Consider the following 72089-nt stretch of genomic DNA (forward strand, 5'->3'; position numbering starts at 1 on the left):
ACACAGATCACCTACCCCCCCCACACAGATCACCTACCTCCCCCCACACAGATCACCTACCTCCCCCCACACACAGATCACCTACCTCCCCCCGCTGTGCAATCCAGAGGAAAGAAATGGTTTGTCACTTTACATGTCAATAATAATCCCCAATCCTGTCTCCTCCATTCAGGAACAACGTGGGATGTAATGTGCTTCAGAGACAAAATGGTGTCAGCACCAGAAGCACGTCTACTGCCAAGTGACACCAGATTAAAGTTACACTCCGGTGCGATGATGAAATCTCTAGGGCTCTTCAAGACAGAATGTGCCATACGTGGACTAACACACAAGCTGGAGTGTGAAATTGTGGAAGCAGCCAAAAGCCACTGTTGTCTGGCTCATCCTGTGAGCGTCTAGGGCTGATACGTTTCTCCGTCCCTGCAGAGCGCAATGTGATGGACAATCTATCCAAGGGGCCCTTGACAAAACAACTGCTGATAAAGGAATTTAGTGATGTGTTTACTGGGCCAGTAGAATCTGTACCAGGGGAAGTTCATTTCCACCTTGATGTGAGTGTCCCTCCAGTCCAATGTGCACCACGCAATGTGCCGGTGGCATTAAAACAGGCAGTTAAGGCACAGCTTGACCAGTATGAGGCCAATGGACACTTGGCACCAGTGAATGACCCAACTGGCTGGATAAGTAACATGGTGATTGTAGGGAAGCCAAATAAGCTACGAATATGGGATGGATGGATGGATGGATGGAGGGATGGATGGACGGACGGATGGATAGACGGATGGATGGACGGGCGGATGGATGGACAGGCGGATGGATGGATGGACGGGCGGATGGATGGACAGATGGATAGATGGACGGATGGATGGATGGATGGATGGACGGACGGATGAATGGACGGTCGGATGGACGGATGGATAGATGGACAGATGGATAGACGGATGGATGGATGGACGGACGGATGGATGGACGAATGGATGGACGGACGGATGGATGGATCGATTGACGGACGGAGGCCAATGGACACTTGGCACCAGTGACTGACCCAACTGACTGATAAGTAACATGGTGATTGTAAGGAAGCCAAATAAGCTACGAATATGCAATGGATGGACGGACGGATGGACAGACGGATGGATGGATAGACGGATGGATGGACGGGCGGATGGATGGACGGGCGGATGGATGGACAGGCGGATGGATGGACGGGCGGATGGATGGACGGGCGGATGGATGGACGGATGGATGGATGGATGGACGGACGGATGGATGGACGGATGGATTGACGGGCGGATGGACGGATGGATAGATGGACAGATGGATAGACGGACAGATGGATGGACGAATGGATAGATGGATGGACAGATGGATGAACGGGTGGATGGATGGATGGACAGATGTATGGATGGATGGACGGATGGATGGACAGATGTATGGATGGATGGACGGATGCATGGACGGACGGATGGATGGACGGATGCATGGACGGACGGATGGATGGACGGATGCATGGACGGACGGACGGATGAATGAATGGACGGACGGACGGATGGATGGATGGACGGACGGACAGATGGACGGTCGGATGGACGGATGGACGGACGGATGGATGGACGGACGGATGGATGGACAGATGGATGGATGGATGGACAGATGCATGGACGGAAGAATGGACAGACGGATGGATGGAAGGACGGATGGATGGATGGACGGACGGAAGGATGGATAGACAGATGCATGGACAAACAGACGGATGGATGGATGGATGGACGGATGGATGGATAGACGAATGGATAGACGGATGGATAGACGGATGGATAGAAGGATGGATGGACGGACGGATGGATGGACGGACGGATGGATGGATAGACGGATGCATTGACGGAGGGATGGATGGAAGGATGGATGGATGGTTGATGGATGGACGGATGGATAGACGGATGGTTGGATGGACGGACAGATGGATAGACAGATGGATGGATGGACGGATGGATAGACGGACGGATGGATGGACAGATGCATGGGCGGATGGATGGACGGAAGGATGGATAGACAGATGGTTGATGGACGGACGGATGGATAGACGGATGGATGGATGGACGGACAGATGGACGGATGGATGGATGAAAATGCAAAAAAAAAAACTCCCCCAATAGCGTGATGCGGCTACAAAACGTTTCCTCCTCCAGCGACGCTCCCGATCCTCTCACATTATAACACGGAATAGAAAGCCTTCTTGTATAGAAATCACGACTCCACAAACCTGATTGGAACAATCAATTCTCAGCATTTGGTGAATGTGGATCCAAACGTTGTTGTCACAGAAGATGTGAGCACGCTGGAGGATGTATGATGTTTGACTTACAGATCTATAACATTTTATTCACAATTTGTTGGACATTAGATTGTCCAATCAGATTGTGCCGTGTATGGTCCCCTCCCACTCCCCAGAGTCTCTATGAAGCCTGAACACAGGCCCCTCCCATTCTGTCATCATTCCATTACCATCCCCTGCACCAAAATGGGGGGCATCCAGCAGGAGGTACTGCTCACCACAGGACATGTCTTTCCTTCCAGTGACACCACCAACACAGGACATTTCTATCCTTGCAGTGACACCTCCAACACACGACATTTCTTTCCTTCCAGTGACATCACCAACACGGGACATTTCTTTCCTTCCAGTGACACAACCAACACGGGACATTTCTTTCCTTCCAGTGACATCACCAACATGGGACATTTCTTTCCTTCCAGTGACACAACCAACACGGGACATTTCTTTCCTTCCAGTGACACCTCCAACACAGGACATTTCTTTCCTTCCAGTGACACCACCAACACGAGACACTTCTTTCCTTCCAGTGACACCACCAACACAGGACATTACTTTCCTTCCAGTGACACCACCAACACAGGACATTTCTTTCCTTCCAGTGACACCACCAACACAGGACATTTCTTTCCTTCCAGTGACACCACCAACACAGGACATTTCTTTCCTTCCAGTGACACCACCAACACAGGACATTTCTTTCCTTTCAGTGACACCACCAACACGGGACATTTCTTTCCTTCCAGTGACACCAACAACACGGGACATTTCTTTCCTTCCAGTGACACCACCAACACAGGACATTTCTTTCTGCTGATTGTCTCTCTGTGGAAACCAATCATTCCCATCCAGGACTCTCTGGGTTTTCTCTATGGAAGAAACAAATACAGAGAGAGGTTGGCTGAGAGAGAACTCCACTTCTTTCAGTGTTTAGTCCCCGGTCACATGGGGTGTCACTCGGCATGCCATTTCCATGCTATGCTTCTTGCAGATCACAAGTCGCCCCCTACTGCCCACAATGACGGGTCATATCGGGGGGTGTGACTTGGTGGGAGTCGCAGCGATTTCTAAAGTCGTCCCTGCACTACTATTGGTGGGATTGGCATAGACATCGGTGTCACTCCTGAAATCGGCATTTCCCCCGACTTGGAAATCGTACGACTTCACTGTAAGCTGGATGTGACCGGGGGGGTTAGAGGACAAAACTGGGAACTCCGCAAATGAGGCGTCCCACCATGATTAGTGACACCATCTTTCCTTCTTTCTCTTTCCCTCTCAATTCAATGAGCTTTATTGGCAGGAACAAATGACATTGTAGCATTGCCAAAGCAGTTTGTATGGGAAGAGGGGAAATATAAAGGGGGAGGGGTCCATGGGAAGGATTATGAAGTCCTCAGTGTTTCATGTCCCTCTCAGTCTGTGGCATGGTGTCACATGTGGTGCAGCTATTTCCCCCATTGGCTCCTCTTCTTCCAGTAGAATTTGGAGTTTCCTCCTTTCTTCTATAGAAGTGAAGTCCGGGATGAGAGCGGAGAGTCTCTGGAAGTGAGTGTCCCTCACTGATGAGTACTTGGGGCCCCGTACTGTCCTCCTCCCTCTCTCCCCCCCAGGTCCCAGAGGATGGCGGCCCATTCACAAAGTGCAGTACGATTGGCCCATGAGCAGGAGGAAACCGGCTGTGGGGAGTCATGAGACATGTGCAGTTCCTGGTGTGATCGGAGCCTGACCGGGAAAACGTTTATCTGGGGTGACGTTTGGGGACAATGTGATCAGTGACACCCACTTATGTCTGATCTCACTATTACTTTTCTATCCGAGTTTTCACTTCAATACGGAAATAATGTGAAATCTGAGGGAAATCTGAGAGCCATATGAAGACTTTGGGCCGTTCTATTGTCTGTTCATATGTCTGTGTGTACATCACACCGAAAAGAGGGACATTTACAGGGCAAAGAGGGACAGAGAAATATGGTGTCACACAAGGGAGAGTGATGGGAGATATGATCAAATACAATCTCATTACCTCCTCTGCTCACACTTCCAGCAACGTCTCCTCTATAATTCCTCCCACATGGAGCTTCCTGTCTGTGCCTGACCTCACTGCCTGACTGTGCCTGACATCACTTCCTGTGTATGCCTGACCTCACTTCCTGTCTGTGCCTGACCTCACTTTCTGTGTGTGCCTGATGTTACTTCCTGTGTGTGCCTGACGTCACTTCCTGTCTGTGCCTGACCTCACTTCCCGTATGTGCCTGACATCCCTTCCCGTATGTGCCTGACATCACTTCCTGTTTGTGCCTGACCTCACTTCCCGTCTGTGCCTAACCTCACTTCCTCTCTGTGCCTGACCTCACTTCCTGTCTGTGCCTGACATAACTTCCTGTACCTGACATCACTTCCTGTCTGTCCCCCCATTACTTCTCATCTGCGCCTGACATCACTTACCATCTGTGCCTCACATTACTTCCTGTCTGTGACTGACATCCTTCCTGTCTGTGCCCAACTTCACTTCCTGTCTGTGCCTTACATCCTTTCTTTCTGTGCCTGACATCACTTCCTGTACCTGACCTCACTTCCTGTCTGTGCCTGACATCCTTCCTTTCTGTGTCTGACCTCTGTCTGTGCCTGACATCACTTCCTGTACCTGACCTCACTTCCTGTCTGTGCGCCACATTGCTTTCTGTCTGTGTCTGACATCACTTCCTGTCTGTGCCTGAGCTCACTTTCCGCCTGTGCCTGACATCACTTCCTGTCTGTGCTCAATATTGCTTCCCATCTGAGCCTTACCTCATTCCTGTCTGTGCCTGACATCACTTCCTGTCTGTGCCTGAGCTCGCTTCCCATCTTTGCCTGACATCACTTCCCGTCTGTGCCTGACATCACTTCCTGTCTCTGTATATGTGTGATCACCACCTTGTGGAGCTCAGAAGAACGGCATCCTGAGAAATGTAAGAAAATGAAACCAAACTGTACGATGACAGCAAGATTTATTACCTACTTCAGCTCCGGAAAATTTTACCCCCTTCATGACCAGGGAATTTTTTTTTTCTGTTCAGCACTGCACTACTTTGACAATTTTGCGGTCATGCTACACTGTACACAAGTTTCACTGATATAAATAGAGCTTTCTTTGGTGGTATTTGATCACCACTGGGGGGGGGTTTATTTTTTAATTATGAAAACAAATGATATCTTCTACTTTGTTACAAAACATATCCCATAAAATCAGATTTCTTCATAGTACAACGTGTATTCTGCTCCGTGTCTTTGGTAGAAGCATAGCTGAATCCGTGGATATTGATTGGTTTGTGTGAAGTTATGGCGTCTACAAACTATGGGATATAGAATGGAATTTATGCAGCTTTTACGTCGCTGTTACTTTCTGACTGCCGATCACATTTCTTGAGGCAGTAAAATGCCCGGACCTTACAAACATCCCCAAATGTCCCCTTTATGGGAAGGATACATCCCAAGGTATGTGCTGAGAGGCATGTTGTGTCCATGGAACATTTACAGTTATTGCCATAAGTTATTGGAAAATGAAAAACAAAATCTATTTACACCAAGTTGTCATTTAATGAGCTATTTCTGGCACACGCCATGGGGAGATGTGGAATTACACCCCAAAACACATTCTGCTACTTCTCCCCAGTATGAGGACACCACAAGTGAGAGACTATCTGGCAGCCTTGCCACATACAGGTCCCAAAATCCAATGACCACCTTAAGGAGGCTTAGGCAACCATCTTAGGGTGCCAGGATAGGGGGGGTGATAAAATATGAACCTGCAGCCACTTGCTGGGGATTTGGATTTTTAACAATGCTGCAGACGTTTTATTTCCCCCCACACTGCCCACCGCTATACAGCCGGGAGTGTGAGGACTTTAGTAAATCCGAATGTCGGCTGTCATGTGGAAGTGATACAAGTGGCTGTGAAGCCGCCTATCATTCCCACCACTGAGATGTGCCCCTCCCCCTGACACCATGTGGGACAGCAGAGCCCGGTACTGTCATGGTGGGTGTCACTGGGAAGGACAGAGGGAGCTCAGCGGACCTCCTATACACAGACCAGGACGTGACATGTACATTGGGGTGCCTACATAGGAACACAGTGATCCCCACACATGTTACATATCAGCGCACACGCCGGAGGGAGAGCAATGATTGGAGCACCAGTGCTCCTGTGTAACTCTATACTGATGACCTGGAGGGGCTATTAAAGCGTTCCAAGTGCACACAGTGTTACGGCTTGACATGTTGGGAATCCCATTTCCTCGGCACAACCTCATCTTTTATATTTCACCAGAAAATAGGTCATGAATTGCATTTATGTGCTCAGAAATAAACGTTACTATATTGTTCCTGAAATGTTGCCTTTCATAAACTGTTGTGCTAATATCATGTAACATAGAAAATGACAACTCCCAACATTGGATTATATAGGGTGTCTGCTATCAAAGAATACATCAGATTTGGGGTTTAGTGATCTTCAGGAATAAAATGATTTTTAAAAGTGTAAACAAAAAACAAAAAATGTCCCCAGGACTCCATGGACCCCTTCATTCCACGCCGTCTCCAGGAACCGGGAAACCACAGAGAAGCCAAGTGTCCCCCGACTTCCTCTCCAGGCTGGGATGTCACTCTGGTCGGGCGCCACCTACAGGGGAAGAAGCAGACTGCACCGGCCTACATCTGCTCTATGCTTTGTCTGATCAGGATGGTGGCCATTTCTCCCTGAACACAGAGCGCCCTAAACACGAGGTAAACGTGGTGCAGCATTGAGCCCCGTCCAGCTGTAGTGTAGACTTTGACAGGCTGCAGGCAGCGGGGCTGGACGCTGTACCTGTGCCTACCAGGTGTATTATAATGCCAGCATTGCACCCACAGGGGCCGGACACCCCATGTACAAGGGGCCTAAGAGATACCATCAGCTTGTGTCCCATTCCACCAGACTCCTAGAACTGGAAGAGGACATTTTTGGGGGGATGTGTTGTAGAAGAACCCAGACCACGGTATTGTGCGGTGAAAATATCACCCAACTTTATTCATCATATATATGTGACACTTTAACAACAGAAGGAAAGAGATAGATTGTTTACATTTCAAGGATCTATTTATAACATTTATATCATCTATTATAAGAAATGATTAACATATGACACGCCCTCATTAATACCAGCCCCACCCACTTATGTAACCATCACTCACACTACACATTGTACATATCTCTGCACACACCAGAGGGAGAGGAATAACTCTAGGGCCATCATTCATGGTTCACTATATAAACTGATGACCTGTAAAGGCTTTTAAAGCATCACCTATGGACAATTTTTGGTACTGAAGTTTGTCACCATTTCACAAGCACATGACATTTTAAAGCTTGACATGTTTGGTATCTATATACTTGATGCCAACCTCATCTTTAATTTTTCTTCAAATTGGGTCATATATTGTGTTTTTCTGAACTGGAATTATTGTTAGTGTTTTTTTACTGAAAATATACATTTCATAGACAGCTGCGCTAATATTGTGTGCCAAAAATTTTAACCACCACCATTTTATTCTCCAGGGTCTCTGCTTTCAGAAAATAAAACACAATATTTAGGGGGCTTTAAATAATCTTCTGTTCTAACAGTGTGAATGTAATCATGTGCATAAACAAGCAAAATCAACTGGCAGCAAAACACACAACAGCAACAATGTATACAATTATCATCAAATCTATAGTAGCAACTAATGGCCTAAGAAGCAAAGCCACCATATTACTCAACCAAGTTCCAACTAAACCCATCTAAGAAAATGGATCCCACTTCCCCCCACCCAGGTGACTGTTGGAACTCCTTTACCTTGTGTAGATATCCCCTTCTGAGATCCTCATGATCTAATATAAATGTACAACACTCTCTGACACCAGTTTGTAGATTCCGCCTTGATCTTCTGAGAGATAGTCAGCCGCCATGCAGTTCTGTGACACCACCATAGGTGATGGAGCCACTTCTGCTGTCAGCTCTGCTATACCATCAATGGTGTCATTGGTTATCTGATCCATGACTCCAGTACACCGGTTCATCTTACTTATCTTAGATTACTTAGATTCCCCATCCCGTCTATGAAGGGCTCACTGCATAAAACATCTCCACTCCAGAGAAAATGTTTCTTCTCACTGGAAGGCCAGGGGAGTATTGGGAGAAATTGAGGCTTTCCCTTACAGATATGGGGGAGGGGCAACATCACCTAAAGTACAGCTATGGGTGGAATTGAAGGGAAGACATTTTAGGGCGCTCCTTCCACACAAGAAGCAATGTATCTGGAAGAACTAGGAATCCATTGGACCAATGGGGATTAAACATTCTGCAATACATTGAGACACCATGAAATGTTACTGGCCTCTGATTGGCTCTCCTATTGTTAGTGAAGTAAGACTCCCCTTGTTGGTGTCATTAATGGAAAGAAACCATGTGAAATGTTTCCCCCAAATCCAAAAAGGTGACCCCTCTGGGTAGGTAGCCATCCTACTATTCCTAAAAACTAAAAAACTAGTAGTTGGAAGTCAATATAAAGCACTTTATACTGTTTTTAATTGATTATATATATATGTACATATTTTTTCTTTTTTCTATTTTTTGTATATGCATTTTGTAATAAATTTTGGATTAAAACTTATTGTTAAAAGTAAATGTGACCGACTTCCCTGTTGCCAATTACATGCACAGTCTATATAGCCGACGTATACAGGGTTGTTAAACAGTGGATATAACAGTTACATGTTTTCACACAAACAACATCACAATTAGCAACATTGTCTCAATTTGATCAATACAGCTGTCCGTAATGATAGCTATAAAGGTTTGGCCCCAAAAAGATGGCCGCAACCATACATACTTCAAGAAAATGGCGCCAAACTATTATAAAAGAAGTCCAGGCAAGGTGATTGTCCTATCACATCCCCCGGAAGAAGCCACGTGACCCTGTGGTGCAACGTGTTGGGGAGGGGCTTTGACGTCACCACAGCAACCCAACTTCAGTAACGGCGGGTATAGACAGTGTGTGTAGACACACGGAGGAAGCCTGTCACATCCGCATTTAGCGGTTTTATCTATTACAAAGCGTATTGAAATGATTGACATGTGAGGTCATATAGAGGGCATTAAATAAATCTTTTTATTAAAACGATAAGGCACCAAATATCTCTTCTTTCTTCCACTATACTAACGAGGAGAAAAATAGGGAGATGGAGCCACATCCAGCATCAGAAGGAAGCAGAGATCATCATGTCCATACAAGCACATTAGAAGTGACCAATCCAGGAAAACCCAGGGGAGGTCCAAAGGATCTCATCAATACAAACCTCTTAAAAGCTGTGTCAGCCCAGCAATAGGCTAACAAGAAGGTGAGCCCATAAAAGGGTCAATATTCAAGCAAGGATTTATTTCTACAGTTCCTTATATACAGCAATTACTATTGTGGACACGAATAGAATACTCCGCTATTATTCATAGACTTTGGACACCATTTCATTTTTACATTCTTTTTCATCTTTTCATTTTCAAAATTTTGTGATTATATTTCATTTATGTTTTTTATTTTTACTTATGTTTTATATATTTTTCTATTATTCATATTTATTATTCATTTCTTATTTAAAAACAAAAATTCACACATATATATCCAGAAAATCTTTTTGCTGTACTTTATAAGGATTTCTCTTATTTTTTCATATGTGAATTATTCATGATAAAATCCAGCCAGTGTTTATTAATAACAATCTAATATATAATTTATATAGATATACCTTATTGTAGGGGCGCGGCCCTATCTATTAACTTACATTTTATCATCCTACTATTCCTGATAGGAGTTTGTAGTCCCTGCTACTACAGGAAACATGCGGGCGATCATTTACACCTTTTACAGCAGGACAGTAAATATCAGAACACAATTCAAACATCAGACCAACAGCAGGAAGTCTGCTAACTGAATGTGTAATGCAATCTGTCATTAGCATTCCCAGAGTTCCCTCTGCAACATAGTTGTATCAGCTGTTGGTCCTGTCTGTACATCTGTTATTTTCCCACCTTCTGTAACAGGGTGACAACCCTGATCATTCTGCAGGAACATTACACAGCAGCGTTGTCACCCTGTACAGGTAAGTCTTAGATAGATTATAAGTAAGACACACAACAAGTAAAGCCCAACTTCAGCTAACGCTTCTACAGCAGTTACAGCAACAGGTTCTCTATAAGGTCCAACCCCCCATATGAATGACAACTGACAGTTGTGAGCACCCCCAACAGTGTTATAGGATTTGCCCCAACCCCTCCAACTGCCATTTTTGCCAAAAGACTTGGCCTTCTACAGGAAGTAGACAAAAAATATCTGCTGGGAGGGATAACAAAAAAAAAAACAATAAGAGACTCGGAAAAGCAAAACCTGCTCTGCTAATGACAGATTTCATTATTAATGTCATTAGTGATTTTGCCCATAGTTACACTTTGGTGCCAACGTTGTAATATTTCCAGGGAGAAGAAGTTTTCTTTACAAACTTTCCACCAAAAAGAGATGTGTGCACTCAGAGTGATTATTGTGAACCCCAATCAGAGGAATGTCAGTCCCCCGGAAGAAGTGGTAGGAATATGACCGCACACTCAGCACTTTGTAAGTTCAGATCTCTGGCAGTTGTATTGTGTGATTAGTCTATGGAGAGGAGTAATAGCTGGAAAGAGAAAACATGGAACAAGGATTTCTGATCTTCACCTGATGGAATCCCATTTGGCAGAACCACATGGAACACAAGTGGCCAGCTGGGCTTACGTTTTACTGCTGAATACATCCCCTAAATCAGCAGTAACTCAGTATTGGAAGGCCTGCATCAGCTTGGGATGTTGTTTTCTCACTGAACAGAGACTTCTTTCTAGCTGGTGTCACAGCCGCAGACCTGCCTGAAAGGTTGTCACCCATGAGATGATATCCTACAACCTCACAAACACCCCCTTTCCTCTCTCTGATCACAATCTCATCACCTTCACAGTCTCCTCATCTTCAAACACTTATCCCTCCAATCAGCAATCACCTGCAGAAACCTTCACAACTTGAACCCTTCTCCTTTCCACTCTACAACTGACCAACTCTATGACAGAATCTCTCCCCTGTCCTGCCCTGACCTGGCCACTGCTGTCTACAACAGTTCACTTTCATCCACATTAGACTCACTTGCTCCTCTAACACGAAGCATCAGGCCCCGCCCATTACAACCTTGGCAGACTGACAACACCAGAGATCTTAAACTACATAGTCGTGTGCTGGAGCGAATGTGGCGTAAAACCAAATATCACCAAGCATTCACCCGATATAAATCTGCTTTCTTCACATACAATTCCTCCCTCCATGCTGCCAAACAAGCCTACTTTGTCACTCTCATCAATAGCTCATCATCCAGTCCTCGTCGTCTCTTTTCTACTTCTCTCAACTTTCTCCACCTCCACCCAGTACCTCACTCACTGCTCACGAAATTGCAAATCGTTTTAAAAACAAGATTGATGCAATTCATAGGGACATCTCCACTGCATAGACATCCATCCCACTTAGCATACCTTATACTAAACCTCCCTCAACACTTTCCTCTTTTGACCTTGCTACTACCGAAGAGGACACTAAGGTTCTCTCAGAAGCCCGTCTCACTACCTGTCCCCTGGATCCTGTCCCCTCACAACTACTATGGTCATCCTCTTCTTCCATCCTATGCTCCCTCACTCACATCTTCACTCTATCCCTCTCTACTGGTGCCTTCCCCTCCCCTCTAAAGCATGCACACATCACTCCCATACTTAAAAAGCCCTCCCTGGACCCCACCAACCTGAACAACGTAAGACCCATCTCCCTGCTGCCATTTACCTCTAAACTATTACAACACTTAGTCTAAAATTGCCTGAGCTCCCACCTCACTGACAACAACCTTCTCAACCCTTTACAGTCTGGCTTTCACTCACTACACTCCACTGACACTGCCCTACTAAAACTCACTAATGATCTACTAACTGCTAAAACCAATGGCCACTACTCCGTACTCATCCCAACCAATGGCCACTACTCAGTACTCATCCCAAACAATGGCCACTACTGAGTACTCATCCCAACCAATGGCCACTACTCCGTACTCATCCCAACCAATGGCCACTACTCCGTACTCATCCCAACCAATGGCCACTACTCCGTACTCATCCCAACCAATGGCCACTACTCACTACTCTTACTACTTGACCTCTCTGCAGCTTTTGATACAGTTGACCATCCCCTCCTCCTCAAAATCTCAACTCTTTTGGCCTCCAAGACTCTGCTCTCTCCTGGTTCTCCTCCTACCTATTGCAGCGCTCCATCAGCATTACCTATAACTCTGCCTCCTCCTCTCCACTCCCTCTTTCTGTAAGGGTCCCTCAAGGTTCCGTCCTTGGGCCCCTACTCTTCTCCATCTCCTCCCTTTGTCACTTGATAAACTCCCACGGAGTACCACCTCTATGCTAATGACACACAAATCTATCTTTCTAACCCTCATTTCACCCCTTCAGTCTCCTCCTCACCTTGCCCCTTCAGTCTCCTCCTCACCTCACCCCTTCAGTCTCCTCTTGCATTACTAACCTACTAAGCTACATATCGGCATGGATGTCACTCCACTTCCTCAAACTCAATCTTTCCAAAACTGAGCTCTTAGTATTCCCTCCAGCCTGTGCCCCCTCCCTGACTTCTCCAACAAGATCAATAACACAACCATCAGTCCCTCCCCGCATGCCAGGGTACTAGGTGTAATCCTAGACTCCCATCTGTCCTTTCAGTCCCAAATCCAATCACTGTCCAAATCTTGTAGACTTCACCTCCACAACAGCTCCAAGATATGGCCGTTCTTAACCTCGGAAACCACTAAGCAACTTATTCACTCCCTTGTTATATCTCGCCTTGACTATTGTAACTCCCTCATTATTGGCCGACCACATTGCAGGCTATCCCCTCTTCAGTCTATCATGAATGCTGCTGCTAGACTCATCCACCTTACTAACCATTCTGTATCAGCCACCCCTCTCTGCCAATCCCTCCACTGGTCTCCATTCAGTGTCCTCCACACCCCACTGCCAATCCTTCCACTGGCCTCCATTCAGTGTCCCCCACCCCCCTCTGCCAATCCCTCCACTGGCTTCCCATTGCCCAACGGATAAAATTCAAAACATTAACAATAACATATAAAGTCATTTAAAACTCTGCCCCAAATTACATCATCAATATTGTCTCCAAATATCACCCAAACCGTACTCTCCGCTCCTCGCACAACCTCCTGCTCTCTAGCTCCCTTGTCTCCTCCTCCCATGCTCATCTCAAGGACTTCTCCAGAGCTTCCCCCATCCTATGGAATTCTCTACCCCAATTTATAAGACTATCACCTACTCTGCTCACTTTTAGGTGATCTCTGAAAACCTCTCTCTTCAGGGAAGCCTATCCTGCCCTCAGCTAATAATGGAATCTTCTACTCTTCCAACCAGTCGATCCCCCACAGTTACTACCTTTTGTACCACTAGCCCCTCCCTCCTAGATTGTAAGCTCCGAGGAGCAGGGCCCTCCTATCCCTCTTGTATTAAACTGTATTGTTGCTGTATTGTCTCCCATGATATTGTAAAGCGCTGAGCAAACTGTTGGCACTATATAAATCCTGTATAATAATAATAATGAGAGGAGATGAAATGTGGAAAGAAGGCATTGATAATGGGAGAGGAGATGGAACATGTAATGGGAGGAGTGGACAAGGTGGGCTTAGCTGGAGACCTCAAGCCTGGCTGATGATGTATCAATAGTCAGAAGAACCTGGAATTGACTCTCCCACTGAGGCTTCAGAGACTTGGTAAGATAATAGACCCCATCCTAGTCTCTGGTACTGAGGCAGTGTTGGTCATGTATTACCTCAGGATCCAGAAATGAAGAAAATGCTTGGAAACACAACTCAGTTGGTGCATCATGAAAATGCATTGCATGTTCATTCAAAGCTCCATAAAAAAAGATAAAGATGAGAATCATGAGGGAAGCTTTTCAGCTATTGATGCTTATCTTAAAAAAATTGTCAAAAGATAAAATATTTAAATCCCTTCTAGTTGTGTATTGATGGAGATAAGCACTAAACTCAGTTCATCCAATCATTACATTCCAGTTTGCTCAGATTTTAGTTTGTTTCTTTTAAGGTAACATTTTATCTTTTCCATTCTTCTCTAGCTTGTGGGATGACATTGGGGATGTGAAACTAACTTGTGACACCTGAAACTTCTTTAATATCTCTTTTCTTCCAGAATTTAATCTATGCTGAGATTTGTGAATCCTCCGGTGATAGATTAGACCGGCATTAACTGTAAAAGGTTTGTCACATTGATAGCATTAAAATGGCTTCTCTCCAGTGTGAATCCTCTGGTGTCTGATAAGATCTGACTTCTGTGTAAAAGCTTTATCACATTCAGAACACTGATAGGGCTTCTCTCCAGTGTGAATCCTCTGGTGTCTGATAAGATGTGACTTCACTGTAAAAGCTTTATCACATTCAGAACACTGATATGATTTCTCTGCAGTGTGAAAACTCTGGTGTGTTATAAGATGTGACTTCACTGTAAAAGCTTTATCACATTCAGAACACTGATATGGCTTCTCTCCAGTGTGAATCCTCTTGTGTGTGATAAGATGTGTCTTCTGTGTAAAAGCTTTATCACATTCAGAACACTGATATGGCTTCTCTCCAGTGTGAACAATCTGGTGTGTGATAAGATGTGACTTCTCTGTAAAAGCTTTATCATATTCAGAACACTGATATGACTTCTCTCCAGTGTGAACAATCTGGTGTGTGATAAGACTTGACTTCTGTGTAAAAGCTTTATCACATTCAGAACACTGATATGACTTCTCTCCAGTGTGAATCCTCTGGTGAATGATAAGATGTGACATCTGTGTAAAAGCTTTATCACATTCAGAACACTGATATGACTTCTCTCCAGTGTGAACCCGCTGGTGTGTGATAAGACTTGACTTCACTGTAAAAGCCTTATCACATTCAGAACACTGATATGGCTTCTCTCCAGTGTGAATCCTCTGGTGTGTGATAAGATCTGACTTCTGTGTAAAAGCTTTATCACATTCAGAACACTGATATGGCTTCTCTCCAGTGTGAATCCTCTTGTGTGTGATAAGATGTGACTTCTGTGTAAAAGCTTTATCACATTCAGAACACTGATATGACTTCTCTCCAGTGTGAACAATCTGGTGTGTGATAAGATGTGACTTCCGTGTAAAAGCTTTATCACATTCAGAACACTGATATGACTTCTCTCCAGTGTGAACAATCTGGTGTGTGATAAGACTTGACTTCTGTGTAAAAGCTTTATCACATTCAGAACACTGATATGACTTCTCTCCAGTGTGAATCCTCTGGTGTGTGATAAGACTTGACTTCACTGTAAAAGCTTTATCACATTCAGAACACTGATATGACTTCTCTCCAGTGTGAAACCTCTGGTGTGTGATAAGACTTGACTTCTGTGTAAAAGCTTTATCACATTCAGAACACTGATATGACTTCTCTCCAGTGTGAACAATCTGGTGTGTGATAAGATGTGACTTCCGTGTAAAAGCTTTATCATATTCAGAACACTGATATGACTTCTCTCCAGTGTGAATCCTCTTGTGTGTGATAAGATGTGTCTTCTGTGTAAAAGCTTTATCACATTCAGAACACTGATATGGCTTCTCTCAAGTGTGAACAATCTGGTGTGTGATAAGATGTGACTTCTCTGTAAAAGCTTTATCATATTCAGAACACTGATATGACTTCTCTCCAGTGTGAACAATCTGGTGTGTGATAAGACTTGACTTCTGTGTAAAAGCTTTATCACATTCAGAACACTGATATGACTTCTCTCCAGTGTGAATCCTCTGGTGAATGATAAGATGTGACTTCTGTGTAAAAGCTTTATCACATTCAGAACACTGATATGACTTCTCTCCAGTGTGAACCCGCTGGTGTGTGATAAGACTTGACTTCACTGTAAAAGCCTTATCACATTCAGAACACTGATATGGCTTCTCTCCAGTGTGAATCCTCTGGTGTGTGATAAGATTTGACTTCCGTGTAAAAGCTTTATCACATTCAGAACACTGATATGACTTCTCTCCAGTGTGAATCCTCTGGTGTGTTATAAGATCTGACTTCCCTGTAAAAGCTTTATCACATTCAGAACACTGATATGGCTTCTCTCCAGTGTGAACAATCTGGTGTGTGATAAGACTTGACTTCTGTGTAAAAGCTTTATCACATTCAGAACACTGATATGGCTTCTCTCCAGTGTGAATCCTCTTGTGTGTGATAAGATGTGACTTCTGTGTAAAAGCTTTATCACATTCAGAACACTGATATGACTTCTCTCCAGTGTGAACAATCTGGTGTGTGATAAGATGTGACTTCCGTGTAAAAGCTTTATCACATTCAGAACACTGATATGACTTCTCTCCAGTGTGAACAATCTGGTGTGTGATAAGACTTGACTTCTGTGTAAAAGCTTTATCACATTCAGAACACTGATATGACTTCTCTCCAGTGTGAATCCTCTGGTGTGTGATAAGACTTGACTTCACTGTAAAAGCTTTATCACATTCAGAACACTGATATGACTTCTCTCCAGTGTGAAACCTCTGGTGTGTGATAAGACTTGACTTCTGTGTAAAAGCTTTATCACATTCAGAACACTGATATGACTTCTCTCCAGTGTGAATCCTCTGGTGTGTGATAAGACTTGACTTCACTGTAAAAGCTTTATCACATTCAGAACACTGATATGACATCTCTCCAGTGTGAACAATCTGGTGTGTGATAAGACTTGACTTCTGTGTAAAAGCTTTATCACATTCAGAACACTGATATGGCTTCTCTCCAGTGTGAATCCTCTGGTGTGTGATAAGATGTGACTTCTGTGTAAAAGCTTTATCACATTCAGAACACTGATATGACTTCTCTCCAGTGTGAACAATCTGGTGTGTGATAAGACTTGACTTCTGTGTAAAAGCTTTATCACATTCAGAACACTGATATGACTTCTCTCCAGTGTGAATCCTCTGGTGAATGATAAGATGTGACATCTGTGTAAAAGCTTTATCACATTCAGAACACTGATATGACTTCTCTCCAGTGTGAACCCGCTGGTGTGTGATAAGACTTGACTTCACTGTAAAAGCCTTATCACATTCAGAACACTGATATGGCTTCTCTCCAGTGTGAATCCTCTGGTGTGTGATAAGATCTGACTTCTGTGTAAAAGCTTTATCACATTCAGAACACTGATATGGCTTCTCTCCAGTGTGAATCCTCTTGTGTGTGATAAGATGTGACTTCTGTGTAAAAGCTTTATCACATTCAGAACACTGATATGACTTCTCTCCAGTGTGAACAATCTGGTGTGTGATAAGATGTGACTTCCGTGTAAAAGCTTTATCACATTCAGAACACTGATATGACTTCTCTCCAGTGTGAACAATCTGGTGTGTGATAAGACTTGACTTCTGTGTAAAAGCTTTATCACATTCAGAACACTGATATGACTTCTCTCCAGTGTGAATCCTCTGGTGTGTGATAAGACTTGACTTCACTGTAAAAGCTTTATCACATTCAGAACACTGATATGACTTCTCTCCAGTGTGAAACCTCTGGTGTGTGATAAGACTTGACTTCTGTGTAAAAGCTTTATCACATTCAGAACACTGATATGACTTCTCTCCAGTGTGAACAATCTGGTGTGTGATAAGATGTGACTTCCGTGTAAAAGCTTTATCATATTCAGAACACTGATATGACTTCTCTCCAGTGTGAATCCTCTTGTGTGTGATAAGATGTGTCTTCTGTGTAAAAGCTTTATCACATTCAGAACACTGATATGGCTTCTCTCCAGTGTGAACAATCTGGTGTGTGATAAGATGTGACTTCTCTGTAAAAGCTTTATCACATTCAGAACACTGATATGACTTCTCTCCAGTGTGAACCCGCTGGTGTGTGATAAGACTTGACTTCACTGTAAAAGCCTTATCACATTCAGAACACTGATATGGCTTCTCTCCAGTGTGAATCCTCTGGTGTGTGATAAGATTTGACTTCCGTGTAAAAGCTTTATCACATTCAGAACACTGATATGACTTCTCTCCAGTGTGAATCCTCTGGTGTGTGATAAGATCTGACTTCCGTGTAAAAGCTTTATCACATTCAGAACACTGATATGGCTTCTCTCCAGTGTGAACAATCTGGTGTGTGATAAGACTTGACTTCTGTGTAAAAGCTTTATCACATTCAGAACACTGATATGGCTTCTCTCCAGTGTGAATCCTCTTGTGTGTGATAAGATGTGACTTCTGTGTAAAAGCTTTATCACATTCAGAACACTGATATGACTTCTCTCCAGTGTGAACAATCTGGTGTGTGATAAGATGTGACTTCCGTGTAAAAGCTTTATCACATTCAGAACACTGATATGACTTCTCTCCAGTGTGAACAATCTGGTGTGTGATAAGACTTGACTTCTGTGTAAAAGCTTTATCACATTCAGAACACTGATATGACTTCTCTCCAGTGTGAATCCTCTGGTGTGTGATAAGACTTGACTTCACTGTAAAAGCTTTATCACATTCAGAACACTGATATGACTTCTCTCCAGTGTGAAACCTCTGGTGTGTGATAAGACTTGACTTCTGTGTAAAAGCTTTATCACATTCAGAACACTGATATGACTTCTCTCCAGTGTGAATCCTCTGGTGTGTGATAAGACTTGACTTCACTGTAAAAGCTTTATCACATTCAGAACACTGATATGACATCTCTCCAGTGTGAACAATCTGGTGTGTGATAAGACTTGACTTCTGTGTAAAAGCTTTATCACATTCAGAACACTGATATGGCTTCTCTCCAGTGTGAATCCTCTGGTGTGTGATAAGATGTGACTTCTGTGTAAAAGCTTTATCACATTCAGAACACTGATATGACTTCTCTCCAGTGTGAACAATCTGGTGTGTGATAAGATGTGACTTCCGTGTAAAAGCTTTATCACATTCAGAACACTGATATGGCTTCTCTCCAGTGTGAACAATCTGGTGTGTGATAAGATTTGACTTCCGTGTAAAAGCTTTATCACATTCAGAACACTGATATGACTTCTCTCCAGTGTGAATCCTCTGGTGTGTGAGAAGATTTGACTTCTCTGTAAAAGCTTTATCACATTCAGAACACTGATATGGCTTCTCTCCAGTGTGAACCCGCTGGTGTGTGATAAGACTTGACTTCACTGTAAAAGCTTTATCACATTCAGAACACTGATATGACTTCTCTCCAGTGTGAATCCTCTGGTGTCTGATAAGATGTGACTTCACTGTAAAAGCTTTATCACATTCAGAACACTGATATGACTTCTCTCCAGTGTGAACAATCTGGTGTGTGATAAGACTTGACTTCTGTGTAAAAGCTTTATCACATTCAGAACACTGATATGACTTCTCTCCAGTGTGAATCCTCTGGTGTGTGATAAGATTTGACTTCCGTGTAAAAGCTTTATCACATTCAGAACACTGATATGACATCTCTCCAGTGTGAACAATCTGGTGTGTGATAAGCTTTGACTTCTGTGTAAAAGGTTTATCACATTCAGAACACTGATATGGCTTCTCTCCAGTGTGAATCCTCTTGTGTGTGATAAGATTTGACTTCTGTGTAAAAGCTTTATCACATTCAGAACACTGATATGACTTCTCTCCAGTGTGAACAATCTGGTGTGTGATAAGATGTGACTTCCGTGTAAAAGCTTTATCACATTCAGAACACTGATATGGCTTCTCTCCAGTGTGAACAATCTGGTGTGTTATAAAATGTGACTTCCGTGTAAAAGCTTTATCACATTCAGAACACTGATATGGCTTCTCTCCAGTGTGAACAATCTGGTGTGTGATAAGATGTGACTTCCGTGTAAAAGCTTTATCACATTCAGAACACTGATATGACTTTTCTCCAGTGTGAATCCTCTGGTGTGTAAGAAGATTTGACTTCTCTGTAAAAGCTTTTTCACATTCAGAACACTGATATGGCTTCTCTCCAGTGTGAACTCTTTGGTGTACTATAAGGTCTCTCTTGCTTGTAAAAGTTTTGCCACATTCAGAACAATGATATGACTTCCCTTCATTCTGAACCTTCTGGTGTGTGATATATTTTCTCTCCATTGTAAAATCTCCAAACAAGAAGTAGTATAAAATGACTCCTCTTATGTATACTGGGGTTGGACTTTATTGTAAAGCCATTGTCACTTCCAGAACACTGAAATTACTTTTCTCCTGCTGGATCAATGTGGAAGAGGATCCAAACCATGACTTTTAGAACACAGATATGACTTGTATCCCATGTGAATCCTCCAGTGAACTGCAGTAAAGACTTTCAGTCAATTAAGACACCCATATGTCTTGTTTTCCATGTGACTCAGCTGTATTCATGAAGACCAACATGACCGAAAACTAGATTCATCAATCTACCTGTACAAAAAAAAAAAATTTAAATTCTATATAAAGGGCTACATAAATTTGCTTTCTATTTTTAATGTTCATTACTAAATATATCTTATGAATAGAAAGAATATGTACAGCATTATCTACAGTATTTTTTTTAATCAAATAGATTTTATTAATAAAGTTTATAAGTGCGCACAGTATTCCCAACATTCAGCCCAGACAATGGAGTCATACATTCTCACGTATAGGCAGTTGTGGCACTGTTACAGATCATACAGAACAATAACTTGCTTTGTCTATGGTGTCACTTTTACCTTTTATAAACAAATGAACAGAGAAAAGAAGAAACAACCTAGAACAATTCAGCTGTACATTGCAAGTAACTCCCCCCAGTACATACATAGATAGCTGACACCGATCAATGAGGCCTGTGTCTACAGGATCATACCCCAAGTATGGGTCTCCAATGTAGTCACCATTCAGTAGGATACAACTGGCCGTTCTCCTTCTATGGGGCTAAAAAAGCTAAAATTTTAAATACATATGATGTTAATGTGGAGATCACCTGCTCAATCCACTGGTGTCTGCTGGGAGTTTGAGATGATAGCCAAGATCGGGATATTTTTTATGGTCAAGCAGCCTCACTATTGCTATATGACTTGTAATAGGAGGAGGTGTAAATAATTCCTCCTCTATTGACACCAAGAGGCACACCCGAGGAATATTGAACACCAACATTATAATACTGGTCATATCGTTCCACTTTTTGAATAATTTTGGACATCTCCAAAACATGTGTATCAAATCCCCGACATCAATACAATTGGGGTCATAAGGGGAAATCCCTCCTGTCCTAGCTGAACAATTGAGCTGGAGTCCTGAAAGCTCTATGCAAAAGAAATGACAGAGTTTCTGTGAAGAGGACAGAGAGATGAGAGGTATGGAGGTCACAATCACCTCCCACCACTCTCTCTTATTTTCTCTGTTTCCCATTTCTTTCTATAAGTCTTCGGTAAGAGTCAAAAGACTGGAATAAATATATGAGAGATCATGCCTTTCCCACTGGTGCCATCTGAAGCCCATTAACCATTGTAAGAATGTCAGGAATGGACTTGCCAATGGTGGTGGGACTCACCTGCTTTGTGGGCTGCAGTACCAGGGCTGACCAGCGGGTGCTCTCAGCAACCAGAGACTCACTCCTGCAATCGGCCATCACCTGAGGCTGATTGCAGGAGGTGTATTTAAGGAATGGCCGGGCCTGTGATCAGTGCCTTGGTGCATGTTTCCCATGAGCCCCTGTATCTTGTTATCTGTGCCTGATCATCTGTTCTGTGAAGTACCCTTTGTTGCCGACCCTGCTTTGATCCTGATCCTGCTGACTGTCTCCTGCACTGACCCCTGGCTCTTTACATGACTACTCTCTGCCTGCTCCTCCTGTACCTACCTGCCTGATAGTTACCGACCCGGCCTGCCTGACTATGCTTGTGTTCCCACACATATTGGGACTAGCTTAAGGTTTGGTTTTGCACTGTGTGTTGTGTATTGTGTAACCTTAAATAAATTATATTACTTTTACACCATCCTTGAGCCTGCGTTTCCCTGTGTCAGTCCACAAATCTCTGGTCATACCTGGAGCCCTGACAGAGAGTGATGTGAAATCTGTATCTGATGGAAGTAGCAACCGATGGATGGGATCTAATGTGTCTACTAAGTCCCACCTGGTAAGATGTTGAAGTTGGGCAGCTATAATATGAAGTCTAGCATTTGGTATTGCTAGGCCTCCTTGGTCTTCACCATACTGTAGAGTAGTGAGTGTGTTTCTAGCTGATGGCTTCTTCTAAATGAGTTCCCCAAACTGGGAGTCTATACTGGAGAACCACTTACGAGGTGTCCACATGGGAGAATTGTGGAGTATATAGAGGAATTGTGGGGTCCATATCTTCTCTTGTTCATAGATTTTATTGGAAAGAGAGTTTTACAAGGAGCTGATAACAATGTGATTGCAGGACTCACCAACAGTAAGTCAGAAGGGGTACAACCCTTAGAGGTAACGTACAGGTTGTAATTTGTACACTACAAATAATATCTTCATACATTAAAGTGGAGTTCCAGTGAAAATAAAAAAAAATAAAAGTCAGCAGCTGCAAACACTGTAGCTGCTGACTTTTAAAAGACGGGCACTTACCTGTCCCTCGATCTCGTGGTGTCCTCCCCGCAGCCCATTTCACCGGCCACCCTGTGTTTCCAGTGCTGGCATCTTCAGTGTGGGCACCCAACTGTGACAGCTTGCGGCTTCACATCTGGGTGCCCACTGAGCATGTGCGAGTATCTCTGTGCTTTATGAATGGTCCTGTAGTCTTCTAGGACCTTTCATGTGTCCCAGAAGACTACAGGGAGGGAGGGGGGAGGACAACTTCCGCTTCTGATCACCTAGGTGATTGCAGCAGAAGTGGGAGCGGGTACCTGTCAATTTTGGTTATCCCCCCAAAAGGTGCCAGTGGGGTCCTTAACCACTTGCCTACCAGGCACTTATACCCCCTTCCTTACCAGGCCAATTTTAAACTTTCAGCTTTGCCACACTTTAAATGACAATTGTGCGGTCATGCAACATTGTACTCATTTTTATCTTTTTTTTGACACAAATAGAGCTTTCTTTTGGTGGTCTTTACTCCCCGCTGGGTGTTTTATTTTTTGTGCTATAAACAAAAAAAGAGCAAAAAATGTAAAAAAAAAAAGTTACTTTGTTTCTATTATAACATTTTGCAAACAGGTAATTTGTCTCCTTCACTGATGTGCACTGATAGGCGGCACTGATGAAGCGGTACTGATAGGCAGAACTAAAGAAGCGACACTGATAGGTGCCAGTGGGGTCCTTAACCACTTGCCTACCAGGCACTTATACCCCCTTCCTTACTAGGCCAATTTTCAGCATTGTCACATTATAAATGACAATTGCGCGGTCATGCAACATTGTACTCATTTGAAAATATTATCTTTTTTTTTACACAAATAGAGCTTTCTTTTGGTGGTATTTACTCCCCGCTGGGTGTTTTATTTTTTGCGCTATAAACAAAAAAAAGAGCAAAAAAATTGAAATAAAAGTTTCTTTGTTTCTATTAAAATATTTAGCAAACAGGTAATTTTTCTCCTTCACTGATGTGCGTTGATGAGGCTGCACTGATAGGCAGCACTGATGGGCACTGATAGGCAGCACTAATGAGGTGGCACTGATGATGGGTACTGATAGTTGTCACTGATTGGCAGCACTGCTGGGCACTGACGGGCGGCACTGGCGGGCTGCATTGGTGGGCAAAGGTGGGTGGCACTGCTGGGCACTTGTGGGCAGAACTGGTGGGTGGCGCTGCTGGGCACCGATCCTCAGGGCACTGATCATAAGTGCCCTGATGTTCCCTCTGACAACTGCTGGAAGTACTTTCCTCATGCTCTGACAGCGTGAGGAAAGTGCAGCTGAGCACCGGCAACTGCAATTCCCGATGACCAGCGTGTCATAGGACACAGTGATCATGGAGATCGCCAGGTTCATGCCCCCGGGGGCATGCAGGAGAGCGCATTCTGGGAGGACGTCATATGAGATTTCTACATGGCAAATAATTTCCTAGCAGGTGTAGTAGAGTCATAGAAATCCAACAGACCCAACAGTCATGACATGCATGCTGCTGATTCTGTGTCATTGAATCACTCATTGAAAGGGGCGTGTTCAAAATAATAGCAGTGTGGAGTTCTATTAGTGAGGTCATTCATTCTTTGAAAAACAGGTTGCAATTATTGCCCTTATTTAAGGAAGGAAGGCAGCAAATGTTGGACATGCTGGTTACAGTGCATTTCTCTCTGAAATTCTGAGGAAAATGGGTCGTTCCAGACATTGTTCAGAAGAACAGCGTACCTTGATTAAAAAGTTGATTGGAGAGGGGAGAACCTATAAAGAAGTGCAGAAAATGATCGGCTGCTCAGCTAAAATGATGCCAAATGCTTTAAAATGGCAACCAAAACCTGAAAGACGTGGAAGAAAGCGAAAAACTACCATTGGAATGGATAGAAGAATAGCCAAAATGGCGTGGACTCAGCCAACAATCAGCTCCAGGAAGATGAAAGAAGGTGTGACGTTCCCTGTGAGGACTGTTACAATTAGAAGACGCCTATGTGAAGCCAAGCTATCTGCAAGAAGTCCCCGCAAAGTCCCACTGTTGGGAAAAAGACATGTGCTGAAGAGGTTACAATCTGCCAAAGAGCACATTGACTGGCCTAAAGAGAAATGGCGCAACATTTTGTGGACTGATGGAAGTAAGATTGTTCTTTTTGGGTCTAGTGGGCGGAGACAGTTTGTCAGACGACCCCCAAACACTGAATTCAAGCCACAGTACACTGTGAAGACCGTGAAGCATGGTGGTGCAAGCATCATGATATGGGGGTGTTTCTCATACTACGGTGTTGGGCCTATTTATCGCATACCAGGGATCATGGATCAGTTTGAATACATCAGAATACTTGAAGAGGTCATGCTGCCTTATGCTGAAGAGGAAATGCCCTTGAAATGGATGTTCCAACAAGACAACAACCCAAACACACCAGTAACACACCAGTAAACATGCAACATCTTGGTTCCAGACCAACAAGATGGACGTTATGGAGTGGCCAGCCCAATCCCCGGATCTTAATCCAATAGAAAACTTGTGGGGTGACATCAAAAATGCCGTTTCTGAGGCAAAACCAAGAAATAGAGAAGAACTGTGGAATGTGGCCCAATCATCCTGGGCTGGAATACCTGATCACAGGGGCCAGAAGTTGGGTGACTCCATGCAACACAGATGTACAGCAGTTCTCAGAAACAGTGCGACTACAACCAAATATTCATGAAGTCATTCAAAGGAAAGCAAAATCTTCAAACATTTCTCAGTTTATATATTTTTTTAGAGGAACAACACAAATTTGATGTATTTTTCTTCATGTTGTGATTTGGAATAGAATGTGTCGTGTTCCCAATGCATTTGTGTGGATGGAAATAAAAGCTATTAGAAGGATTTTCATCTTTAGTCACTTTTTCCAACACACTGCTATTATTTTGAACACAACTGTATATGGTATGAAGTGTAAGGTGGTGGAGCTGGTAGCTGTGTATATAAAGGTGGAAATCAAACCTCTGACATGGGGGTCACATTTACATATGTTATGTGACAGTAGGCAGGTGAAATCACCTGGTTGCGATAGGAGTCCCAGAGTGGCTGGTCCAGCCCCATAGTGTTGGTGCCCAAACCAGATGGGAGCTGGCGATTTTGTAATGACTTCCGACAGTTAAATAAAGTTACAAAGTTTGACACCTACCCCATGCCGAGGATAGATGAATTAATCGACCGTCTGGGAGCAGCCCGGTACATGACGACGCTCGATTTGACCAAAGGATATTGGCAGATACACCTAAGCTGAGTCAGCAAAGGAGAAGACTGCATTTGGAACCCCAGAAGGTTATTCCAGTATAGAAGAATGCCGTTCGGGTTACAGAATGCACCGGCTACCTTTCAGTGCAAAATGGATCAAATTCTTCACCCCCATCAGAAGTATGCTGCAGCTTACCTGGACGATGTGATTGTCCATAGCGCAGATTGGACCTCACATTTGCCAAAAGTTCAGGCTGTACTAGACTCAATACGGAAAGCTGGGTTTACGGCCAACCCAAAGAAGTGTATGATTGGACAGGAAGAGGCCAGGTACACCATTGGGAGAGGAGTAATAAAACCCCAGATCAACAAAGTTGAAGCGATAGAGTTGGCCACGCCCAAACAACAAGAAGCAGGTACGGGCTTTTCTAGGTATTGCTGGCTACTATTGGCGATTCATTCCCCATTTTGCTTCTCTGGCAGTGCCCCAACCAACTTGACAAAAAGGAAGGAGTCGGTCGTGGTTAAGTGGTCCCCGGAGGCTGAAGCAGCATTTCAGTCTTTAAAAAGGGCCTTATGTAGCCTGACAGTTCTATACTCACCAGACTTCTCAAAAGACTTTGTGGTCCAGACGGATGCATCCGATGTTGGCTTAGGAGCAGTGTTGTCCCAGGTTTGGAAGGGGGAGGAGCACCCGGTAATCTACCTGAGCAGAAAGCTTAAGTCTCACAAGGAAAATTACACCACAATTGAGAAGAAGTGTTTAGCAGTAAAGTGGGCTCTAGATTCCCTGCGGTACTATCTGCTAGGCAGACATTTTGACCTAGTCACGGATCACGCTCCCTTGAAATGGATGGCTCAAAATAAAGAGACCAATAGAAGGGTAAATAGGTGGTTCCTGGCCCTACAAGAATTTAACTTCATGGTAAAGCATCGCCCTGGAGTTCAGATGGGAAATGTGGATGCTTTATCCCGGGTTCATGCCTGCCTGGCTACTGGTGTTACAACCCCAAGGCTGAAACAAGAGGGGGGGTATGTGACAGTAGGCAGGTGAAATCACCTGGTTGCGTCCTGGATGGACGATACATCTGTCCAAGGTTTAGACTATATGGGGATTTGTTCCACTAGGGGGGAAGTGCTGAGTCCTTCAGCACTGAGGTAATGAGCCCAGCTGAAGATAGTGGGCTCATTAAGGCCTTTATAAAACTTCCCAGCCTGCTTAGGGAGTTGCTCCATCCTGGAACCAGATCTGTGCCTGAACTGACTGGGGACAACATCCTATCTGTGTGCAGTGAGACAAAAGCCTGTGTGGCTAAGCCTCCAACTAACAGGGGCTAGGTATAGCATCAGGCTATACCTGGTGGGTAGCTAGGGAAGCTATGTTGTACAGTAAGTATCCAAGTTGGCCAGGATTTGATGTTTCTTATTATTTTTTATACGTTTTTCTGTAAATATTGTAAATAAACTGCACCTTTTTGTTTTTTTCACCTCCACTGTTGTGCTGTGCCTGTGTTTTGTGTTGTGCACCCATCCAGGGGGTCACACACACCCACTGCCGAGCGAACCCCGTTACAGTGTTCAAACCTGGTCATGTCTAGGAGGGAGGGGGTTGGTGTGTAAGTGGGAGGAACAAAAGTGATTGACCTGAAGATATCTAAAAAGTTCAGGTCTAGATATTTTGTGGGAGTCACATAGGGTTTGGAAGGGTATAAAGGAGTCTGGTGCTGTGAAATTGTAAGTTTGAACTAGACTAGCTCTAGGACAAGCATGAAAAGAAGATGGCGGCATTCATGCCGGATAAAAGCCTGGAATGAGGAGGTATGCCATGAGTGGGTTATGGGGTGACTGTAAGGTGTATCAGAACTCTAGACTGTCCCAGATAGATGGGTAGTGTGACAGAGTGTAGGCAGGACAGAACACACAGAGTAGATGGCAAACGCACAAAGCTTTATTGAGACAAACAGACGGCAGTCACCGAATAGGGGAGTTCGCAGGGAGGGTGAATACGCCAGTCCAGGATGACACGGAAGGACCAACACACTTAAAGTCCAGCACTGAGAGCCAAGGGAGAGTCTCTGTAGCAAATAAAGTCTTCACCAGCTCTGGGAGAAGGGGGGTCCTAGGCAGCCTTGGGTCTCTGCCAAGCCTGGCCACAAAAGGTCCCGGCCACAGCTCTTGGGCTCCTTCCGTCAGCTACCCAGCGATGAATACCTCGGGAGCTCTGCATCAGCTTCTTAAAACTGGTTGGACCCCCCTAGTCACCTAGGCAACCGGGGGGGGGGGGGGGGCAGAGCTAGAGTGGCTCAAGCTTGCCTTAGGAATTCCTTTCATATTTGCAGGAGGGGTGTCATGGAAATTTTGTATTGTTGGTCGAACTTTAAATGTGTCATATATGAGTGTTATTCATATGTCTCTCGTGTGGCTTAATTAAAGCTCTGAAGGCTGCAATTGGGCCATGCGCATGTACAATGTATGTATTACAGTACTCAGCTCGGTAATGGATGAGATGGCGGATCTGCGCTTATAGACCAGCGTGTATACCACCACGGCATTCGATGCGAATGCCGCTGGCAGTAGACCGCGGGCCTGTATCCACATATCAGCAGCATAGTACCACATGGACTTCATAACACATGGCGCCAAGCGGTGTGAACTCCGCATGTAGGCTTATGCATATCTTACATCCATTACCAACCTGAAACTGTATCCGGATGGATGTGTTTTAATAAAGATCGTATCCAGGTACAGACTGATATTTCTAGGGAATGCTTGTACAGAGAATGGACATACTGCTAGGAGCTGGAACAAGAAATATGCTCTCCATAGAGGGCTCATGGGGGGAAGGGGAGGAGATATGCTCTCCATAGAGGGCTCATGGGGGGAAGGGGAGGAGATATGCTCTTCATAGAGGGCTCATGGGGGGAAGGGGAGGAAGTCTGCTGACCTCAGAAGGCTCATGGGGGAGGACCAGTGATAGATAATAGGAAAGGCTATGCTCCAATCGGAATGTATATCCTGTGTATAGGCACTCCCCATTGCATTGTTCTGTGGGAGGGGTTTGACCTTATTCATGTGGGGGGGGCGTGTGTGTATTTGTAATAAAACCAAAGGGGAGAATGAAAACTGCCCTTATGTGAATTCCAACAGCAGCCTTAGAGTGTCGTGTGATCATTCTAGGGTAACGGAGCTCCATCCCCCACATCTCGACAGAAGCTAAAAGTAGTTGGATGGGCAGGAATTGTGGCGTTTAGCTGCAGTCATGGTAAGCGAGATTCGCACAGCTTTATGGGGGATTTCTGCGCATCCAACTGCAAGTACTCACGGTAAGGAGAAATTTGTTAAAGCAAATTTCCAAGACAGTTTGGCGAGCCTGGTGGATACTAACGCGTATTCTGGGATAGCTAACCAAGCACGAGGGGGGAATGAGCCATCATGAACTAGCAAAAAGTATGCCGGCACATTTCAGGTCTCTCTGCCATTAAGAGGATCGCTTTTTGCGTGTTCGTGTGGCTGATTTCGCTCTCTGTTAGCTAACAAGAATTACCGCTTAGCAAGGACCTAGTTTTGTCCTAAAATCTTGATTTGTGGGTGAAAGACAAGGGTTTGTCTCTGCGGAGAGCAGCAGAGGGGTGGGTTTGGTTGGCTGCATTTGGTCAAGTTTAAAAATCTTCCAACCAAAAATTAAACGGGTATATGTTTTAGAGGGTAAAAGTTTTTGCATAGTTTAGGTAAGTATTTGCGGGTTGTAGGTACTGTGGTAATTGCTTTACCCCCTCTACGTGAGGTAATTATTACAGTGCTGAAAGGTTTAGGTTAATTATTAACTGTTGTAAGATCTTTGTGTGTATGTAGTCTGTGCAATGTTTTGTGGTACTACTGCTCCCAGCAAGCATGCAGCAGGGGGTCCTTTCTGTTACATGTGCATGTTAGTGTGATATGTTGGTGTTTTATGTCCGTTCTGTGATTGTGCCCAAATTGTGTTGTATGTGTGCTGTATATTGTTGTGTAATTGTTCAGTGTATGTTCTGTCCAAAAGTCTGTTTTATGTAAGAGGTTAGAGGCAATTTTGAGGCTAGTGTTCCCATGTGCTTCCCCTGTTGGTGGCCATTTTGTTGACTACCACATGTGCTTCCCCTGTTGGTGGCCATTTTGTTGACTACCACATGTGCTTTCCCTGTTGGTGACAATTTTGTTGACTACCACATGTGTTTTCTCTGGTGGCCATTTTGTTGACTACCACATGTGCAGTAATCTCTATGCAATGTATATGCAGTTTTCTATATGCATTTGACCCATATTGTGTTTTTAATCCAAATTTTTTACAGTTTAATTTGTTTGCTTTTAGCTTTAAATTTGCGTATTGCCAGCCAATTTAAAGTATGTTAAGCGAGTTTTTCCCTCACGTGTTCCACATTTAGTGAGCGCGGTGAAGTCTGGGTTTTTGCACATAGATTTCTTGTATAGTGATTATGTTTTTCTTGTGTTTTTCTTGTTAAAAGTAGTTCCTTATTGTAAAGCGGGTTTGTTTTAAGCTGCTGCGTCACGTGTATCGCGTCCAGCAGACTTTTTGTGTAAACGGTTTTAGGTGGTTGCAGCGAAGATTGCGTGTGTAACGTGGATCGTTTAGCGGTGCTGGTATGAGTGATTTTCGCGTCAGCAACAAGGTTACTTTTGGAGCAGTTTTTCCGGTTTACCTCTGTGTAATTGTTTTACTGTGAAATGTCCCGTGTTTTTCATAAGGATCCACTTTGTCCTTTTTAACGGTTTTTCAGGTTGAAAAGGGGTTTTTCTGTGTGTATTAGGAAAGTTTTTTTCTTTACACAAATTTCCTAAAGGTCAGTTAGCAGGTTTTTGGCCAACCAGTGACCCCGAAGTAACATCCAAGAACCCCTCTTTTTGTTTTGACTTGTGTTAGCTACTGTGTGCAGGGAGAGAAAAGCCACTTTCATCATTGTGCGGTGTGGCCTGCCAAACACAGTGGGTGATGAGAACCACATAAATTACGCTGTGCGAGTGGGCGGTCCAGGGAAGTGTAACGCTTAGCCTGGTTACTAGAGATGAGCGAAGTATTCAAAAATTTGATTCGGCTGATTCGGCGAATTTCAGGAAGAAATTTGATTCGATGCGAATTAATTCGCTACGAAGTTAACTTATAAAAAGGGTTTCTAGGCTTCAGAGAGCCTTTAAATTAGTGCAGAACACTGTACCTTTAATTTAAATGCCCTTGGAGATGAGGAAGGAGAAGGAGAAGGATGAGAAGAAGGAGAAGGAAAAGGATGAGAAGAAGGAGAAGGATGAGAAGAAGGAGAAGGATGAGAAGAAGGAGAAGGAGAAGGATGAGAAGAAGGAGAAGGATGAGAAGAAGGAGAAGGAGAAGGATGAGAAGAAGGAGAAGGAGAAGGATGAGAAGATAGAGAAGGAGAAGGATGAGAAGAAGGAGAAGGATGAGAAGAAGGAGAAGGATGAGAAGAAGGAGAAGGATGAGAAGAAGGATGAGAAGAAGGAGAAGGATGAGAAGAAGGAGAAGGATGAGAAGAAGGAGAAGGATGAGAAGAAGGAGAAGGATGAGAAGAAGGATGAGAAGAAGGAGAAGGATGAGAAGAAGGAGAAGGAGAAGGATGAGAAGAAGGAGAAGGATGAGAAGAAGGAGAAGGATGAGAAGAAGGAGAAGGAGAAGGATGAGAAGAAGGAGAAGGATGAGAAGAAGGATGAGAAGAAGGATGAGAAGAAGGAGAAGGATGAGAAGAAGGATGAGAAGAAGGAGAAGGATGAGAAGAAGGATGAGAAGAAGGAGAAGGATGAGAAGAAGGAGAAGGATGAGAAGAAGGATGAGAAGAAGGAGAAGGATGAGAAGAAGGATGAGAAGAAGGAGAAGGATGAGAAGAAGGATGAGAAGAAGGAGAAGGATGAGAAGAAGGAGAAGGATGAGAAGAAGGAGAAGGATGCGAAGAAGGAGAAGGATGAGAAGAAGGAGAAGGATGAGAAGAAGGAGAAGGAGAACAATGAGAAGAAGGAGAAGGATGAGAAGAAGGAGAAGGATGAGAAGAAGGAGAAGGATGAGAAGAAGGATGAGAAGAAGGATGAGAAGAAGGAGAAGGATGAGAAGAAGGATGAGAAGAAGGATGAGAAGAAGGAGAAGGATGAGAAGAAGGAGAAGGATGAGAAGAAGGATGAGAAGAAGGAGAAGGATGAGAAGAAGGATGAGAAGAAGGAGAAGGATGAGAAGAAGGAGAAGGAGAAGGATGAGAAGAAGGAGAAGGATGAGAAGAAGGAGAAGGAGAAGGATGAGAAGAAGGAGAAGGATGAGAAGAAGGAGAAGGAGAAGGATGAGAAGAAGGAGAAGGATGAGAAGAAGGATGAGAAGAAGGAGAAGGATGAGAAGAAGGATGAGAAGAAGGAGAAGGATGAGAAGAAGGATGAGAAGAAGGAGAAGGATGAGAAGAAGGATGAGAAGAAGGAGAAGGATGAGAAGAAGGATGAGAAGAAGGAGAAGGATGAGAAGAAGGAGAAGGATGAGAAGAAGGAGAAGGATGAGAAGAAGGAGAAGGATGAGAAGAAGGAGAAGGAGAAGGATGAGAAGAAGGAGAAGGATGAGAAGAAGGAGAAGGATGAGAAAATGATGAGAAGCAGGATGAGAAGAAGGAGAAGGATGAGAAGAAGGATGAGAAGAAGGAGAAGGATGAGAAGAAGGATGAGAACAAGGAGAAGGATGAGAAGAAGGAGAAGGAGAAGGATGAGAAGAAGGAGAAGGATGAGAAGAAGGAGAAGGATGAGAAGAAGGATGAGAAGAAGGATGAGAAGAAGGAGAAGGATGAGAAGAAGGATGAGAAGAAGGAGAAGGATGAGAAGAAGGATGAGAAGAAGGAGAAGGATGAGAAGAAGGATGAGAAGAAGGAGAAGGATGAGAAGAAGGAGAAGGATGAGAAGAAGGATGAGAAGAAGGAGAAGGATGAGAAGAAGGATGAGAAGAAGGGAAGGATGAGAAGAAGGAGAAGGATGAGAAGTAGGATGAGAAGAAGGAGAAGGATGAGAAGAAGGAGAAGGATGAGAAGAAGGAGAAGGATGAGAAGAAGGATGAGAAGAAGGAGAAGGATGAGAAGAAGGAGAAGGATGAGAAGAAGGATGAGAAGAAGGAGAAGGATGAGAAGAAGGATGAGAAGAAGGAGAAGGATGAGAAGAAGGAGAAGGATGAGAAGAAGGAGAAGGATGCGAAGAAGGAGAAGGATGAGAAGAAGGAGAAGGATGAGAAGAAGGAGAAGGAGAAGGATGAGAAGAAGGAGAAGGATGAGAAGAAGGAGAAGGATGAGAAGAAGGATGAGAAGAAGGATGAGAAGAAGGAGAAGGATGAGAAGAAGGATGAGAAGAAGGAGAAGGATGAGAAGAAGGATGAGAAGAAGGAGAAGGATGAGAAGAAGGAGAAGGATGAGAAGAAGGAGAAGGATGAGAAGAAGGATGAGAAGAAGGAGAAGGATGAGAAGAAGGAGAAGGAGAAGGATGAGAAGAAGGAGAAGGATGAGAAGAAGGAGAAGGAGAAGGATGAGAAGAAGGAGAAGGATGAGAAGAAGGAGAAGGATGAGAAGAAGGATGAGAAGAAGGAGAAGGATGAGAAGAAGGATGAGAAGAAGGAGAAGGATGAGAAGAAGGAGAAGGATGAGAAGAAGGATGAGAAGAAGGAGAAGGATGAGAAGAAGGATGAGAAGAAGGAGAAGGATGAGAAGAAGGATGAGAAGAAGGAGAAGGATGAGAAGAAGGAGAAGGAGAAGGATGAGAAGAAGGAGAAGGATGAGAAGAAGGAGAAGGATGAGAAGAAGGAGAAGGATGAGAAGAAGGAGAAGGATGAGAAGAAGGAGAAGGATGAGAAGAAGGATGAGAAGCAGGATGAGAAGAAGGAGAAGGATGAGAAGAAGGATGAGAAGAAGGAGAAGGATGAGAAGAAGGATGAGAACAAGGAGAAGGATGAGAAGAAGGAGAAGGAGAAGGATGAGAAGAAGGAGAAGGATGAGAAGAAGGAGAAGGATGAGAAGAAGGAGAAGGATGAGAAGAAGGATGAGAAGAAGGATGAGAAGAAGGAGAAGGATGAGAAGAAGGATGAGAAGAAGGAGAAGGATGAGAAGAAGGATGAGAAGAAGGAGAAGGATGAGAAGAAGGAGAAGGATGAGAAGAAGGATGAGAAGAAGGAGAAGGATGAGAAGAAGGATGAGAAGAAGGGAAGGATGAGAAGAAGGAGAAGGATGAGAAGTAGGATGAGAAGAAGGAGAAGGATGAGAAGAAGGAGAAGGATGAGAAGAAGGAGAAGGATGAGAAGAAGGAGAAGGATGAGAAGAAGGATGAGAAGGAGGAGAAGGATGAGAAGAAGGATGAGAAGAAGGAGAAGGATGAGAAGAAGGATGAGAAGAAGGAGAAGGATGAGAAGAAGGAGAAGGATGAGAAGAAGGATGAGAAGAAGGAGAAGGATGAGAAGAAGGATGAGAAGAAGGAGAAGGATGAGAAGAAGGATGAGAAGCAGGAGAAGGATGAGAAGAAGGAGAAGGATGAGAAGAAGGATGAGAAGAAGGATGAGAAGAAGGAGAAGGATGAGAAGAAGGACAGTTCTGTGACAGTTTCTGTCTATTTCTGACAGTTCTGTGACATTCACTCCATACAGCGGTTTCAACCGCTGTATGGAGGGAATGTCCCAGAACTGTCAGAAATAGACTATTTCTGACAGTTCTGTGACATTCACTCCATACAGCGGTTGAAACATTGTATCTATTTGTTTCCATAAATGGATCCATTTATGGAAACAAATAGATACAATTATTCAACCGCAGAAGGAGAAGGAGAAGGATGAGAAGAAGGAGAAGGAGAAGGATGAGAAGAAGGAGAAGGATGAGAAGAAGGAGAAGGAGAAGGATGAGAAGAAGGAGAAGGATGAGAAGAAGGAGAAGGATGAGAAGAAGGATGAGAAGAAGGATGAGAAGAAGGAGAAGTATGAGAAGAAGGATGAGAAGAAGGAGAAGGATGAGAAGAAGGAGAAGGATGAGAAGAAGGAGAAGGATGAGAAGAAGGAGAAGGATGAGAAGAAGGATGAGAAGAAGGAGAAGGATGAGAAGAAGGATGAGAAGAAGGAGAAGGATGAGAAGAAGGAGAAGGATGAGAAGAAGGAGAAGGATGAGAAGAAGGAGAAGGATGAGAAGAAGGAGAAGGATGAGAAGAAGGAGAAGGATGAGAAGAAGGAGAAGGAGAAGGATGAGAAGAAGGAGAAGGATGAGAAGAAGGAGAAGGATGAGAAGAAGGATGAGAAGAAGGAGAAGGATGAGAAGAAGGAGAAGGAGAAGGATGAGAAGAAGGAGAAGGATGAGAAGAAGGAGAAGGATGAGAAGAAGGAGAAGGATGAGAAGAAGGAGAAGGATGAGAAGAAGGAGAAGGATGAGAAGAAGGATGAGAAGAAGGAGAAGGATGAGAAGAAGGATGAGAAGAAGGAGAAGGATGAGAAGAAGGAGAAGGATGAGAAGAAGGAGAAGGATGAGAAGAAGGATGAGAAGAAGGAGAAGGATGAGAAGAAGGATGAGAAGAAGGAGAAGGATGAGAAGAAGGAGAAGGAGAAGGATGAGAAGAAGGAGAAGGATGAGAAGAAGGAGAAGGATGAGAAGAAGGAGAAGGATGAGAAGAAGGAGAAGGAGAAGGATGAGAAGAAGGAGAAGGATGAGAAGAAGGAGAAGGATGAGAAGAAGGAGAAGGATGAGAAGAAGGATGAGAAGAAGGAGAAGGATGAGAAGAAGGATGAGAAGAAGGAGAAGGATGAGAAGAAGGATGAGAAGAAGGAGAAGGATGAGAAGAAGGAGAAGGATGAGAAGAAGGATGAGAAGAAGGAGAAGGATGAGAAGAAGGAGAAGGATGAGAAGAAGGATGAGAAGAAGGAGAAGGAGAAGGATGAGAAGAAGGAGAAGGATGAGAAGAAGGAGAAGGATGAGAAGAAGGAGAAAGATGAGAAGAAAAAGAAGGATGAGAAGAAGGAGAAGGAGAAGGATGAGAAGAAGGAGAAGGATGAGAAGAAGGAGAAGGATGAGAAGAAGGATGAGAAGAAGGATGAGAAGAAGGAGAAGGATGAGAAGAAGGATGAGAAGAAGGAGAAGGATGAGAAGAAGGATGAGAAGAAGGAGAAGGATGAGAAGAAGGAGAAGGATGAGAAGAAGGATGAGAAGAAGGAGAAGGATGAGAAGAAGGATGAGAAGAAGGAGAAGGATGAGAAGAAGGAGAAGGATGAGAAGAAGGAGAAGGAGAAGGATGAGAAGAAGGAGAAGGATGAGAAGAAGGAGAAGGATGAGAAGAAGGAGAAGGAGAAGGATGAGAAGAAGGAGAAGGATGAGAAGAAGGATGAGATGAAGGATGAGAAGAAGGAGAAGGATGAGAAGAAGGAGAAGGATGAGAAGGATGAGAAGAAGGAGAAGGATGAGAAGAAGGAGAAGGATGAGAAGAAGGATGAGAAGAAGGAGAAGGATGAGAAGAAGGATGAGAAGAAGGAGAAGGATGAGAAGAAGGAGAAGGATGAGAAGAAGAAGGATGCGAAGAAGGAGAAGGATGAGAAGAAGGAGAAGGATGAGAAGAAGGAGAAGGAGAAGGATGAGAAGAAGGAGAAGGATGAGAAGAAGGAGAAGGATGAGAAGAAGGATGAGAAGAAGGAGAAGGATGAGAAGAAGGATGAGAAGAAGGAGAAGGATGAGAAGAAGGATGAGAAGAAGGAGAAGGATGAGAAGAAGGAGAAGGATGAGAAGAAGGATGAGAAGAAGGAGAAGGATGAGAAGAAGGATGAGAAGAAGGAGAAGGATGAGAAGAAGGAGAAGGAGAAGGATGAGAAGAAGGAGAAGGATGAGAAGAAGGAGAAGGAGAAGGATGAGAAGAAGGAGAAGGATGAGAAGAAGGAGAAGGATGAGAAGAAGGATGAGAAGAAGGATGAGAAGAAGGAGAAGGATGAGAAGAAGGATGAGAAGAAGGAGAAGGATGAGAAGAAGGAGAAGGATGAGAAGAAGGATGAGAAGAAGGAGAAGGATGAGAAGAAGGATGAGAAGAAGGAGAAGGATGAGAAGAAGGAGAAGGATGAGAAGAAGGAGAAGGATGAGAAGAAGGAGAAGGATGAGAAGAAGGAGAAGGAGAAGGATGAGAAGAAGGAGAAGGATGAGAAGAAGGAGAGAGAAGGATGAGAAGAAGGAAGGATGAGAGAAGGATGAGAAGAAGGAGAAGGATGAGAAGAAGGATGAGAAGAAGGAGAAGGATGAGAAGAAGGAAAGGAGAAGGATGAGAAGAAGGAGAGAGGATGAGAAGAAGGAGAAGGATGAGAAGAGGATGAGAAGAAGGAGAGAAGAAGATGAGAAGAAGGAGAAGGATGAGAAGAAGGATGAGAAGAAGGAAGAAGGATGAGAAGAAGGAGAAGGATGAGAAGAAGGAAGAGAAGAAGGATGAGAAGAAGGAGAAGGATGAGAAGAAGGATGAGGATAGAAGGAGAAGGATGAGAAGAAGGACCGTTCTGTGACAGTTTCTGTCTATTTCTGACAGTTCTGTGACATTCACTCATACAGCGGTTTCAACCGCTGTATGGAGGAATGTCCCAGAACTGTCAGAAATAGACTATTTCTGACAGTTCTGTGACATTCACTCCATACAGCGGTTGAAACATTGTATCTATTTGTTTCCATAAATGGATCCATTTATGGAAACAAATAGATACAATGTTTCAACCGCAGAAGGAGAAGGAGAAGGATGAGAAGAAGGAGAAGGAGAAGGATGAGAAGAAGGAGAAGGATGAGAAGAAGGAGAAGGAGAAGGATGAGAAGAAGGAGAAGGATGAGAAGAAGGAGAAGGATGAGAAGAAGGATGAGAAGAAGGATGAGAAGAAGGAGAAGGATGAGAAGAAGGATGAGAAGAAGGAGAAGGATGAGAAGAAGGAGAAGGATGAGAAGAAGGAGAAGGATGAGAAGAAGGAGAAGGATGAGAAGAAGGATGAGAAGAAGGAGAAGGATGAGATGAAGGATGAGAAGAAGGAGAAGGATGAGAAGAAGGAGAAGGATGAGAAGAAGGAGAAGGATGAGAAGAAGGAGAAGGATGAGAAGAAGGAGAGAGAAGGATGAGAAGAAGGAGAAGGATGAGAAGAAGGAGAAGGATGAGAAGAAGGAGAAGGAGAAGGATGAGAAGAAGGAGAAGGATGAGAAGAAGGAGAAGGATGAGAAGAAGGATGAGAAGAAGGAGAAGGATGAGAAGAAGGAGAAGGAGAAGGATGAGAAGAAGGAGAAGGATGAGAAGAAGGAGAAGGATGAGAAGAAGGAGAAGGATGAGAAGAAGGAGAAGGATGAGAAGAGAGAAGGATGAGAAGAAGGATGAGAAGAAGGATGAGAAGAAGGAGAAGGATGAGAAGAAGGATGAGAAGAAGGAGAAGGATGAGAAGAAGGAGAAGGATGAGAAGAAGGAGAAGGATGAGAAGAAGGAGAAGGATGAGAAGAAGGAGAAGGATGAGAAGAAGGAGAAGGATGAGAAGAAGGATGAGAAGAAGGATGAGAAGAAGGATGAGAAGAAGGAGAAGGATGAGAAGAAGGATGAGAAGAAGGAGAAGGATGAGAAGAAGGATGAGAAGAAGGAGAAGGATGAGAAGAAGGAGAAGGAATGAGAAGAAGGATGAGAAGAAGGAGAAGGATGAGAAGAAGGATGAGAAGAAGGGAAGGATGAGAAGAAGGGAAGGATGAGAAGAAGGAGAAGGATGAGAAGAAGGATGAGAAGAAGGAGAAGGATGAGAAGAAGGAGAAGGATGAGAAGAAGGAGAAGGATGAGAAGAAGGATGAGAAGGAGGAGAAGGATGAGAAGAAGGATGAGAAGAAGGAGAAAGATGAGAAGAAGGATGAGAAGAAGGAGAAGGATGAGAAGAAGGAGAAGGATGAGAAGAAGGATGAGAAGAAGGAGAAGGATGAGAAGTAGGATGAGAAGAAGGAGAAGGATGAGAAGAAGGATGAGAAGAAGGAGAAGGATGAGAAGAAGGAGAAGGATGAGAAGAAGGAGAAGGATGAGAAGAAGGATGAGAAGAAGGAGAAGGATGAGAAGAAGACAGTTCTGTGACAGTTTTCTGTCTATTTCTGACAGTTCTGTGACATTCACTCCATACAGCGGTTGAAACATTGTATCTATTTGTTTCCATAAATGGATCCATTTATGGAAACAAATAGATACAATGTTTAAACCGCAGAAGGAGAAGGAGAAGGATGAGAAGAAGGAGAAGGATGAGAAGAAGGATGAGAAGAAGGAGAAGGATGAGAAGAAGGAGAAGGATGAGAAGAAGGATGAGAAGAAGGATGAGAAGAAGGAGAAGGATGAGAAGAAGGATGAGAAGAAGGAGAAGGATGAGAAGAAGGAGAAGGATGAGAAGAAGGAGAAGGATGAGAAGAAGGAGAAGGATGAGAAGAAGGAGAAGGATGAGAAGAAGGATGAGAAGAAGGAGAAGGATGAGAAGTAGGATGAGAAGAAGGAGAAGGATGAGAAGAAGGATGAGAAGAAGGAGAAGGATGAGAAGAAGGATGAGAAGAAGGAGAAGGATGAGAAGAAGGATGAGAAGAAGGAGAAGGATGAGAAGAAGGATGAGAAGAAGGAGAAGGATGAGAAGAAGGAGAAGGAGAAGGATGAGAAGAAGGAGAAGGATGAGAAGAAGGAGAAGGATGAGAAGAAGGAGAAGGATGAGAAGAAGGAGAAGGATGAGAAGAAGGATGAGAAGAAGGAGAAGGATGAGAAGAAGGATGAGAAGAAGGAGAAGGATGAGAAGAAGGAGAAGGATGAGAAGAAGGATGAGAAGAAGGAGAAGGATGAGAAGAAGGATGAGAAGAAGGAGAAGGATGAGAAGAAGGATGAGAAGAAGGAGAAGGAAGAGAAGAAGGAGAAGGAGAAGGATGAGAAGAAGGAGAAGGATGAGAAGAAGGAGAAGGATGAGAAGAAGGAGAAGGAGAAGGATGAGAAGAAGGAGAAGGATGAGAAGAAGGAGAAGGATGAGAAGAAAGATGAGAAGCAGGATGAGAAGAAGGAGAAGGATGAGAAGAAGGATGAGAAGAAGGAGAAGGATGAGAAGAAGGATGAGAAGAAGGAGAAGGATGAGAAGAAGGAGAAGAATGAGAAGAAGGATGAGAAGAAGGAGAAGGATGAGAAGAAGGATGAGAAGAAGGGAAGGATGAGAAGAAGGGAAGGATGAGAAGAAGGAGAAGGATGAGAAGAAGGAGAAGGATGAGAAGAAGGAGAAGGATGAGAAGAAGGATGAGAAGAAGGATGAGAAGGAGGAGAAGGATGAGAAGAAGGATGAGAAGAAGGAGAAAGATGAGAAGAAGGATGAGAAGAAGGAGAAGGATGAGAAGAAGGAGAAGGATGAGAAGAAGGATGAGAAGAAGGAGAAGGATGAGAAGAAGGATGAGAAGAAGGAGAAGGATGAGAAGAAGGATGAGAAGAAGGAGAAGGATGAGAAGAAGGATGAGAAGTAGGAGAAGGATGAGAAGAAGGAGAAGGATGAGAAGAAGGAGAAGGATGAGAAGAAGGATGAGAAGAAGGAGAAGTATGAGAGAAGGTACAGTTCTGTGACAGTTTCTGTCTATTTCTGACAGTTCTGTGACATTCACTCCATACAGCGGTTGAAACATTGTATCTATTTGTTTTCATAAATGGATCCATTTATGGAAATAAATAGATACAATGTTTCAACCGCAGAAGGAGAAGGAGAAGGATGAGAAGAAGGAGAAGGAGAAGGATGAGAAGAAGGAGAAGGATGAGAAGAAGGAGAAGGAGAAGGATGAGAAGAAGGAGAAGGATGAGAAGAAGGAGAAGGATGAGAAGAAGGATGAGAAAAGGAGAAGGATGAGAAGAAGGATGAGAAGAAGGAGAAGGATGAGAAGAAGGATGAGAAGAAGGAGAAGGATGAGAAGAAGGAGAAGGATGAGAAGAAGGATGAGAAGAAGGAGAAGGATGAGAAGAAGGATGAGAAGAAGGAGAAGGATGAGAAGAAGGAGAAGGAGAAGGATGAGAAGAAGGAGAAGGATGAGAAGAAGGAGAAGGAGAAGGATGAGAAGAAGGAGAAGGATGAGAAGAAGGAGAAGGATGAGAAGAAGGATGAGAAGAAGGAGAAGGATGAGAAGAAGGATGAGAAGAAGGAGAAGGATGAGAAGAAGGAGAAGGATGAGAAGAAGGATGAGAAGAAGGAGAAGGATGAGAAGAAGGATGAGAAGAAGGAGAAGGATGAGAAGAAGGATGAGAAGAAGGAGAAGGATGAGAAGAAGGAGAAGGATGAGAAGAAGGAGAAGGATGAGAAGAAGGAGAAGGATGAGAAGAAGGAGAAGGAGAAGGATGAGAAGAAGGAGAAGGATGAGAAGAAGGAGAAGGATGAGAAGAAGGATGAGAAGCAGGATGAGAAGAAGGAGAAGGATGAGAAGAAGGATGAGAAGAAGGAGAAGGATGAGAAGAAGGATGAGAACAAGGAGAAGGATGAGAAGAAGGAGAAGGAGAAGGATGAGAAGAAGGAGAAGGATGAGAAGAAGGAGAAGGATGAGAAGAAGGAGAAGGATGAGAAGAAGGATGAGAAGAAGGATGAGAAGAAGGAGAAGGATGAGAAGAAGGATGAGAAGAAGGAGAAGGATGAGAAGAAGGATGAGAAGAAGGATGAGAAGAAGGATGAGAAGAAGGAGAAGGATGAGAAGAAGGATGAGAAGAAGGAGAAGGATGAGAAGAAGGATGAGAAGAAGGAGAAGGATGAGAAGAAGGAGAAGAATGAGAAGAAGGATGAGAAGAAGGAGAAGGATGAGAAGAAGGATGAGAAGAAGGGAAGGATGAGAAGAAGGGAAGGATGAGAAGAAGGAGAAGGATGAGAAGAAGGATGAGAAGAAGGAGAAGGATGAGAAGAAGGAGAAGGATGAGAAGAAGGATGAGAAGAAGGAGAAGGATGAGAAGAAGGATGAGAAGAAGGAGAAGGATGAGAAGAAGGATGAGAAGAAGGAGAAGGATGAGAAGAAGGATGAGAAGAAGGAGAAGGATGAGAAGAAGGAGAAGGATGAGAAGAAGGAGAAGGATGAGAAGAAGGATGAGAAGAAGGAGAAGGATGAGAAGAAGTACAGTTCTGTGACAGTTTCTGTCTATTTCTGACAGTTCTGTGACATTCACTCCATACAGCGGTTGAAACATTGTATCTATTTGTTTCCATAAATGGATCCATTTATGGAAACAAATAGATACAATGTTTCAACCGCAGAAGGAGAAGGAGAAGGAGAAGGATGAGAAGAAGGAGAAGGAGAAGGATGAGAAGAAGGAGAAAGGATGAGAAGAAGGAGAAGGAGAAGGATGAGAAGAAGGAGAAGGATGAGAAGAAGGAGAAGGATGAGAAGAAGGATGAGAAGAAGGATGAGAAGAAGGAGAAGGATGAGAAGAAGGATGAGAAGAAGGAGAAGGATGAGAAGAAGGAGAAGGATGAGAAGAAGGAGAAGGATGAGAAGAAGGATGAGAAGAAGGAGAAGGATGAGAAGAAGGATGAGAAGAAGGAGAAGGATGAGAAGAAGGAGAAGGAGAAGGATGAGAAGAAGGAGAAGGATGAGAAGAAGGAGAAGGATGAGAAGAAGGAGAAGGATGAGAAGAAGGAGAAGGAGAAGGATGAGAAGAAGGAGAAGGATGAGAAGAAGGAGAAGGATGAGAAGAAGGAGAAGGAGAAGGATGAGAAGAAGGAGAAGGATGAGAAGAAGGAGAAGGATGAGAAGAAGGATGAGAAGAAGGAGAAGGATGAGAAGAAGGATGAGAAGAAGGAGAAGGATGAGAAGAAGGAGAAGGATGAGAAGAAGGATGAGAAGAAGGAGAAGGATGAGAAGAAGGAGAAGGATGAGAAGAAGGAGAAGGAGAAGGATGAGAAGAAGGAGAAGGATGAGAAGAAGGAGAAGGATGAGAAGAAGAAGAAGGATGAGAAGAAGGAGAAGGAGAAGGATGAGAAGAAGGAGAAGGATGAGAAGAAGGATGAGAATAAGGATGAGAAGAAGGAGAAGGATGAGAATAAGGATGAGAAGAAGGAGAAGGATGAGAAGAAGGATGAGAAGAAGGAGAAGGATGAGAAGAAGGAGAAGGACGAGAAGAAGGATGAGAAGAAGGAGAAGGATGAGAAGAAGGATGAGAAGAAGGAGAAGGATGAGAAGAAGGAGAAGGAGAAGGATGAGAAGAAGGAGAAGGATGAGAAGAAGGAGAAGGATGAGAAGAAGGAGAAGGATGAGAAGAAGGAGAAGGATGAGAAGAAGGATGAGAAGAAGGAGAAGGATGAGAAGAAGGATGAGAAGAAGGAGAAGGATGAGAAGAAGGAGAAGGATGAGAAGAAGGATGAGAAGAAGGAGAAGGATGAGAAGAAGGATGAGAAGAAGGAGAAGGATGAGAAGAAGGATGAGAAGAAGGAGAAGGAAGAGAAGAAGGAGAAGGAGAAGGATGAGAAGAAGGAGAAGGATGAGAAGAAGGAGAAGGATGAGAAGAAGGAGAAGGAGAAGGATGAGAAGAAGGAGAAGGATGAGAAGAAGGAGAAGGATGAGAAGAAAGATGAGAAGCAGGATGAGAAGAAGGAGAAGGATGAGAAGAAGGATGAGAAGAAGGAGAAGGATGAGAAGAAGGATGAGAAGAAGGAGAAGGATGAGAAGAAGGAGAAGAATGAGAAGAAGGATGAGAAGAAGGAGAAGGATGAGAAGAAGGATGAGAAGAAGGGAAGGATGAGAAGAAGGGAAGGATGAGAAGAAGGAGAAGGATGAGAAGAAGGAGAAGGATGAGAAGAAGGAGAAGGATGAGAAGAAGGAGAAGGATGAGAAGAAGGATGAGAAGAAGGATGAGAAGGAGGAGAAGGATGAGAAGAAGGATGAGAAGAAGGAGAAAGATGAGAAGAAGGATGAGAAGAAGGAGAAGGATGAGAAGAAGGAGAAGGATGAGAAGAAGGATGAGAAGAAGGAGAAGGATGAGAAGAAGGATGAGAAGAAGGAGAAGGATGAGAAGAAGGATGAGAAGAAGGAGAAGGATGAGAAGAAGGATGAGAAGTAGGAGAAGGATGAGAAGAAGGAGAAGGATGAGAAGAAGGAGAAGGATAAAAAGAAGGATGAGAAGAAGGAGAAGTATGAGAGAAGGTACAGTTCTGTGACAGTTTCTGTCTATTTCTGACAGTTCTGTGACATTCACTCCATACAGCGGTTGAAACATTGTATCTATTTGTTTTCATAAATGGATCCATTTATGGAAATAAATAGATACAATGTTTCAACCGCAGAAGGAGAAGGAGAAGGATGAGAAGAAGGAGAAGGAGAAGGATGAGAAGAAGGAGAAGGATGAGAAGAAGGAGAAGGAGAAGGATGAGAAGAAGGAGAAGGATGAGAAGAAGGAGAAGGATGAGAAGAAGGATGAGAAGAAGGAGAAGGATGAGAAGAAGGATGAGAAGAAGGAGAAGGATGAGAAGAAGGATGAGAAGAAGGAGAAGGATGAGAAGAAGGAGAAGGATGAGAAGAAGGATGAGAAGAAGGAGAAGGATGAGAAGAAGGATGAGAAGAAGGAGAAGGATGAGAAGAAGGAGAAGGAGAAGGATGAGAAGAAGGAGAAGGATGAGAAGAAGGAGAAGGAGAAGGATGAGAAGAAGGAGAAGGATGAGAAGAAGGAGAAGGATGAGAAGAAGGATGAGAAGAAGGAGAAGGATGAGAAGAAGGATGAGAAGAAGGAGAAGGATGAGAAGAAGGAGAAGGATGAGAAGAAGGATGAGAAGAAGGAGAAGGATGAGAAGAAGGATGAGAAGAAGGAGAAGGATGAGAAGAAGGATGAGAAGAAGGAGAAGGATGAGAAGAAGGAGAAGGAGAAGGATGAGAAGAAGGAGAAGGATGAGAAGAAGGAGAAGGATGAGAAGAAGGAGAAGGAGAAGGATGAGAAGAAGGAGAAGGATGAGAAGAAGGAGAAGGATGAGAAGAAGGATGAGAAGCAGGATGAGAAGAAGGAGAAGGATGAGAAGAAGGATGAGAAGAAGGAGAAGGATGAGAAGAAGGATGAGAACAAGGAGAAGGATGAGAAGAAGGAGAAGGAGAAGGATGAGAAGAAGGAGAAGGATGAGAAGAAGGAGAAGGATGAGAAGAAGGAGAAGGATGAGAAGAAGGATGAGAAGAAGGATGAGAAGAAGGAGAAGGATGAGAAGAAGGATGAGAAGAAGGAGAAGGATGAGAAGAAGGATGAGAAGAAGGATGAGAAGAAGGATGAGAAGAAGGAGAAGGATGAGAAGAAGGATGAGAAGAAGGAGAAGGATGAGAAGAAGGATGAGAAGAAGGAGAAGGATGAGAAGAAGGAGAAGAATGAGAAGAAGGATGAGAAGAAGGAGAAGGATGAGAAGAAGGATGAGAAGAAGGGAAGGATGAGAAGAAGGGAAGGATGAGAAGAAGGAGAAGGATGAGAAGAAGGATGAGAAGAAGGAGAAGGATGAGAAGAAGGAGAAGGATGAGAAGAAGGATGAGAAGAAGGAGAAGGATGAGAAGAAGGATGAGAAGAAGGAGAAGGATGAGAAGAAGGATGAGAAGAAGGAGAAGGATGAGAAGAAGGATGAGAAGAAGGAGAAGGATGAGAAGAAGGAGAAGGATGAGAAGAAGGAGAAGGATGAGAAGAAGGATGAGAAGAAGGAGAAGGATGAGAAGAAGTACAGTTCTGTGACAGTTTCTGTCTATTTCTGACAGTTCTGTGACATTCACTCCATACAGCGGTTGAAACATTGTATCTATTTGTTTCCATAAATGGATCCATTTATGGAAACAAATAGATACAATGTTTCAACCGCAGAAGGAGAAGGAGAAGGAGAAGGATGAGAAGAAGGAGAAGGAGAAGGATGAGAAGAAGGAGAAGGATGAGAAGAAGGAGAAGGAGAAGGATGAGAAGAAGGAGAAGGATGAGAAGAAGGAGAAGGATGAGAAGAAGGATGAGAAGAAGGATGAGAAGAAGGAGAAGGATGAGAAGAAGGATGAGAAGAAGGAGAAGGATGAGAAGAAGGAGAAGGATGAGAAGAAGGAGAAGGATGAGAAGAAGGATGAGAAGAAGGAGAAGGATGAGAAGAAGGATGAGAAGAAGGAGAAGGATGAGAAGAAGGAGAAGGAGAAGGATGAGAAGAAGGAGAAGGATGAGAAGAAGGAGAAGGATGAGAAGAAGGAGAAGGATGAGAAGAAGGAGAAGGAGAAGGATGAGAAGAAGGAGAAGGATGAGAAGAAGGAGAAGGATGAGAAGAAGGAGAAGGAGAAGGATGAGAAGAAGGAGAAGGATGAGAAGAAGGAGAAGGATGAGAAGAAGGATGAGAAGAAGGAGAAGGATGAGAAGAAGGATGAGAAGAAGGAGAAGGATGAGAAGAAGGAGAAGGATGAGAAGAAGGATGAGAAGAAGGAGAAGGATGAGAAGAAGGAGAAGGATGAGAAGAAGGAGAAGGAGAAGGATGAGAAGAAGGAGAAGGATGAGAAGAAGGAGAAGGATGAGAAGAAGAAGAAGGATGAGAAGAAGGAGAAGGAGAAGGATGAGAAGAAGGAGAAGGATGAGAAGAAGGATGAGAATAAGGATGAGAAGAAGGAGAAGGATGAGAATAAGGATGAGAAGAAGGAGAAGGATGAGAAGAAGGATGAGAAGAAGGAGAAGGATGAGAAGAAGGAGAAGGATGAGAAGAAGGAGAAGGACGAGAAGAAGGATGAGAAGAAGGAGAAGGATGAGAAGAAGGATGAGAAGAAGGAGAAGGATGAGAAGAAGGAGAAGGATGAGAAGAAGGAGAAGGAGAAGGATGAGAAGAAGGAGAAGGATGAGAAGAAGGAGAAGGAGAAGGATGAGAAGAAGGAGAAGGATGAGAAGAAGGATGAGAAGAAGGATGAGAAGAAGGAGAAGGATGAGAAGAAGGATGAGAAGAAGGAGAAGGATGAGAAGAAGGATGAGAAGAAGGAGAAGGATGAGAAGAAGGAGAAGGATGAGAAGAAGGATGAGAAGAAGGAGAAGGATGAGAAGAAGGATGAGAAGAAGGAGAAGGATGAGAAGAAGGAGAAGGATGAGAAGAAGGAGAAGGATGCGAAGAAGGAGAAGGATGAGAAGAAGGAGAAGGATGAGAAGAAGGAGAAGGAGAAGGATGAGAAGAAGGAGAAGGATGAGAAGAAGGAGAAGGATGAGAAGAAGGAGAAGAATGAGAAGAAGGATGAGAAGAAGGATGAGAAGAAGGAGAAGGATGAGAAGAAGGATGAGAAGAAGGAGAAGGATGAGAAGAAGGATGAGAAGAAGGAGAAGGAATGAGAAGAAGGAGAAGGATGAGAAGAAGGATGAGAAGAAGGAGAAGGATGAGAAGAAGGATGAGAAGAAGGAGAAGGATGAGAAGAAGGAGAAGGATGAGAAGAAGGAGAAGGATGAGAAGAAGGAGAAGGAGAAGGATGAGAAGAAGGAGAAGGATGAGAAGAAGGAGAAGGATGAGAAGAAGGATGAGAAGAAGGAGAAGGATGAGAAGAAGGATGAGAAGAAGGAGAAGGATGAGAAGAAGGAGAAGGATGAGAAGAAGGATGAGAAGAAGGAGAAGGATGAGAAGAAGGATGAGAAGAAGGAGAAGGATGAGAAGAAGGATGAGAAGAAGGAGAAGGATGAGAAGAAGGAGAAGGATGAGAAGAAGGAGAAGGATGAGAAGAAGGAGAAGGATGAGAAGAAGGATGAGAAGAAGGATGAGAAGGAGGAGAAGGATGAGAAGAAGGATGAGAAGAAGGAGAAGGATGAGAAGAAGGATGAGAAGAAGGAGAAGGATGAGAAGAAGGAGAAGGATGAGAAGAAGGATGAGAAGAAGGAAAAGGATGAGAAGAAGGAGAAGGAGAAGGATGAGAAGAAGGAGAAGGATGAGAAGAAGGAGAAGGATGAGAAGAAGGATGAGAAGAAGGATGAGAAGAAGGAGAAGGATGAGAAGAAGGATGAGAAGAAGGAGAAGGATGAGAAGAAGGATGAGAAGAAGGAGAAGGATGAGAAGAAGGAGAAGGATGAGAAGAAGGATGAGAAGAAGGAGAAGGATGAGAAGAAGGATGAGAAGAAGGAGAAGGATGAGAAGAAGGAGAAGGATGAGAAGAAGGAGAAGGATGAGAAGAAGGAGAAGGAGAAGGATGAGAAGAAGGAGAAGGATGAGAAGAAGGAGAAGGATGAGAAGAAGGATGAGAAGAAGGAGAAGGATGAGAAGAAGGATGAGAAGAAGGAGAAGGATGAGAAGAAGGAGAAGGATGAGAAGAAGGATGAGAAGAAGGAGAAGGATGAGAAGAAGGATGAGAAGAAGGAGAAGGATGAGAAGAAGGATGAGAAGAAGGAGAAGGATGAGAAGAAGGAGAAGGAGAAGGATGAGAAGAAGGAGAAGGATGAGAAGAAGGAGAAGGATGAGAAGAAGGAGAAGGAGAAGGATGAGAAGAAGGAGAAGGATGAGAAGAAGGAGAAGGATGAGAAGAAGGATGAGAAGAAGGAGAAGGATGAGAAGAAGGATGAGAACAAGGAGAAGGATGAGAAGAAGGAGAAGGAGAAGGATGAGAAGAAGGAGAAGGATGAGAAGAAGGAGAAGGATGAGAAGAAGGATGAGAAGAAGGATGAGAAGAAGGATGAGAAGAAGGAGAAGGATGAGAAGAAGGATGAGAAGAAGGAGAAGGATGAGAAGAAGGATGAGAAGAAGGATGAGAAGAAGGATGAGAAGAAGGAGAAGGATGAGAAGAAGGATGAGAAGAAGGAGAAGGATGAGAAGAAGGATGAGAAGAAGGAGAAGGATGAGAAGAAGGAGAAGGATGAGAAGAAGGATGAGAAGAAGGAGAAGGATGAGAAGAAGGATGAGAAGAAGGGAAGGATGAGAAGAAGGGAAGGATGAGAAGAAGGAGAAGGATGAGAAGAAGGATGAGAAGAAGGAGAAGGATGAGAAGAAGGAGAAGGATGAGAAGAAGGATGAGAAGAAGGATGAGAAGGAGGAGAAGGATGAGAAGAAGGATGAGAAGAAGGAGAAAGATGAGAAGAAGGATGAGAAGAAGGAGAAGGATGAGAAGAAGGAGAAGGATGAGAAGAAGGATGAGAAGAAGGAGAAGGATGAGAAGAAGGATGAGAAGAAGGAGAAGGATGAGAAGAAGGATGAGAAGAAGGAGAAGGATGAGAAGAAGGATGAGAAGAAGGAGAAGGATGAGAAGAAGGAGAAGGATGAGAAGAAGGAGAAGGATGAGAAGAAGGATGAGAAGAAGGATGAGAAGAAGGAGAAGGATGAGAAGAAGGAAAGTTCTGTGACAGTTTCTGTCTATTTCTGACAGTTCTGTGACATTCACTCCATACAGCGGTTGAAACATTGTATCTATTTGTTTCCATAAATGGATCCATTTATGGAAACAAATAGATACAATGTTTCAACCGCAGAAGGAGAAGGAGAAGGATGAGAAGAAGGAGAAGGAGAAGGATGAGAAGAAGGAGAAGGATGAGAAGAAGGAGAAGGAGAAGGATGAGAAGAAGGAGAAGGATGAGAAGAAGGAGAAGGATGAGAAGAAGGATGAGAAGAAGGATGAGAAGAAGGAGAAGGATGAGAAGAAGGATGAGAAGAAGGAGAAGAATGAGAAGAAGGAGAAGGATGAGAAGAAGGAGAAGGATGAGAAGAAGGAGAAGGATGAGAAGAAGGATGAGAAGAAGGAGAAGGATGAGAAGAAGGATGAGAAGAAGGAGAAGGATGAGAAGAAGGAGAAGGAGAAGGATGAGAAGAAGGAGAAGGATGAGAAGAAGGAGAAGGATGAGAAGAAGGAGAAGGATGAGAAGAAGGAGATGGAGAAGGATGAGAAGAAGGAGAAGGATGAGAAGAAGGAGAAGGATGAGAAGAAGGAGAAGGAGAAGGATGAGAAGAAGGAGAAGGATGAGAAGAAAGAGAAGGATGAGAAGAAGGATGAGAAGAAGGAGAAGGATGAGAAGAAGGATGAGAAGAAGGAGAAGGATGAGAAGAAGGAGAAGGATGAGAAGAAGGAGAAGGATGAGAAGAAGGATGAGAAGAAGGAGAAGGATGAGAAGAAGGAGAAGGATGAGAAGAAGGATGAGAAGAAGGAGAAGGAGAAGGATGAGAAGAAGGAGAAGGATGAGAAGAAGGAGAAGGATGAGAAGAAGGAGAAGGATGAGAAGAAGAAGAAGGATGAGAAGAAGGAGAAGGAGAAGGATGAGAAGAAGGAGAAGGATGAGAAGAAGGAGAAGGATGAGAAGAAGGATGAGAAGAAGGATGAGAAGAAGGAGAAGGATGAGAAGAAGGATGAGAAGAAGGAGAAGGATGAGAAGAAGGATGAGAAGGATGAGAAGAAGGATGAGAAGAAGGAGAAGGATGAGAAGAAGGATGAGAAGAAGGAGAAGGATGAGAAGAAGGAGAAGGACGAGAAGAAGGATGAGAAGAAGGAGAAGGATGAGAAGAAGGATGAGAAGAAGGAGAAGGATGAGAAGAAGGAGAAGTGTCATGGAAATTTTGTATTGTTGGTCGAACTTTAAATGTGTCATATATTCGTGTTATTCATATGTCTCTCGTGTGGCTTAATTAAAGCTCTGAAGGCTGCAATTGGGCCATGCCATGTACAATGTATGTATTACAGTACTCAGCTTGGTAATGGATGAGATGGCAGATCTGCGCTTATAGACCGGCGTGTATACCACCACGGCATTCCATGCGAATGCTGCTGTCAGTAGACCGTGGGCCTGTATCCGCATATCAGCAGCATGGTACCACATGGGCTTCATAACGCAATGCGCAAGCGGTGTGAACTCCGTGTGTAGGCTTATGCATATCTTACAACCCATTACTAATCTGAACTGTATCTCGGATGGATGTGTTTTAATAAAGATCGTATCGGGCCCATCCAGGTACAGACTGATATTTTTAGGGAGTGCTTGTGCAGAGAATTTTGCATACCAATAGAAGCTAGTAGGACAGGAAATATGACCTCAGATGGCTCATAGGGGGGAAGGGGAGGAAGTCTGCTGACCTCAGAAGACTCATGGGGGAGGACCAGTGATAGATAATAGCAAAGGCTATGCTCCAATTGGAATGTACATCCTCTGTATAGGCAATCCCCATTGCATTGTTCGGTGGGAGGGATTGACTTTATTCATGTGGGGGGCATGTGTGTATTTTTAATAAAACAGAGAGCTGGGTCTAAAATCAGCCCTTATGTGGATTGCAACCAGCCTTAGAGTGTCGTGTGATCATTCTAGGGTAACGGAGCTCCAATTCTCCCACAATTCAACAGAACCAAAGTATTTGGATGGGCAGGAATCGTGTAGTTTAGCTGCAGTCGTGGTAAGCGGGATTCGCACAGCTTTATGGGGGATTTCTGCGCATCCAACTGCGAGTACTCACGGTAAGGAGAAATTCGTTAAAGCGAATTTCCAAGACAGTTTGGCGAGCCTGGTGGATACTAACGCGTATTCTTGCGTAGCTAACCTAGAACGAGGGGGGAATGGCCATCATGAACTAGCAAAAAGTATGCCGGCACATTTCAGGTCTCTCTGCCATTAAGAGGATCGCTTTTTGCGTGTTCGTGTGGCTGATTTCGCTCTCTGTTAGCTAACAAGAAATACCGCTTGGCAAGGACCTCATTTTTTGTCCTAAACTCTTGATTTGTGGGTGAAAGACGAGGGTTTGTCTCTGCTGAGAGCAGCAGACGGGTGGGTTTGGTTGGCTGGATTTGGTCAAGTTTAAAAATCTTCCAACCAAAAATTAAACGGGTATATGTTTTAGTGGGTAAAAGTTGTTACATAGTGTAGGTAAGTATTTGTGGGTTGTAGGTACTGTGGTGATTGCTTTACCCCCTCCACGTGAGGTAATTATTACAGTGCTGAAAGGCTTAGGTTAATTGTTAACTGTTGTAAGATCTGTGTTATGTGGTCTGTACAATGTTTTGTGGTACTACTGCTCCCAGCAAGCATGCAGCAGGGGGTCCTTTCTGTTACATGTGCATGTTAGTGTGATATGTTGGTGTTTTATGTCCGTTCTGTGATTGTGCCCAAATTGTGTTGTATGTGTACTTCATATTGTTGTGTAATTGTCCAGTGTATGTTCTGTCTAAAAGTCTGTTTTATGTAAGAGGCAATTTTGAGGCTAGTGTTAACATGTGCTTCCCTGTGGGGGGTCATTCTAGTGTTACCATGTGCTTCCCTGTGGGGGGTAATTTTCTTGACTAAACCACATGGACTCCTTTTGTTTGGTGACCATTTTGTTGGCTACCAAATGTGCAGTAATCTCTATGCAATGTGCATGAAGTTTCCTATATGCATTTGACCCATATTGTGTTTTTAATCCAAATTTTTTACAGTTTCATTTGTTTGCTTTTAGCTTTAAATTTGCGTATTGCCAGCCAATTTAAAGTGTATTAAGCGAGTTTTCCCTTCACGTGTTCCACATTTAATGAGCGCGGTGTAGTCTGGGTTTTTGCACATAGATTTCTTGTATAGTGATTATGTTTTTCTTGTGTTTTTCCTGTTAAAAGTAGTTCCTTATTGTAAAGCGGGTTTGTTTTAAGCTGCTGTGTCACGTGTTTCGCGTCCAGCAGACTTTTTGTGTAAACGGTTTTAGGTGGTTGCAGCAAAGATTGCGTGTATAACGTGGATCGTTTAGCGGTGCTGATAGGAGTGATTTTTGCGTCAGCAACAAGGTTACTTTTGGCGCAGTTTTTCGGTTTAACTCTGTGTAATTGTTTTACTGTGAAACGTCCCGTGTTTTTCATAAGGATCCACTTTGTCCTTTTTTAACAGTTTTTCAGGTTGAAAAAGGGTTTTTCTGTGTGTATTAGGAAAGTTTTTTTCTTTACACAAATTTCCTAAAGGTCAGTTAGCAGGTTTCCGGCCAACCAGTGACCCCGAAGTAACATCCAAGAACCCCTCTTTTTGTTTTGACTTGTGTTAGCTACTGTGTGCAGGGAGAGAAAAGCCACTTTCATCATTGTGCGGTGTGGCCTGCCAAACACAGTGGGTGATGAGAACCACATAAATTACGCTGTGTGAGTGGGCGGTCCAGGGAAGTATAACGCTTAGCCTGGTTACCACAAACACTTCGGGTGGTCAGGATCACACAAATTGCGCTGTGGGAGTGGGAGGTGTGCTCTCAGTCTGACCGCCACTTGATGCGCTTCGGGTGATCGATAAGTATCACATAAATTACGCTGTGCTGGGAAAGTGGTGGAATCAGGCCTCTCGGTAGGATCCCACCGAGTGCTCCAGGGGGTAAACAGGTACCCGGACGCGGGATATATACCAGTGACTAGTCACGATGGGCAGTAGTCAGTCCATGAAGAGAGAGGGGGAACCAGCCCTCTTCAGGGTAAGGACAGCTGCACAACTGATGAAGGTGAGTTTGGGGGGGAAGTCTACAGAACCCCTCAAAAGGTGGAATAAATGGTCGAAGGGTACCAGATGGGAAATTCCCCGGGAAGGTACATTTGACGCATGGAGGTGGGAAAAATTCATCTCTGAATTTGAACCACGGATGCAGGCGTCAGAACTAGAGATCGCACAGCTATGGCTTCACAGGTCAATCCGATTAGGGAAGCAGGGCATACATAAACTGGTGTCTGTCCGGAAGAACCAGGTGATGTATACCTGGCCTCCAGAGGGAATAAAACAGGAAGATCCGGTGTCAGAGGTGGAGGAAGCTCTTTCAGGGCTGACTCTACTAAGGCAGGCAGGATCAGGGTCTGCTGGGGTTCCCCAACAACCAACAGTGGCTGAGATAAGTATAACTGCACCTGTCTCTTCTGTTAGTGACGTCACTCTTGACATACCTTCTGTGTCTTCTGTCTCTATGCCTCAGCCTCTGCCTCTACCTCTCCCTTCTCCCTGCTTCTCCCCAGCTCCTTCTGTTTCCAACTATGAAGCCTACTCAACAACCGATTTGCAGACTATCTGTGAATCAAGGGGAATAGACACCCGGTTAAAAAACAGGGCGGATTGCATCAAAGCGCTACGAACCACTGATCAGACCCCTGCCCCCCAGCTATACCCTGATCTGAGGGACCTCAAACCTGAAGGTGCAGTAAGCGAGGTGGTTAATCTAAGCCCACCGATGATGCTGGGTCAGCCCTTGCACTCTTCCCGGACCGAGGCCTATCCAGTCAGGGTGCAGCAATTTGAAGGTCCTCCCAATGCACGGGGGGAACGGACTTTAGGGGAACAGGTAGTTTGGCATGTCCCCTTCACCCCGGCAGAGATCCGCACTATTCTGGCTGAGCTCCCGGACTATCGAGTCAATCCGAGAGGATTTGCTCGAATGTTTGGACAAAACCAGTTCAGCTATGGTATGAGCGGGTCAGATTGTGCACAGATCCTACGGGCAAAGGTGGGCATGGAAGTGGCCAGTACAGTGATTGCAGGGTGCTCTATAACCACGCATGAGGAGATGACTTCAGGGGGCAAAGAGTTCTGTACACAGCTAAAGGCAAAGCTTCCAGAAATGTATGGTGCTACCTCTACTACGGACATGATGAAGCTCACCCAGGGTCCTAATGAGGAAAGCGCCTGCTTCTGGCGCCGTCTCAAGCAGACGGCACTGGATGCGGATCTGGAAGTTGGACCTGATGCTCCAACTGAAGGGGTAAAGGTGACCGCGACGCACATTCTGTTGCGGGCCAAATTTTTGGAAGGCATCAATATTAAAATTCGGGAAAGGCTGGTTCTGGCCCGACCCGAATATAATGAGATGTCTATCCCTGCTATCCTTTCCACTCTTGCGGCAATAGAGAGGGAAATGGATAGAAGAAAACAAGACAAGGCCAAAGTTCTTATGTCCCAGACCCCACACGAAAAACCAAGGGATCTGGGTCACAGGAAGGATAGGCCCCCACCCAGGTGCTTCCAGTGCCACCAAACGGGGCACATGAGGAGGAGCTGTCCCCAATTACCTAAAGGTCGGTGGCAGTTCATTCCTGATGAGTCCTCCGCCCCTATGACCACCATGGCAAGTAACTCCTATGAATCCTCATAGGAAGTTGGCAAATCGGTGTCGGCCCAGATCCATCTTTTTCTCGAGGAATTAAAATATCCCCTCCCTTGCCTCATCGACACCGGTGCAGCCAGAACAGTCTTGCGAAAACAGGACATCCAAGGCAAGGTACCCCTCTCAGGGGCAAACACACCGACGGTAGGTCTCACAGGTCAAACAGTGTCTCTACAGTCCACCAAACCACTCCATTGCAGGTTAGGTCTGCACACTGAGGCTGTCAGGTCAGTGCTGGTCTCAGATGACGTCCCCATCAATCTTTTGGGAGCAGACATCTTGTCAGACATTCAAGCTGTCATTGAGTTCACCCCATCGGGTGTTGTGGTGAGTAGTGCCCTGTCGGAAGAAAGACTGTGCACATTGTTGGCCCTACCTTATCTCACCGAGGCTACATATTGTCTGGAGTTGGACGTATTGGCTGAAGTTGACCCCAAAGTTTGGGCAGCAGATAAATATGATGTGGGTCTCTTGCCGGTACCTCCAACTGCAGTCAACATCAGACCAGGAAGCGTGTTACCACAACTACCACAATATCCTTTAAGTGTAGCTCAAATGGACAGCCTAAAAACCCAGATCGACCATTATCTACAGATAAAGGTCCTCACCCCAACCCAGTCGCCATGTAACACACCATTATTCCCAGTAGCAAAAAAGACAGCACCGGGTCAACCGACCACCTACCGGCTGGTACATGACCTGAGAGCGGTAAACAAAATCATCATCAGTGATGCCCCTTTGGTGCCCAATCCACACACCCTGCTGGCAACCGTACCACCCAATGCAAAATTTTTTACCGTCATTGATCTGTCAAACGCGTTTTTCTCGGTACCCCTGGATCCCCAGTGTCAGTACCTTTTTGCCTTCTCCTTCCAGGGCCGACAACTTACCTGGACCCGTCTCCCCCAGGGAGCAGTAACCAGTCCCTCGGAATACAGCTGCAAGCTGAAAATCGTGTTAGATCAGTGGACCCCAATGAATCCAGAGGTGGTGTTGTTACAGTATGTTGATGACTTGCTCCTCTGCTGTCCCACTAAAAAGGATTGTTATCAACATACTGTTTCATTACTCAACCATCTGGCGTCAACGGGCAACAAGGCCAGCAAGGAGAAATTATAACTCTGCCAGGAAAAAGTCATCTTCTTGGGGCATTGTATTTCTCAGGGCACCAGGCACCTAACAACCCAAAGAGTGCAGACATTGCAAGACCTAAAGAGACCCAAAAACCACCGTCAGCTGAGAGCCGTCCTCGGCCTTATCAACTACTGCAGAGATTGGGTCCCCAACATCTCGGACAAACTTGGTCCCCTGTATGAGCTGACATCCAAAACACCATTTCAAATGTCAGATGACGACTGGTCAACTCTTCAAGATTTGACTCAGGAACTCTCAATAGCACCAGCCCTAGGTCTACCCAACTATGACCTACCTTTCTACCTTTTCTGTCATGAAAGTCAGGGCCATGCAACCGGAGTACTAACCCAACTTCACGGAACCAAATACCGCCCCATCATGTACCTATCGACCGCTCTGGACCCAGTCATCAAAGGGTCCCCGGGTTGTGTGAGGGCAGTGGCTGCTTGTGCTGTCCTTGTCCAAAAAGTGGGTGACATCGTTTTGGATTCACCCCTCACACTCTACACTCCGCACTCGGTACAAGAGATCCTAAACCAGGTCCAAACTAAACATCTCTCTGCAGCAAGATTGACCAAATACGAGGTAGCCCTCCTAACTCCTACTAACCTCTCTATCAAACGATGCACTATTCTTAACCCAGCTTCTCTTCTTCCTGTGTTGGAAGACGAGAAAGGGGGGGAGGACAACAACGACAGTGCTGAATTTTGCAACCCGACTAACAATACTAACACCTCTTCTACTAACATGTCTTCTTTGTCCACTACTAATCTCTCTTCCAAAGGACACAACTGCATTTCTTTGATGGAACTGGAGTCAGCGGCGATCAGCCCAGTGAAGGAAACGCCAATACCGGAAGCGAAAAATCTTTTTGTCGATGGGTCCAGGTACTACACCCAAGACGGTAAGCCACACACTGGTTACGCGGTCACGACGGAAAGTGACGTTGTGGAAAAGGGCTCTCTGAACGCACATATGTCAGCTCAGGAAGCTGAGCTGTGGGCACTGGCCAGGGCATGTGAGTTACATGAAGGTCAGAGGATTAATGTTTATACGGATTCGAGGTACGCGTTTGGTATTGCACATGACTTTGGTCCCATCTGGAAAGCGAGGGGATTTCTCACAAGTTCAGGTAAACCGGTGAAGCATGCAGAACTGATTGACAGGTTGTTCATTGCTTTCGGCCTGCCACGGGAGATTGCTGTTCTTAAGGTGAAAGCTCATACCACTGAGACTAGTGTGGAGGCATGTGGAAACGCTTTGGCAGATCGGTCTGCAAAGGCCGGTGCACTGGTTCAGGAAACGGGGGTTCTGATGCTGGCCATCCCTTCAGAGGTTTCGTTAGACGAGTTTAAAAAACTGCAATCACAGGCGGGTTTGCAGGAGAAGGCTAGATGGACAGCAGCAGGAGCCTCCCAAGGGTCGAATGACATTTGGTGCCTGAACAAAAGATGGTGTTTGCCAAAGTCCCTTTTCCCCATGATGGCCCACTTGGCTCACTACCCTGGGCACCAATCAAAGACGGCTATGTGTGCGTTGGTAGACGAGCATTGGATTGCACCTGGGTTCAGTACTGCTGCAGCTACCTTTGCAGCTTCTTGCCTAGTCTGTGCCCTACACAACCCTGGCAGAACGGTAGTAATACCCCAAAGGCACTCACCAAAACCTGAACGCCCCTTCCAACGCATCCAGATCGATTACATCTCGTTACCAAAGAGTGGGCCGTACGAATACGCCTTGGTCTGTGTAGATATGTTTTCAGGCTGGCCTGAAGCGTGGCCCGTCACATGTGCCAACGCTAGTAACACGGCGAAGAAAATCCTGTCTGAGGTTGTGTGCCGCTGGGGTCTACCTGAAACCATCGAGTCCGATAGGGGGTCACACTTCACTGGACAGATCTTTGCAGAGGTATGTAAAGCCCTTCACATCAACCAAGGGCTACACACCCCGTATCACCCCGAGAGTAGCGGTAAGGTTGAACGTCTCAACGGAATCCTTAAAAACAGGATCTCCAAAATCATGGCCGATACAAAAAAACCTTGGCCTGAGTGTCTCCCCATTGCCCTCTATTCCATCCGGAATGCCCCTCGGCAACCACATGGGCTGTCACCCTACGAGGTGTTGTTTGGGGGACCTCCCAAAACAGGGTTGTACTTTCCTCAACAGTTGTTGTCTTTGCATTCACAGCTTACAGGTTATGTGCAATCTCTGCAACGGGAGCTGCAGAAGATACACCATCGGGTTCGCGAATCGCTCCCCGATCCAAATACAATAACAGGTGTTCTTTCTATTGAGCCAGGTGATTGGGTCGTCCTAAAGAAACATCAAAGAACCGGACTCGAGCCACGGTTCACCGGACCATACCAAGTCCAGCTGACGACACCTACCTCACTCAAGCTCGAGGGACGAGACAACTGGGTGCACGCAAGCCACTGCAAGAAGCTTCTCAGCTACACCAGAGAATGAGGGGTGTCATTTTCCTTTTTCTTTTTGTTTGTATGTCTTACATGTGTGTGAACGGAGGAAAAGATGGCAGATACCCCAACCTTTTATTTAAAATGCACCTGCGTTTAGCCAGAACCGCCAACAAAACCAACTGTTGGGTATGCTCTAAGCCCCCACCCAGTCATCACATGTCCGCAATGGCCGCTGTTCATGCCCTATATGACATCCGCGTCGGCATGAAAAAGCAAGGGACCCCTGGTCAGCCCCCACGTAGACATTTATCGGTAGAACTTAATGACACATTTTTAGCAGGTAACATCAGTTTCAGCACCAATATTAGCTCTAGCTCCTGTAGGACCCTCGTCAGTCCATTATGGGTAACTGGACAGCTAGGCAGCCCTCAGGTGTGCTTTAACATCAGCTTTGGCACAGGTAACAAGTTTGTTGGGACTACCACCTGCGAGGGAGGTATAACTGTCAATCTGACTAACCAGACTTCCTTTCTGAGTAACCACACTGACCGACCAGACCACGTGTGTTGGAAGGACGGATGTGATGTGCAGACTGAGGGAGCAATCCCCCAGTCTGTGCAACTGTTGCTCAGTGCCAGAGGCCGAACGAGGAACTCCTCCTGCTCTGCTCTGACAGGTCCATACTATTTTCTGTGTGGTTCGGCAGCCTATAGAACATTCCCCCAGAACGCGAAAGGTTCGTGTGCCCTCATAAAGCTAGTCCCCGCATCCTATGTAGTGATGGACCATGAAGAGTTGATGGTCCACAAGAAGGTAAGGATGGCAGGGAGAGTTCGCAGGGAACTGTTCTCTGAGGGCGACCAGGCATGGGCTTGGTTCCCCTCATGGACAGGATGGGGAATAGAACTTATGAAGCGCCTGAACAATTTTTCTGTCATCGTGGATAGTATGTTTAACGAGACCGTAGAGGCTGTCAGAGAAATTGCCCAAGAACAACGGCAGATGGGAATTTTAGTGCTTCAGGAGAAGATGGCCCTTGATTATCTTTTAGCCGCCAAAGGGGGGTTCTGTGAGTTCATCGGAGAGGATTGTTGTACTTGGATAGAAGACACCGATGACAAGGTCCAGGCCCATATGGACAAAGTTAGTGAACTACAGGGAAAAGCTAGAGCTATAGCTAGTGAGGGTTGGAATCCGTTCAAGGGTTTGGGAGGATTGGGAGATTTCCTGTTCTCCATCGGATCTTGGTTGAAGGAAGTGGGAGTGTATGTCCTGATGCTTCTCTTTTTCATCTGCCTTTTATATGCCGCGGTGAGATGTTCCTGTTGCCTCATCGACCGTGTAAGCCAAGCTCGGGCAGACGACCACATCTCCATGCCCGCTCCGGGGATCCCACTCCAACCACTGATCGGGGGAAGACCTCACCAACCAACCACCTTCTCTACAGATTACGTCCTGGCTTCCCTCTAATTTATCTCTCTGAAGACCACATTCTCCAAGACCTTCAAGCAAGCTTCAAGCCTCATCATTGTTTGTGTCTGCGATTTGGAAAACTGTCTGGGTCGAGACCAGCCTTGTGTGGCCCCGTCTGCAGGGGCAATTTGAGAATCTATTGCTGGATCTCCCCAGACCACCGTGGGATCACAAGCTTTATTCATACCACAAGTCTGTTTGTGGTTTTTGCAAGAGCCTTCCTGTAGTGAAGGTTCCAACGCTCTTGAGGATCATCGCTTCAATCAAGCCTGTTTGCGTCGAGTCTGCGTCGGGTCTTGTTGTTTCAGGTACCCCGTGGAGCTTTATTCTCAGGGACAACTACAGGAACTCTTTGAAGTTTGAGACTACACCCATCAAGCTGAAGAAGATCAAGAAGGGACACGAGGAGAATATGATAAAACAGGAGGGAATGTCATGGAAATTTTGTATTATTGGTCGAACTTTAAATGTGTCATATATTCGTGTTATTCATATGTCTCTCGTGTGGCTTAATTAAAGCTCTGAAGGCTGCAATTGGGCCATGCGCATGTACAATGTATGTATTACAGTACTCAGCTTGGTAATGGATGAGATGGCAGATCTGCGCTTATAGACCGGCGTGTATACCACCACGGCATTCCATGCGAATGCTGCTGTCAGTAGACCGTGGGCCTGTATCCGCATATCAGCAGCATGGTACCACATGGGCTTCATAACGCAATGCGCAAGCGGTGTGAACTCCACGTGTAGGCTTATGCATATCTTACAACCCATTACTAATCTGAACTGTATCTCGGATGGATGTGTTTTAATAAAGATCGTATCGGGCCCATCCAGGTACAGACTGATATTTTTAGGGAGTGCTTGTGCAGAGAATTTTGCATACCAATAGAAGCTAGTAGGACAGGAAATATGACCTCAGATGGCTCATAGGGGGGAAGGGGAGGAAGTCTGCTGACCTCAGAAGACTCATGGGGGAGGACCAGTGATAGATAATAGCAAAGGCTATGCTCCAATTGGAATGTACATCCTCTGTATAGGCAATCCCCATTGCATTGTTCGGTGGGAGGGATTGACTTTATTCATGTGGGGGGCATGTGTGTATTTTTAATAAAACAGAGAGCTGGGTCTAAAATCAGCCCTTATGTGGATTGCAACCAGCCTTAGAGTGTCGTGTGATCATTCTAGGGTAACGGAGCTCCAATCACCTACATTTCAACAGAACCAAAGTATTTGGATGGGCAGGAATCGTGTAGTTTAGCTGCAGTCGTGGTAAGCGAGATTCGCACAGCTTTATGGGGGATTTCTGCGCATCCAACTGCGAGTACTCACGGTAAGGAGAAATTCGTTAAAGCGAATTTCCAAGACACCACCCTGTTCCAACAAGGCTGAGACGTCAGCAAGGCGGTGGTGGAGTCATATTTTGGGCTGGAATCATGGGAACAGAGCTGGTCGGCCCCTTTAGAGCCCCCGAAGGTGTAAAGATGACCTCTGCAAAGTATGTGGAGTTTATGACTGACCACTTTCTTCCCTGGTACAGAAGGAAGGACTATGCTTTCCGTAATAAAATCATCTTCATGCATGACAATGCACCATCTCATGCTGCAAAGAATACCTCTGCATCAATGGCTGCTATGGGGATAAAAGGAGAGAAAGTCATGGTGTGGCCTCCATCCTCCCCTGACCTCAATCCTATTGAGAACCTTTGGAGCATCCTCAAGCAAAAGATCTATGAGGGTGGGAGGCAGTTTACATCCAAACAGCAGCTCTGGGAGGCTATTCTGACATCTTGCAAACAAATTCAAGCAGAAACTGTCCGAAAACTGCCAAGTTCAATGGATGCCAGACTTGTGATCTGCTATCAGATAAGGGCTCCTATGTTACAATGTAACGTGACCGCTTCAAATGTTTACAAAGTTACAATGTTGGGAAAAGTTTGATTGAGAAGCTTTTGATTTCAGTAAATCTGCTGCAAACACAACAAATGACAATTTTCAGTTCTTTACAACCTAGAAAGTGTTTGGAAACTTCCTGTGCGGAATAATCCGGAACACAAATCCTGTTATCATTAGGAGGTTTGTTCAATAAAATGTGAATTGTCCTCTTCATAGCTGATAACCTGAGAATTCTGCCGACTGATATTTACATCAATTATTGAGGGAAATGAGGAAATATCATTTGCAGAATCATTTGGAACACGGTGTAGTCTCTGCTCTCCATACTGCACCCTCTGTATTCATCAGTTATTTTCATGTTCCTCATTATGAGACCAACCCAGGAAATCCCAGTGTGAGATGTACGAAATGCTACATCCTGTACATGAAACACTTCCCTGTTTTCGGACATTTTACAGCTGGTTCCAACCAGTCAAACAGGTTCTCCGTCTCCATCTTATACACACGGCCACCAGCATGGGATCTCCTCCACTTCAGACCACATAGGTAAGTCAGGTTCCTATTCCTTAATAATATAATAGCAGGGTGTAGTGCTTAAACATCATCATCATATGATATGTCAAGCCTAATAAACAGCTTCTAAATATAATAAAACATCAATATATTAAAATAACAATCCTAAAAAACAAGTGAGAAAGTGACATAGTGCAAATACATACATAAAAGTGTATTGCGTCACTAATCAGTGACCCGCCATGTGCACGGTGTCAGGTATAGTCTGTGGAATCGACATCAGCCGTCCCTGGATGGCTCACCTCCTCTGTAGATAGTGGGAGCTCAAAGGAGCTCAGGAAAAAAGGAGGTCCATAGCGTGATACCGTATGAACAGAGGGGGCTTTATTAGCCAGATAAATGAATGAACAGAAATCACTGACCAGTATGAGGATCCAAGATGGCTGCCGGGACCGGTATGGTGTCAGCAGTGTGGCGTCCTAGTGCTGTAGCCCCGATCACTTTAGCAGGCCATAGACAGGTCATTTATCGGCTGAATTGTCGGCCAATAAACAAAATAATTGGTCGTTGCCGCCATGGATGCTGCCACTAATGGTCACGAAAAGATGGGACAGGAAACCAGAGACAGAGGAGCACACCATACAATGTGACAGCAATGCAAATACTTTATATTTTTTTTGGATACAAATGGATACATTTGTTGCAACCGCAAGACTTTTTCATATAAAGTGCTTGCTGTGATATACCGGCCTCCTGGATCCATATCCCGCTTCCTGGATGACTTCTCCTCCTGGCTACCCTTCTTCCTCTCCTCTGAGCTACCCACCATCATCCTTGGGGATTTCAACATCCCTGTCAACCTCGACAACCCGGACACATCCCATCTCCTCCACTTAACCTCCTCCTTTGCACTTGCACAGTGCATACAATCCACCACCCACTCCAACGGTAATATCCTTGATCTTGTCTTCTCCAACCGCTGCGCTCCCCACAACCTCACTAACACCCCCTTCCCTCTCTCTGACCACAACCTGATCACCTTCCCTATCTCCTCGTCCTCCAACACCTACCCCTCCAAATGTCGCACTACTACCAGCCGTAACCTCCGCAACCTTAACCCTGCCCCCCTCCACTCTGCAGCTGATCAACTCCATGACCGCATCCTCCCCCTGTCCTGCCCCGACTTGGCTATGACTGCCTACAACAATGCGCTGTCAACAGCCCTTGACTCACTAGCGCCTTTAACCACACGCAACATCAGACCCCGACTGCTCCAGCCCTGGCAGACTGATCACACCAAAACCCTCAAACGACACAGTCTTGCTCTGGAGCGACTATGGCACAAACCAAATCCCAGCAAGCCTTCACCCGCTACAAATCTGCCTTCCACACCTACACCTCCTCCCTCCACGCAGCCAAACAAGCCTACTTCCTGACCCTCATCAAGGCCCTATCCTTCAATCCTTGCCGACTCTTCTCTACCTTCAACTCTCTACTCTCGCCACCCCCACCTCCACCCAGCACCTCACTCACTGCCCTTGAGATTGCCAATCACTTCAAAAACAAGATTGACACAATTCGCAAGGACATCGCTGCAACTCACACGCCCTCTCAATCTGTCCCCTCTCACACAGCTACCCCCTCATCCCCCCCCTCGACATAACCCGCAGGGACTTCATCGCTGCTCAAACTCCCTCCAACCCCGTTCCCCCTCACTCAGCTACCCCCTCATCACCCCTCTCCCACGGGCCCCACCACTGCTCTGACCTCCACTTCCACCCCACCCTACATTCCTCATACTGAAGCTCCCCCAACACTCCGCCTCTTTGACCTTACTACCATCGAAGAAGTCTCCAAGATCCTCTCTGATGCCCGCCTCACCACCTGCCCCCTTGACCCTATCCCCTCACAACTCCTACGACCTCCCTCCCCCTCCATCCTACGCTCCCTCACCCACATCTTCAATCTCTCCCTCTCCTCCGGCACTTTCCCCTCCCCTCTGAAACATGCACACATCACCCCCATACTTAAGAAGCCCTCCCTGGACCCCAATGATCCGAACAACCTCAGACCTATCTCCCTGCTCCCATTTACATCTAAATTTCTCGAGCGCCTAGTCTACACCCGCCTATGCTCTCACCTCAACGACAACAACCTCCTCGATCCCCTACAGTCCGGCTTCCATCCCCTACACTCCACCGAAACTGCCTTACTCAAACTCTCCAACGACCTGCTAACCGCCAAAGCTAATGGCCATTATTCAGTGCTCCTACTCCTTGACCTCTCTGCGGCCTTCGACACTGTCGACCACCCCCTCCTCCTCAAAAAACTACACTCCCTCGGCCTCAGAGATTCTGCTCTCTCCTGGCTCTCATCCTACCTATCATTCAGTGTTACCTATAATGCTACCACCTCCCCCTCACTCCCCCTCTCTGTTGGGGTCCCTCAAGGCTCTGTCCTCGGGCCCCTTCTCTTCTCCATCTACACCTCCTCCCTTGGCCAACTTATACACTCTCATGGCTTCAACTACCACCTCTATGCCGATGACACACAAATCTATCAACCCCCCACCTCACCCCCTCGGTCTCCGCCGAATCACACACCTACTGAGTGACATATCTGACTGGATGTCGCTCCACTTCCTTAAACTGAACCTCTCCAAAACTGAGTTTCTTGTCTTCCCCCCCCAGCCCGGACACCACCCCCCATTGACTTCTCATCATGTCCAACAACTCCACCATCAAACCCACCCCGCAGGCCAGAGTACTTGGTGTCATTCTGGACTCCAATCTATCCTTCTAGCCCCAAGTCCAATCTTTAACAAACTCATTCAGACTCCACCTCCGCAACATCGCCAAAATCCGCCCATTCCTAACCCCAGAAACCACTAAACAGCTCATCCACTCCCTCACATATCACTACTCAACTACTGCAACTCCCTCCTCACTGGCCTGCCTCGCCGCTGGCTATCCCCGCTTCAGTCCATCCTGAACATGGCTGCCAGACTCATTCACCTTTCCAACCGCTCCATCTCCGCCACCCCACTCTGCCAATCCCTCCACTGGCTTCTGATTGCGCAACGGAGCAAATTCAAAATCCTAACACTGATGTACAAAGCTGTCCACCATACTGCCCCGAACTACATCACTGACCTAATATCCAAGTACCACCCAGGACGCACACTGCACTCCTCACAAGACCTCCTTCTCTCTAGTTCCCTGGTCTCCTCCTCCCACGCCCACCTCCAGGACTTCTCCAGGGTGTCACCCATCCTCTGGAACTCCCTGCCCCAACCCGTCAGATTATCACCTACTGTCCTCTCCTTTAGGCGCACCCTGAAAACCCACCTCTTCAGGGAAGCCTACCCCACCCCCTGCTAACTTGCCGACCTCCTCCACTCTTCCTACCACTCCATCCCCCACAGCTATCTCCTCCTGTACCACCATCCCCTCCCTCCTAGATTGTAAGCTCGAAAGAGCAGGGCCCTCGATCCCCTCATGTATTGCATTGTATTGGTATTGTTCTGTCACATGTTCTGTCCCCCTTTGTAATGTACAGCGCTGAGCGAACTATTGGTGCTTTATAAATACTGTAAATTAATAATAATAATAATTCAGGTGTCTCCTATTCCGATGATCAATTCACTTTAGCAGAATAAAATGTCCTCTTCTAGATGTGATAGTCTGCAATCGTCTTCTTCTTCATTCTTCCTTCTTCTTCCTTTTTCTTCTTCTTATCATTATTGCCGGGAAAATCGTCTGATTGTCTATATCGGCTGCAACTTTTCCAACATGACCAATAAAAAAACTGTGCAAAAACCCCCCAAAAATGGCCGACCAATTAACCCACTAACAGTGGAAAAATCTGCCGATTTTTTTTGCCAAAAAATTGGCCGATTTTCGACCCGTCTATGGCCGGCATTTGTCTCTCTGTCTGTAAGCTTGATAAAGAGGGTCACCACGTTCTCCAAATGTTGGAGGAACTATACTGCTGATCTAGGATTTCAGTAAATCCGGCTTCACAATCTACTTCTCAGTGTTGGTTTCCTCCTCATTGCCGGCCATCATTTGGGCCTCAGAATGGCTCCGGTATTCTCTCCTAGGAAGGACATTCAGGCCGATCTCCCACCATGTTCCTCTGATGTGTCCGAGACAGAATAACAGGAGAGACACCAGGAGAACCCGCTGGGACCTGACACTCCGAGAACCAGAGTTATGGTGGAGCGTAGACCCAGAAATGTCATCAGAATGCTGATACTCCTTCCTGGAGCCATTGCTTTGGCTCCACTTGTACTTCTACTTCCTCCGGGTTGAGGGGATAGAGGAGCAAGAGGGTATGAAGCTGGGTCCTGACACTCCGAGAATTCAGGGTTATGGTGGAGCAGAGACCCTTCCTGACCAATCTCCTCCCCGGGGCCTTTGTACTGCCTCCACTTGTACTTCTATTTCCTTCATGTTGAGGAGATGGAGAATCAAGTGGAGGGTATGAGCAGGGAAGATGTTACAAACAACAGGGCCCCATACAGCCAATCTGATAGGGCCCCTCCCCCCAAAAAAAAGTTTAATATAATTTAGTTAGGAATGAACACAGTGAGTGCTCGGTACTGATAAATCATTCTGTTCATTCAGGAAAATAAGGGGCTGGTAAGTGTGACATATTTAGAGGACCTGTGCTCTTAGCTGTGGGAGGGAAGCAGAGGAGGGAAGATGGAAGTACTGCAGCGGTGGGGGGCCCCGGGCAGCAAAAGGAAACATATGGTGCACAGGGAAGGTGATGGGTGTGGTGGTGGGGCAAAGGGGGAGGGGCAATTACTGGAACTGATCCCTTGTATAGCTCTATCTGCAGCTGAAATCTGGCCAGAGAGAGGAGAAGAAGCCGACTTTCAGCTGCTGCAGAGAGAGCCGTACAGGGGATCGGTTCCAGTAATTGCTGCCCCACCATGCCGATCACCCCCCCTGTCCTCATCTGATTCATTCCTGTACATACCGATCACTGTCATAGCCCCCATACTCCTCTCCTGTACATACCGATCACTGCCATACCCCCCATACTTCTCTCCTGTACATACCGATCACTGTCATACCTCCGTACTCCTCTCCTGTACATACCCATCACTGTCATACCACCCTACTCCTCTCCTGTACATACCAATCACTGTCATACCTCCGTACTCCTCTCCTGTACATACCGATCACTGTCATACCTCCGTACTCCTCTCCTGTACATACCGATCACTGTCATACCTCCGTACTCCTCTCCTGTACATACCGATCACTGTCATACCTCCGTACTCCACTCCTGTACATACCCATCACTGTCATACCCCCCCCACTCCTCTCCTGTACATACCGATCACTGTCATACCCCCCACACTCCTCTCCTGTACATACCGATCACTGCCATACCCCCCATTCTCCTCTCCTGTACATACCGATCACTGTCATACCCCCACACTCCTCTCCTGTACATACCGATTAGAGATGAGCAAATCGAACATGACGAAGTGGAATTCGTTCCGAAGATTTGGAAAAATTTGATTTGCGACGAATCCGAAGATTAGCAAACTTCGGATGCACAAATCAAATTTTCCCAAAAATGGCGGCGACATGTGTGGCGACGGAGAAAATGGACAGAGAAGATGGGGCGGGGATCTCTGGGAAGGCGCGCAGACAAGGCACGCTGACCCATAATGCATTCATGACATGTGATCGCATTAGCCAATCAGCAGCCAGCCAGCACTGTGTAATGGTGGAGCTATAAATCGCGGCCATCTTAGAATTCTCCATTAGCCTCCGGTCATTCAAGAGAGACAGACCTGTGTGAATTAAGGGACAGAGTTAGGGCCACAGAGACTTTAGGGCCACAGAATCGTTACTCAGGGCCACAGAATCGTTACTCAGGGCCACAGAATCGTTACTCAGGGACACAGAATCGTTACTTAGGGCCACAGCTATCAAAGAATCGAAAATTTTAAGTGACATACCCCCTTTTTTTTTTGGTGGCTGTCGTGCACAGTTGGTGCTGCAGTTTGCCGATTGTGCAAAATAAACTGACTTTCTGCTTCACAACCACTATTGTACGTTCAAAGAGTTAGATCCATTTACACGCCGGGTGGCGGTAATATTTTTTGGGTGATTAGTGCATTCCACTAATCTGCCATGTGCCACTTTCAGGTCTCCTCACACTGCTGCTGGTTTCCATTTTGTCATAGGGTGCTGTATGGCCTCCCATTGCTGCTGCCTCCACCGCCACACTGTGGCTCCACACTCTGGTTTTGGCCCCGTGACTGCCCAAATGAGGGAAGTGTGCGGTGATTCTAAGATCGACGGCACTCATCTGCATGTCATACTGACTGACAGTATTATTTCTCTTCCCCAGCAGACTCCAAGGGCATTTAAATTAAAGGTACAGTGTTCTGCACTAATATAAAGGCTCTCTGAAGCCTAGAAACACCCTTTTTATAAGTTAAATTCGCAGCGAATATATTCGGCTTGAAGCAAATTTATTCGGCGAATTCGGCGAATCAGCCGAACCAAATTTTTGAATAATTCGCTCATCTCTAATACCGATCACTGTCATACCCCCGTACTCCTCTCCTGTACATACCGATCACTGTCATACCCCCGTACTCCTCTCCTGTACATACCGATCACTGTCATACCTCCACACTCCTATCCTGTACATACCGATCACTGTCATACCTCCGTACTCCTCTCCTGTACATATCGCTCACTGTCATACCTCCGTACTCCTCTCCTGTACATACCCATCACTGTCATACCTCCACACTCCTATCCTGTACATACCGATCACTGTCATACCTCCACACTCCTCTCCTGTACATATCGCTCACTGTCATACCTCCGTACTCCTCTCCTGTACATACCCATCACTGTCATACCTCCGTACTCCACTCCTGTACATACCAATCACTGTCATACCCCCCATACTCCTCTCCTGTACATACCGATCACTGTCATAACCCCCCACACTCCTCTCCTGTACATACCGATCACTGTCATACCCCCCACACTCCTCTCCTGTACATACCGATCACTGTCATACCTCCGTACTCCTCTCCTGTACATACCGATCACTGTCATACCTTCACACTCCTCTCCTGTACATACCCATCACTGTCATACCTCCACACTCCTCTCCTGTACATACCGATCACTGTCATACCTCCACACTCCTCTCCTGTACATACCGATCACTGTCATACCTCCACACTCCTCTCCTGTACATACCCATCACTGTCATACCTCCACACTCCTCTCCTGTACATACCGATCACTGTCATACCCCCCACACTCCTCTCCTGTACATACCGATCACTGTCATACCTCCACACTCCTCTCCTGTACATACCGATCACTGTCATACCCCCCACACTCCTCTCCTGTACATACCGATCACTGTCATACCTCCACACTCCTCTCCTGTACATACCGATCACTGTCATACCTCCACACTCCTCTCCTGTACATACCGATCACTGTCATACCTCCGTACTCCTCTCCTGTACATACCGATCACTTTCATACCTCCACACTCCTCTCCTGTACACACCAATCACTGTCATACCTCCGCACTCCTCTCCTGTACACACCAATCACTGTCATACCTCCGTACTCCTCTCCTGTACACACCGATCACTGTCATACCTCCGTACTCCTCTCCTGTACATACCGATCACTGTCATACCTCCACACTCCTCCCCTGTACATACCGATCACTGTCATACCTCCGTACTCCTCTCCTGTGCATACCTATCACTGTCATACCTCCACACTCCTCTCCTGTACATACCGATCACTGTCATACCTCCGTACTCCTCTCCTGTACATACCGATCACTGTCATACCTCCACACTCCTCTCCTGTACATACCGATCACTGTCATACCTCCGTACTCCTCTCCTGTACATACCCATCACTGTCATACCTCCGTACTCCTCTCCTGTACATACCGATCACTGTCATACCTCCACACTCCTCTCCTGTACATACCGATCACTGTCATACCTCCACACTCCTCTCCTGTACATACAGATCACTGTCATACCTCCGTACTCCTCTCCTGTACATACCGATCACTGTCATACCTCCACACTCCTCTCCTGTACATACCCATCACTGTCATACCTCCACACTCCTCTCCTGTACATACTACCCACCATCGTATCATCTGCAACTCCTCTCTTACATTTATTACCTGCAGTTATGCTCTTCTTCTTAAATTGGGGAATAACTCGATGACTTACATACTTTTCAGACCTTGTGAAATATTCTTGGCTGGATCTGGTGCCTGTGTCCCGGCATGAGCCGCCGCTATTGCGCATTCGCCGGGGACGGAGCCGCGGCGGACCCTGACAGCTAGAAAGACTAGGGTCTTTCCAGACCATAGTTCCCTGGCTGATACCATTAAGCAGGAATGGGAAAGCCCTGAGAGGAAACCCTTTTTCTCAAGTAATCTTAATAGGAGGTTTGAGGATAACGGGTCCCAGCAATGGAACAAGGTTCAGAAATTAGACACCCCCTTATCTAAAGTCTCTAAAAGGACAGACGTAACATTTGAAGATATGGGGGCTCTGAAAGACCCTATGGATAAGAGGGATGAAGTCTTACTCCGCAGGGCCTGGGATTCCACTTCCATCAGTTTAGGCCAGCTTTATCGGCTACCTGTGTCACCAGAAATCTGGAATGCTGGCTTACACAGTCACATCTCTCAGCAGGGACCTCCAGGCAGCAAATCCTGAAATAACTTCCTTTGCTGTTTAAAGCAGTTGGTTTCCTTGTGGATGCCTCAGCCATATCAGTTAAGCTAGCGGCTTGAACCTCTGCCCTAGTGAATTCAGCTAAAAGGGCATTTTGGTTAAAAACCTGGGCAGGGAACTCAGCATTCAAACTGCACCTTTGTGCCTTACCCTTTATTGGCAATAATCTTTTTGGTCCAGGTCTCGAGGAGGCTCTGGAATGTACGGCCCATAACAAGAGGACATTCCCAGACAGTAAGAAAAGGTTTTACTCTAGTAGGATTTTTTGTTGAAAAACACAGGCCCAGTAGGCTAAGGAGGTTCAGCCTAAGAAACATTGGACAGGGCACAGGAATAGGGGAAGAGGAGGAATCTTATTCAATCCTCCTCAAGGCCCACCAAGTCTCATCTCAATGACTCAATGGTCACTCAGATGATGTCCCCGGCTGGCCCCGCCCCTAACCTATTTAAGAGCTGTCAGCAAGACTTTCTTCATAAGGCTGGAAGCCTCCGACGGGACCGGAACTTTTTTTTTCTTTTTTCGGATCGCCGCCACCACCGTGATTGACGTTGGATCTACTTCGGGGGACATTGTTTTATTAAAGGCCTTCTCAAAGACCCTGTATTGTGTTTTTTTTACACAGCACTTTGTT

At 45.2% G+C, this 72089-nt stretch overlaps 1 protein-coding gene across 1 annotated transcript; it reads right to left on the bottom strand.

Annotated features, from left to right (window-relative positions):
- Positions 1 to 14686: 14686 nt before the first annotated feature.
- LOC149469382 (uncharacterized) lies at positions 14687 to 26271 on the bottom strand. Its single transcript, XM_089669337.1, is given in 4 exon segments — positions 14687 to 16101; positions 16171 to 18103; positions 18254 to 20510; positions 26219 to 26271. Coding segments are annotated over 4 exon segments (5601 nt in total). The 3' UTR covers positions 14687 to 14743.
- Positions 26272 to 72089: the final 45818 nt, after the last annotated feature.

This window comes from Staurois parvus, unplaced genomic scaffold, assembly GCF_062004578.1.
Source record: "Staurois parvus isolate SC_StPar_1 unplaced genomic scaffold, SC_StPar_1.0 ptg000072l, whole genome shotgun sequence".
Taxonomy (NCBI): Eukaryota; Metazoa; Chordata; class Amphibia; order Anura; family Ranidae; genus Staurois; species Staurois parvus.